Consider the following 70202-nt stretch of genomic DNA (forward strand, 5'->3'; position numbering starts at 1 on the left):
TTAGCCATCCAAGCATAAATGCCTAGCCTATAAGCAAAAGGCCTGACATTAATGGGCCTAGAAGACTAGACCCACAAGTCTACTTTATTATTATTTTTTTATTTTAATTGAATGACATGTAATCAAGCTTGACAAGCAATATATCATCAAATTTGTGATGATTAAAGGTTATTAAAACATCAATGTTCAAGTACTAGGATTATAGAAACCTATTTCAACTTATGTTTGCCTAAAAACATCCTAAAAACCTTAATAAATACATTTAAAAGCTTAGAACACCTTTTAATCACTTTAAATACAAAAAATAAACCTAATTGAAACAAATTAATAGGTCCCGATCTATCTAGCATGTTTAAAGAGAGAAAACACCTTTAAAAAATTCTCATCTCTAAGACGAATTAATTGAAACTAAGTTATGTAATTTTAATGGCTAAAAAGTGGTTAGTCGATCACTTTCTCTCTCCTTATCATTTCTTGGTGACCTTTTATTTTCTTCCTCAACATCAATGGACTATAACATGATAAAAATAAAGTTTTGAACCAAAGGTATCTCCATTGAATTTACCTCTCTATGACAAACTCATTAACACCAAGTTCGATTATTTTGATGGCTGGATTGTATCTTCTAACCAATAACTTTCTCTCCTCTTATATAAGACAAACCTCTTGACACTAAGTTTAGTAATTTTGATGCCTAAGTTTAGTAACCGTTTACTTTCTATCTCATTATTTTTAGTAACTTTTTCTTTTCTTCATCAACATCTAGGGAATATAATGTGATAAAAATAAATTTTTGGATTGAAACCACCCCTATTGAATTCTCATCTCTAAAATAAATCCATTAACACTGAGTTTGATATGTTTAATGGCTTGAATGTGGCCGATTGATTACTTTCTCTCTCCTCATTATTTTTAGTGATTTTCTTTTTTCTTCCTTATCATCCAAGGACTAAGACGTGATAAAAATAAAATTTTGGAATGAAATAAATAAAATATAAAAAGGATCAAAGTGTATAACTCGAAACTTTGAGGGATGAATTTGATTTTTTCTATGTTTTTTAAATACCTTTTTTTATTTGTGTCAATTGTAATCCTTGTTTGTTTAATTATTTTTTCACAACAAACTTAAATTATATTTTATAAAATTAATCTTTAGGTTAAGGTGTAAATATTCCATGAAAACAAACATGTGAGAAGATATAAATAGAAATGGATATAAACACATAAAATAATGGTATCAAAATTTAAAATGATGAGATTAAAAAGAAATTAATGAGATTAAAAAGAAATTAAGTGCAATGATTAAACTTAAATTGTAAACAAATAAAAAGTTTTAAGGACTAAGAAAGAAAAGTTTGGCTTATGTGAGAGTAACAGTAGCCACCTTTGTTAATGTTAATTAATCATTTTATTATTAAAAATGGACTTATTGGTCTCACGCTTTTCCTTATAGCCCAAACATTTAACAGGCTTATAGTGAAGTTGGGTTTATACAGAACATGGGCTTGATATAGACGTGTGAGCTTCCAGACGGCCTGAATGTTTTGTGCTCTGTGGCTTCGGCACCCTTCCTTTATGATAGCCTTAATTTATTGCAGGGCTATAGGTAGGCAATGCTAGATTTTCGTGGAATATTAAGTGAAAGAAAATAGACCAAGTATTTTGATAAAACTATGGTATAAATCAATTTAAGGCTACGATTTGTTTTATATAAAATATTTTTCACATTTTCTCATATTTAGCTTATATAGGAAAACTTATGAATATAAATTATTTTAGAAGGAAAGAAAAATAGCCTTAAAAAAGAAAAATATCTTTTGGTTTTCAAAAGATAAAATAATTTATCACTACCAGAAAATTAGAAAACACAGAAGGAATATTCTATTGGTATTTAAAAAAAATTCCGTCGGTATTTTAATTGCAAATAAAATTTCTATTAGAAACTTATTATCAGCAAGTTTCTAGTTAGAGATTATCGTTTTATCAACAATTCCTATATTTATGCACTTTTCGATGGAATATCAATGAATTATTCGCGCTAGAAAAATCAAATTTTACTATTTATTTTCCATCGACAAGTTTGTCAAGAATCAATTTTCAATGAAATTCTCAATCCCCGATTATGTCTGAAATTCATAAACTTTTTGTAATTTTTCCAATGAAATAGTTGTGAAATTGCCAATGAAAATGCTGATGGAATGGCTTGTCCGTTGACAATTCCATTAGCGTTTTCACTATTGTTTTGGTTAGTTATTATAATTCCCTAGCTATGCTACATACAACAACAACAACAAAAGAAGCATCTTTAAACAAATAATTTCTTTTATTAAACTCACAACCACAATATAAAAACACTTGAAGAATTATTGAAACAATAAACACATCTTCAAAAAACAATTTAGTTGTTACATTTGCTATTATGATGTCGTGTCCCGTTAAGAATTTATGTAGCATGGCAGAGCAAGTAAATGGTGCTGGTAAAGGAATCTTCATTGTTGGGAGCTGCACAAGAGACAATGTAGTAAGCAAGATGTGATGTAAAAGAAAGTACATAAAAAACAAAAACAAAATTCTTTGTCTATTGCATTTTATATATGTTTTTGTGTGGATTGTTTCCTTATTAGATTGCTTCCTAAAGCGCCTTTCTTTATTGTCTTTGGCTAGACATAGTTGTCTTCACTTCATGTATCCTCATAGATTGGATCGATCAATTTAACTCCTTTCTTAGTAGTGCCTTCAAAATTCTCAATAAAAAGCTTAAGTCTATGACCATTCACTTTGAAAACCTTGTTAGCTTCAATACGTTGGATTTCAATAACATCATGAGAGAAAAAAAAACATTTAAAACAACAAATGGTTCAATCCATCTAGATCATAATTTTCCAGGCATGAATTTTAGTTAAAGAGTAATACTTTTCAACCAACAAAAGATTGTTTGCAATGCAAAAACTTATTGTGAAAATATTTGGTTCGTTCTTTATATAGCCTTGCATTGTTATATACATCCAATCAAATTTCTTCAAGTTCTTACAGCTGCAATTTTGTCCTTCACCCGCCTCTTTAGCATCAATGTTGCATTTTTTTCACTGCCCAACAAGCACGATGTTCAATTTCAACTGGTAAATGACACAACTTACCAAAAACCAATCAATATTGTGACATCCAAATTAGAGTCTTATATGTTGTTCAATATGCCCACAATGCATCATCAAGACACAAACTCCAATATTTTCGATTAAGGTTTATTGTCTTTTGCAAAATTATCTTTATTTCTCTATTGAAAACTTCGATTTGGCTATTAGTTTTTGGGTGATAAGTTGTGACTATTCAATGATATACTCCATATTTTTGCATTAGAGCTTTAATAGTTCTATTGCAAAAATGAGTGTCTTGATCATTAATTATCGCTTTATAAATTTCAAATCTACTAAAAATGTTAGATTTGAGAAATCTTGTAACTTTAAAATCATTAGTACATATAGCCTTTGCCTCAATCTATTTACAAACATAATTAACCGCAAGTAATATATAAATAAACCTAAAATAACTAGGAAGCGAGGTCCCATAAAATCCAGACCCTACATATTAAAATTTTCACAATATAACATAGGTGTTTGCAACATTTCATGTTTATAGGACAAATCACCTATTTTTTAACAATATTCGCAACTTTTACAAAATTTATAGGCACATTTAAACATTGTTTCCTAGTAAAATCCACTATCCCAAAATTTTCCAGGTCCAAAATGTCCACCACATGTATATATATGATAATAAGTAATAATGTAATGAATTTCGTTGTTAGGCATACATTTTCTAATAACCTGATCTAATTCTATTTTCCAAAGATAAGGTCCATCCCATATGTAATATTTAGTCATTTTTTATTTTATTTCTTCTTGCTTACGCAGCTAGGGTAACTAAAAACGAGAGTTATATACCCATTATCTTATCATCCGAGGGTCTAAACTAACCCTTTTGTTTAACTGTTTGAGAGGCCACATGAAAGCTGTCGTGGAAGGATGACAAAGGCATTGAAAACTCCCACATTCTCCTTCCTAAAGCACCGATGTTTTGAGCATTGATGATCATTGTATTTGAATCCAAAGGGTCTTGTTTTATTATTTTATTCTAATGACACAAGCAACCGATGGCATAGCTCTGATGTTTTGAGTGCTTCAATGGATTCTCATGATAAAAAATAATTGTTGAGGAGTATGTTCAGGATGGATATTTTCTTGCAATTAACTTCGATTGATTCCAATTAGAAATCATGGAGTCGATGAAGGCAGCAATGAGTGCTTCAATGACTGCTCTAAAGAAGATCTTGCAAGCTTATTCAATTGGAAGTTTGCAATAACAGGTTATGGATGTGGGCTAATGATGGGACTGATCATGGGATTTATTTTATTCTCAACAGGAAAGCCACAATGGTTCGTAAGGATGTCTGGGTTGAACAATAGAAAGGGTCAAGAAGAAAGACGAAGAAGATTATTTATAAAAAAAAAAACTTGTGCTCTCAGGCTAGGATTGCATGCTTTTCCCTATCTGTAGAACACCTAGTTATTGTCCATTTCCTTTCAAGTTGTCTTACCTAGCTAGTCTTCTTGTCAGTCAAAAATACGAAGAAATGATTGGAGGATACAATTTTCATCAAAAAGAAGCTCTACCAAAATGTATTTGTTTGTTTCTCTTCACTTTTATTAGTGCATTGCCTTCTAAACAAGAACAGCAACAATCACGCTGTCTCTTTACCGTCACATATACCGTCCTACAGTAAATAGCATTCATAAGAAGGAATGCTGTTTTATGGCCTTACGAAGATAGGACTTAAAGGTTGTTCAGTCTATCTGATGATTCATTTTAAAGTTCACTATCATCAAGCCATCCTTAGGATTGAAATCTATTGTATTTTTCCTAAGTTAAATAGTTCTAATCAAACACGTAAGGACTCACAAACTACGATTTTTTCTGCTACAAAAAATATTCTTTCCAGTATCATCTATGTCATAATTCAAAACAGCTGGGACTGGCAATGACTGCCAAATGGACCTGGATTGCTCCAAGTTCTCTACACTTGACAAAAGTTTTGTTAATGGGTTCCCAAACATGATAATTTTCACTGCAATTGAACAGACTTCATTGAAATTCCCATGAAGGGAGATCCAGCACATTATAGCTTAACCCACAAACGTCCATATCATCAAAGGGTCACATGAGTGCCTTGGGACTTGCAAAAGGATATGATACGACTGCTTAGTCCCAAAGAACTGAACTTTCAACATCTATTTATCATACGGTTCCTTGCAGAAAAATAAATGAATATATCCATTTATATTGTAAAGTTGAGTCAGAGTTATCCAAACTCAAGAATCAAGTTTGTGCATGTTTAATTATGTATATACGTATACATACATGTATAGCACCTATAAACTTACCATAGAAATTCATTTAACTTCGTAGCATGTACGGTATACCTTCTAACTCTTCTAACTGAATACAGCCCAATGCACCCAATTTTATTCCATGCTTAATGCAAGACATTCTGCAAACAGAACCCAATTTCCAAAATTATAAAATACTCAAGAAAAAGTGGCTAATAAATAAATAGAGGAATCCCATCATTCCTGAAAGCTTTGGCGTAGAACATGAATTCAAAAGTGCACAGATCGATTAATTTATGCAAAGCCAAGGGCTATAACATTATCAGAGAGTTTTTGTAATTTAGACAAATGAACATGTGTGTAAGGTGTCTTTCAGTCAAGTAAGAGAAACCTCTCTATATGAAACACACATCGAAAGAGAGAAGTGCAAATACCAGGAAAGAGAGACATGAAAAACAATGATGGTTAAATTATAAGTAGACTACCTAAAGTATGTGACGTAAGAGAAATTTCAGATTAGATCATTCCGGAATACTGAGGGACAGCTATGTGTCAATCATATCTTTGGATGCACCTAAACCAACTCAGGTATGAAAGGAAAGAGAGTGAATAATATAGTTGAAGGTCATTCAACAACTCATCATGTTTGCAGGAAACAGAACTTAGATTGCACGAAGAACAGATAAACCAAGAAGAGATACTTAGTCAATTGCAGACTGTAAAAGTTGTCCACTGATAGTCACTGAAGTTCCTCGATACATCTCACATAAGATTCCAATAACTGCAAGGACAGGGAACCCTTGCATATGTTACCTTTCCCGTCCCAACAGCCAGGAAAAAATGATGCTGAAAGCAAAAATGACCAGGGCAAATCTTAATCAAAATGAATGGGTACATTTTCAGAGGATCACTATAACAATTGTTCATAATAGGAATTTAACTGAAAATGCAATCCCAAGAAAGATCTAACTCAAAGGCTGCTTTCACAAAAGAGAAAGAATCCATATGTGCAGCAATGATTTGGACAATACCTGGACAAAGATTTCCAATGACATTCTGAAAGCTTAAAGATCCAAAGGCTTCTTAAAAGGAGACTGTCTTGGAATCAGAAAGGGAACTGAAATATTCATTAAATAGCACAACCCAATTCTCAAAGTAAACATCCATAATTTCATATCAACCAGTTTCAGTAACTTTCACTGCGAGTCAAAATCTTGCAAAGCCTGATGTCACCTTTTAATTTATGGACCAGTCCGACAAATAACTTTGCAGCCAGAAAGAAGTACACAGTCTGTACCCTAAGTGTTTGCGAGCATGTAGGAATGCAAGGAGTGGGAAAACACACAATCATGCATGCGATAAATCTCTTACAGCTGTTCACTCACATGAGAAGAAATTAAATCAATTACGTGCCTCATCAGAAAATAACTGAATAGAATATTATTGTCCTGGTGTCAGTTCATAACATCTATCAAACTATCAACGAGGTTAAATGAACTAGAGAGTTTATCATCCTTGAATACCATGGCAACAGCCATCCTCCATAAATCTACATTGACAAGTTTTCCCTTTTCCAGAGTATTAAAAGCTGACCTTAACAAATCTTCATTCTTTCCCTCACACAACCTATTAACAAACTTGCATATACTGGAAGAACAAGGAACAAAACCCTTGAAAATCATTTCATCCAAAATAAACGCTGCTTCCTTGAACTGCATCCCATTGCAAAACCCGTCAAAAAGAATCCTATAGGAAACAACATCAGGAGCACAGCCACGTCTTGGCATATCTTCAAATAAATCATTTGCTTCAACCCTTTTCCCTTCTTCAAACAGTTCTCGAAGTATCACATTGTAGCTGATAACATCAGGCTTACACCCTTTCTCCACCATCTCATCCAACAATCTATAAGCTGCTTCAAAATCCTTATCCTTACAAAACAAATTAATAATCACATTGTAAGTTACAGTATCGGGTTTGTACCCACGTTCTTTCATGTCCTCCCAAACACCTAAAGCCTCTTCCTTTCTCCCAGCCTTAAAAAGCCCACTAATCAAAGTAGAATAAATTGCTGGATCCAACTCAATTTTATTTCTAATCATCTCCTTCTTAAGCCTAAAAGCTAAACTTAACTCGCCATTCTTACAAACCCCCTTAATCAATGACGCATAAATATAAGCATTAGGATACACCCTATAGACCTTAACCATATCCGTCTTCAGCTTAAAAGCCTCCTTCAACCTCAAATGCAAACAAAACCCATAAATCAAATTACCAAATGTAATCACATTAGGGCTAACACCTCTATTAGTCATTTCATCAAGCACCTTGGACGCATCATCTAATCTCCCACTCGCACAAAACCCACGAATCAATAAATTATAGGTACAAGCATCTGCTTTCCCCAATTTCTCGATACCCACAAAAAGTTCCCTCATTTTATCAAAATCCTTGCACATCAAGAATACACTTAGCAAGGAATTATACGATTTTACAGTCATTTGGACACGAAACGAAGGCAATTCATCGAACAGTTTGAGTGCATTTTCAGGGAGGCGAGCACGGCCATAGAAATTGATTATGTCGCAAAAGAGAGCCTCTTTAGGGGTGAAAAGGGTTTCTTCTTTGAGTTGGGCAAGGATTTCTTGCATTTCATTGAACATTTTAGCACGGCCAAGCTTGGTAATGATGAGGTCATAAGAGAGAAGAGAGTAGCGAAAGGGTTTCGAAGGGGTTTTTGGGTTTGGATTTTTAAAGAGTTGGAGAGCGAGTTTAGGGTCTTTTTGGAGACGAAGAAGAGAGGCTAGCCTGAAAGGGGTGATGGGTCTTGATGGGTTCATATTTGCTGGGGCTCTCCTCTGTCCTATGTATTTGTTTGATAGATGACCTCCCTGATTTCTATATTCCCGCCAAAAAGAGGCAGAGAGGGAGGAGAAGATCGATAGGCGACATGTAGTTTTATCACTTGAAATGCGGATATAGAAATACAAGACCGTGTCACAGGCATGCTTGTCAGGGTTGATCTGACGATCCAGAACTCTAATTGAGTCTAAATAAAATAATTAAAAAAAAAATCCCTAGCTTGTAAGTAACCCTAGAGGGTGGAGAATTTGCTTAAACCTATCACCATTAAAATCCTTATTAGTAGAGTTTATAACTATCCCTTATGGGGAAGGTTATACATATTCCCTAATAAAAATCTATGTGACATCAAATATTCGATGAAAAATTTCATCAGGAAAAAAAGCTAGTGTGACCAAACAACGCCATCCACACTTTAACATCCAAGAAAAGTCTTTATCATGCTATCAATATCAAATTATAGAATAAAAAAGAAGCATAAAGGGGCGCATCCATGATTGCTTGACTTATGTGTGCTAATATGGTATTATCATAAAGATAAATAAATGTGTTGTAATGAGAAAATAATGTTAATGTCAGGCTTGCAAACTTGAATAGGAACATATATATAATGTGGTAGAAGAGAATGCTAAGTTAAGCCTAAACATGTGTGAAAATGGATGAGTAAAACATGATTTTATGAGTAAAGGGCTTAAATTGAATCAGAAAAATTAATGTGGAACCAGAATATTGACACCTATATTAAACGAATGGATTAGTGATGAATCTATAATTCTAATGATACAGGAGATGTTCTTAGAGCAAGACCCATGCTAGAAGGGGTGAAATCTTCATGAGTAACAAGTAGGTGACCTACATCTTTTTTTGTTAAGAGTGTTTCTTAAGTTTTAATAATTGCAATTTATTTAAATGTGTATGCATCTATTTTAATTGTAATATGTGCCATGAAAGAAAAAGATAAGGATGGATGGAACTAATTACCCAATAATTGGACTAGTGCTCGGTAATGAGTTATATATGTTGTGGAACTAATTACCCGGTAATGGGCTAATGGCATTAATTCATTTGATGATTAAAATATATAATTTGATTTAAATTGACTTATGTAGAATTAATATTGTTGGGACGATTGATTTATTGAAATGTTAATAAAATATTAGGTGAAACCCAACTATCAAATAAAAGTGATGTATTATGTTTATGGCATTGAGTGCTGATTAATAAGAATTTTATGATTGAGTTCATGATATAGATCGTTGAATTGATAAATTCATAACCTTCATAAAAGATGAAGATGAAGATTGTATCATCTGCGAAGAACGTATAAAAGGATTAATAATCTAACAAATTCAAATATTGATAAGAATGATGATTTATATGAAGAGGAAGGATGTCATAACATAAAGGGCGACTTGGCTATGAAAAGGCATTAAGTGTATGTCTGTTTTAGTAAGTCAAGTAAAGTATAAATTAAGGTTGTGTTGTATGGATTTTATAAATTATTTCAAACCTGAGGCTTAAGCCTACGCTCGAGAATGTGGCTTAAACTCAAAGCTCAATTTACTTAGTTTTATTTTTATCATTCAATTTTTCATTGCATAAACTACCACAAGAAAATTTTATACTTTTTTTATTGAAATAGAATGTTGAGTTTTATAAAAAACATGTTAACCAAAGTTTTTTTAAAATTAATTTTTTATCCACTCATAATTTATTTTAATTATATTATTAATATTCATATCAAAAAATAATTTTCAATGAAATATTAACTCTAAAATAAGGAGACGTACGTAATCCTAAACGTACTCATTTTTAAATATATGAGATCAATTACATAAAATGAAAGCCATGAGAAGATTAAAAAAAAGAGAGAGTAAGGAATCTATTTGCTGGTTAGAGCATGTACCATAGCTGCACTTTAGAACCGACCCATACTCTCATTTCCAGACCGAAACAGTAAAGGAGAGGGAATCTTATTCAAGTTATCAGCAGACAAAAGAAGAGTCTTGAAAAACAGAAAGAAAGCTTATTACAACTTTGGATAATAATTGAACCGTTACTCTGTGTCCTCTTATTCGAAAGCAAATATCTGGCTTTTTAGCAGGAAACCCAGTCTGAAAATCCCTTTTGCTTGGTGTTTAGCTTGCAGACCCTGTCCCATGATGCGTCATTGTAGTACTCATTCAAATATATTCGACCCCATGGTATACTTTATTTTGGAATCAGATCATATATATATATATAGATAAACACAAATTAAACTGGTATTTAAGCAAGAATTTATAGTGGGACACAATTGTTAAACTTAAAGTATGGAACGTATATCATACAAGAAATTAAAAAAGAAAAAAAAAAACTGGCATATACTGTTCTATTGGGAATAAAAGTGCATGAATTTAAACCCTAAAATTTTATAGATACGGTGTACAAGACCATATACTTCAAGGGTTCTGTTTGGACTTGAAAACCCTTCTGACTCGGTTGATATATAAGAATGGTATCGTAAATATGCTGCAGTTTTAGAGCGAGAAAGTAGATAGCACAAGGTTTCATGGAGCCATATGTCTCATAAAAATACATAGGTTTGTGTGCATGTATCGTAGCTAAACAAAAATACTTGGGATTCATTTGTGAATCGAACCTTTTTGACAAAAGCTTCCCAATGCAGCTTGGGAATGGGGATTTGAGATAAAACATGCCTTTGGAAAAGAAATTAAGGCGGGGATGGCACCACTTAAGGTTGTCGTCTTGAAGTGCGCCAAAAGGTGTGCTGCAAATTATAAATTAGGAAAAGGATTCAACATCATTTAATTTCTGGATAAAACTTAATCACATAATGTTACCCAGATGACAATTAATTTTATAAAATATCAATACATAATCTCAACAAAGAGGGAATATTTCAGAAAATGCAGTGAACCAAATTGAATGGTGAAGAACAAGCGTATAGTGTCATAGGAGATTGCTCACGTATATTTAAGTGAAAAATAGAGAAGTATAAAACATGATGAAGAAACCCTGGTGAACTGAAACGAACACAAATTGCATTATTAAAAAGAGAATTGCATAATTAGCAGACATACATTGAAACAAGCAATGCGCCTCCTACACGCCCTCTTTGCTTTCTTAAGCTTTGAGAAAAACTCATCTTCGTAGCATCTATGCCCTGCTGGTGAAGCCAAAAACACCCTTCGAGCTGGTATTAGTGGAGACCACAGACTACTTTGCTCATAATCAAAACCATATTGGGACGCATCGAAGTACTTGCCAAGAAGCCTCTCCGAGTCTGATTTCGAAACCATTTGAATACTTGGACATGCCAGTGAAGAACTTCCTGTTGATGATGAGTCCACTGACGGCGATGCTTCGGATATATTTTCCATAGAGAGAGAGAGAGAGAGAGAGTGGGCTCTTATTAGATTTGCTCGTATGCTGTGCCTGTGTAGCAGAAGTGGTTACTTCTGAGGAGGTTTTGGTATTGTTTGGTAGAAAGTTAAGGCTTGGTCAAGGATTAAGATCCTAGAGTCATTTAAACATATGAGAAAAAACAGTGTATTGTAAGGTGGCTGAGGCTATATATATATATATAGACACACACACACTAGTTATATGTCACGCGCGATGCTACGGGTCAATTATTTTTTGCATTTTAAAAATAGTCAAGATCTAAAAGCGTTAGGTTTTTTTGTAAAGTTATACCCAAAAGTCTCAGTTTTGGTTGCATCGCCTGATCCAAGAGTAATGTTTATAATATTAATAATAACATTAAACTTGGGTTAACCCTTAGCATAAAAGTGTCTAGACTGCAATACCAGATCCAATAGCTTTGGACGTGGGTCTGGCTGCAAGGTCGTGTCATAAAAGTGTGATAATTAAATAGATTAGTTAAAAAAAACCAACATGAAGAAAAAAGCTAATGAAAAAAAAGAAAAAAAAAATATGAATTAATTAGGTTAACCCGTCATACCTTGAATTCGCATCATGAAAGTTTGGTAATTAAAAAAAAAATTAATGGGTTAACCCAGAATTAACTGAGCTAACTCGTCAAACCAGGTTAACTTGTCAAACCCGGAATCCGTGTAATGAAAGTTTGATAACTAAATAGAAAAAATTTAACATTAATAATTTAAATTAAACAAAAAAAAATTAATTAAAAAAAACAAAAGGCATCAGCCTTTTTACTGTGGACTGCACTATGCAGTTCACAGTCAAAGGCATAAAAAAAAACTAAAGGCATCAGCCAAAAACTACTTAGAAAAAAATTTAATATTAATAAACTAAATTAATTAAAAAAATTAATTAAAAAGAAAAAAATAAAAGAAAAAAAAACTCTAAGAAGAAAAAAATACTAAATAGAAAAAAATTTAACATTAACAAACTAAACGAAACGAAAAAAAAATTAAAAAAAAAATTCAGGTTAACTCATCAAACCAAGTTAACCCGTTAAACCCGGGATCCGTGTCATGAATGTCTGGTAACTAAATAAAAAAAAAAGTGAACATTAACAAACTAAACTAAACAAAAAAATTAATTAAAAAAAAATCTGGGTTAACTCGTCAAACCATGCTAACCCGTTAAACCCAGGATCTGTGTCATGAAAGTCTGATAACTAAATAAAAACAAATTTAACATTAAAAAACTAAATTAAATAAAAACATTTATGAAAATAATAATAATAAAAATTAATGGGTTAACCCAGAATTAACTGGGTTCACCCATGAAACCAGGTTAACTCGTGAAACTCGGAATATGTGTCATGAAAACCTAATAACTAAATAGAAAGAAATTTAACATTAACAAACTAAACTAAACGAAAAAAATTAATTAAAAAGAATAAAAGGCAAAAAAAAAAAATTCTATTTTAACTTGTCAAACCAAGTTAACCCTTTAAATCCGATAAACGTGTCATGAAAATCTGACAACTAAATAAAAAAATTAAACATTAATAAACTAATTTAAACAAAAAAATTTTGTTAAAAAAAAGAAAACAAAGGAAGAAGCAAAAAAAAATCCCAAAAAACATAAAAAAAACAGCTAAAAAAACTAAGACAACTTAAAAAATAAAACGCCTAAGAAATCAATGTTTTATTGTGGAAATGAAAAAATTAATTAAAAAAAACCAAAAAAAAAAAAAATCTGAGTTAACCCATTAAACCTGGAATGCGTGTTATAAAAGTTTGAGATAGAAAAAAAATTTAACATTAATAAAAAATTTTATTTTTAAAATATCCATTAAAAAAAAAGAAAAAAAAAAGAAAAAGAAAAGCAAAAGGTAAAAAAAATATATGAATTAATTGGGTTAACCCTCAAACTAAGTTAACTCGTCAAACCAGGGATTTGCATCATGAAAGTTTGATAGCTGCATAGAAAAAAAAATTGATGGGTTAACCCATAATTAATTTGGTTAACCTATGAAAACCAGAAAAAAAAATTTGGGTTAACCCGTTAAACTCGGAATACATGTTATAAAAGTTTGAGATACAAAAAAAATTTAACATTAATAATTTTTTAAAAAAAATATCCATTAAACAAAAACAAAGAAAAAATGAAGAAAAAAAAAAAAAAGCAAAAAGTAAAAAAAAAAAAAACAGCTCAATTAAAAAAAAAAAAACAATGAAAAAAAAGACTATAAAAAAAAAAAGCAAAAAGTAATAAAAAAAAAAAGTGAAACAGCAGGAATATAATCCCATTTTAGTTATATTTCAATATGTTGCTAATAAGTATAGAGAATTTGGAGACATGTCTAGCTATGAATATAATCCCATTTGAGTTTTGATTTTTAAAAAAAAAAAAAAGAAAAAAGAAAAAGTTATGTGGCGAAGTTGATGTGTATAGATTTTCAAAGTACTGGCAGTGATATTCATGTGGAGTAATTACTGTATCTAAGAAAAGGCCTTGAAATCACACATTTTTTAGATCTCATGTTCAATCAAGTATAGGAAAGACACTATCATGAAGCTTTTAAGAGTACCTAAAGTGTCACGTCATTAAAGTACTCATGCTAGTGGACGTTATCGTTTAAAAAAAAAAAAAACTTTAATGGATCGATGTTGATGTATTTATATTTAAAGGGTTATTGTACTTTTTTATTTTTTTATATTGAAATCATTTTTGTACATTATATAATTGTTATCATTACGCCTTCTATCATTTACTGTCATCAACACTGTTAAATTATGACAATTATATAATAGTTTTAAAATCTAGCCTGGCAAGTCGACTCAAAATCTAGACAACTCAAAATAAAAATTAAGCTGGATTAAAAAAAATAAAAAATAAAAAACTCGGTATGACCCAGTAAAACCTGGTTAAAAATTCGATTGCAACTCGTTAATATTTTTTTATTTAACTAAAACGACATCGTTTTGATTTAAAAAAAAATAATTGACCTAGACGACCCGATTAAAACATGGAACTTGGGTCATGATTCGGGCCGAGTCTGAAAACTATGCTAATATACTTGAAATATTCAATATTTTATTGATGTACATTTTGATCTCTAAAATTTCTTAAAGAATTTTCTTTTGTTCCATGTATTTTATTTCTTACAAATAAGTTTTAATTATATTTTTTTAGTCCTTATGTTTTATAATAAATACAATTTAATTCCTAATTTTTTTTTAATTAAGTAATCACAAACCAAATCTCAAACTTTGTCAAAATATTTATGATAATAGATATATCTTAAACCATGTCCAATAATCCAATAGATATTATGAAAACAAAACCTCTCTTCTTCTTTTTTTCAATGGGTACATCTATTTAAGTTTATTTAGTTCTTATTTTTTTCAATCAACCCATTTCAATTATTATAAAAGAAAGATTATTGAAAAATAATAGATTTATGATAATATAAAAAAAACCAAAATCAAAGTAAAACCACTTCTTAATGACCTACACTATCAAAACTTTTAGATTTATCAACGAAATATTTTTATTGGTATTTATATTTATAGTCTACCTCTTGTTGACGTGATCACATACATAAATAATCCGTTAAAAAAACTCTTATTGGAGATTTGTAATCTGTCAGTAAAAATTTTATATATGAATTTATTGATAGACAAAACACGTTAGAATAAACTTTACTCACTTTATTTCACTAGTATTTCCATTGCTGAATATAACATATTAACGACAAAAAAAAAAAAAAAAAGCATGCCAAATAGACCACCTATTATATGAATATATTATTTTATTACTTAATAATTTTATTATAATATTAATGGCCTTCTTTTAATTCTTAATAGTTATGTAATGTTATAGGAAACACATATTTCAATTAAAAAATAAATTATTATTTTTAGATCACTAAAGTGTTTTTACTTTAAATTATGTTTTTTCCTCTCATATCATCATAAATGTATTGTTTCTTAAATAATTTTTTTCTTTATTTTAAATTGTTTGATGGACAAGATAATAATTAAGTGAATTTAATTAGATATATTCATTAAAAAATAAAACTTTTGTGTCCAACAATATCATACATGTATTATCATAATTTTGACTTGTAGGGATTTAATTGAAAAAAACCATTTAAGTACTAAATCACATTTATTGTAAAATGTGAGGACAAAACAAGACTTCAATTAAGGACCTATTTGTAAGAAAAATAAAATAGATAGATCAAAATAAAAATTTTAAGAGCAAAATATTGGCGCTATTTAATAAAGTTAGTGATGATAATTACAGAAAGCCATAGTAATGTTAATTACGTAACGTACATAGATGATATAAATATAAAAAAAGAAGTAATAATAATAAATCCTTCAAAATACAAAAGCAAGAATACAAGGTGTACATCATCATTAACACTTTATAATTTAGCTTCCAAGCTGCTGTGCCAGCAGTTGCTTTCCCTGAATTGAAGTCGCATGCCACTGTTATCACTTAGCCTAGCTTTTATGGACCAGACGTGTGTTCATCCAAATACTTCTAGTCGATTGAAAAACGTGATATAAATTATATTTTTAAAAGATTTTAAAAAAAAATTATTTAAAATTAATTTTTTATATTTATATATCATTTTAATATACAATATCAAAAATAATTTTTTAAAAAAAATAAAAATTTTATTTTAATATATTTCTAATAAAAAACAATTTAAATTATAACCACTATCAAAATCTTAAAAAAACAATAATTTTCCTAATCGAAGGATTAAGTTTCGATCTCAGTGATTGTGTCATTTAGGGCTTTGTAATTATAATTTAGGTTATGTTCCTCGTTTGGTTGGTTGGGTGTAAAATAATTTGTTTTTAAAAAATATCTATATCAGATGTCTTTTCTTAAAGAAACTATATTATTATTTTATTATTTTAATGAAATTATTTGAAAAATAGTTATTTAATATTTCAAAAAAAAATAAGTGTTAAAAAATGACAAAAATAAGTGTTAAAAAAATGACAAAAATAGTGGAGGAATTCATAATTTAAATAGTGTTTGGGATTATGATAGTAGTTATTTTTTAAAATATTTTTTTTATAATATATTAAAAAAAAATTTTATTTTTAGAAGTGTTAAAAAAATAACAAGAATAGTGGAGGAATTCATAATTTAAATAGTGTTTGGGATTATGGTAGTAGTTATTTTTTAAAATATTTTTTTTGTAATATATTAAAATAATTTTTTTATTTTTAAAAACTTATTTTTAACATTAGTACTTCAAAATAAAAAAATAATTTGAAGCAAAAAAAATTTAAAAAGATTTTAAAAATACTTTTTAAACACATAAACAAAAAAAAAATACTCTTAATAATAATATTGTATCACAAGATATTTCCCATTATTGAGCATAAAACATTTCTAACCAAATATGAAAAAATGAAGAATATATTTTATGTGAATTAAATGTAAACTTACTTAAAATTTTCAATTTTAAATTTCCTATGTCTACAACTGAAATCAGAGCATGAAAATTTATTTTCAAACAATGGTGATAATTACAATAATGAATTCCAAATCCATGATAACTATAAATCAAACAAGATTAATTTCTTTGTTCAAATGATTTTAAAAATGCATCCCTCTCTTATAAGTTTGTTATATATATAGAAATAAATTTTTCAATATATATGTTAACGTAAATGTCCAAACCAACCATTTAAAATTCATTACACCTATGCTTGATAAAATTATTAGATCCAATTATTATTTAACTTTAACCTTCTATCCATGATAGCCAACTATGATGTCAAAATGCTCCCGATATATAGTTGTGTTTTTAAAACTTTTGTGGCGAAATAATTTTTAAAAAATGACGGAAATCGGAATTGGAATCCTCAATTCCCTTTCTTTATGTTTGATTGGACGGAATTTCATTCACTCCCCCCTTTAACGGAATGGGATTTTCTAAAGTAAGGAAATCCGGCATCCCTTTCTTTTAAGCATGGTTTTAAAATCCGGTTTAGTCCAGCATGTTAACCCGAATCTTATCTCAACACTCTTGTTTTATATTTCATGAATTGATCACGTTTACAATATTTTAATCCGTGATTAGTTAAATTAAGATAATTAAAGTTTTTCCTTTTGTTTTTTTTTTTAGAATGCGATTGAAACGTCGTTTTTTTAATTTTTTTAAAAAATATATTTTTAAAAAATATAAAAATATATATTATTTTGATATATTTTTAAATAAAAAATACTTTAAACCATAACCGCTATCACAATTATAAATAGACTCTCAATAATATCGAAGTGGTTGCCTAGAAAAAAGATTGTAAGGTTGTTAAGCTCGTAAATTATGTTATTTTAATCTATCAAGTGATATAATTTTAATTAATCAATGTATTAGAACTACTAAAGTTGTTGTTGTCAGACAACGAATAATTGATTTAATATAGGATTGGAGACCCTTAACTCAATCACAAGAAGTGGAAAAGAAACATAAGCTTAAATTCATTGCCACCACATTATGTGCATGAATTAGGATTCTTCTAGACATGATTCAAGAGGGAAATCATTCTTGAATTGTACACATTGAATAGTCTTTTTTTTTTATATTTTTAAAAAAATAATTTTTTTATTTTTTATTTAACTTAATTTTTTTAGTATTTTTAGATCATTTTAAAGTACTAATGTCAAAAATAGTTTTAAAAAATAAATATATATATATATATATATTATTTTGATATATTTCCAAGAAAAAAATACTTTAAAAACAACCATTGCTATATTTTCAAACACTCGGAGCAATTTATAGCTTACAAACTAATTATCACTAGTGGGATTATAGACCAACGATTACAAAACCTACTAACTATTGCCTGCAATTACACCTAAAGAGTTTCTGGGTACTAAAACTTGATAAAGCTCTAGGAACGATGACCATCTTTTATTGTTTCAATTGCTCCTGTTGTTTGCCATGAACTATCCTTTAGTTATTGATGCACGCCATCCCTTTATTTTACAGCTGACCTCCCACATTTTATTGTCTTGAAAAAAAGATTATGTACCCAAACTCTTTAATACTTAAGTTTGTTTTTTAGTTTGGTTACTCAAGTGAAAAGAAGGTAGAAAAAATAAAAAAAAATATGAAAAATGTGTTTTATTATGTGTAATTAAGACATAAGTGTTTTGACCTTGATAGGGATTGAAGCCCCTTTTAAGAAATTGTTTCATGACTCACTATCCCCAAAATGTTAGGTAGATGTATGAGTGGCATAGCTAATCCTTGCAAGTAGTTAGATGGCGATGATATGTAGCATATATCACTAGCACATATAACACTTATGTAGCATATGTAGCACATAACATGGTAGCTCGAGGATTTGTTGTTGTGTAGCACATAACTTGTTGTGAGAGCATAGGGAAAAGTTATTGTAGCACGTGGCTTATTGAGGTAGCATAAGAAAGAGTTGTTGTAGCATGTAGCAAAAATTATCTGTGCAACACATATTAAGTTTCGAGAAAATAAATGTATAAATATGAGAGAAAATTTAAGGAGAGAGAAAAATTTATTGGTCGATGAGCTAGGGCGAGATGACCTTGGTGGTCTTGCCTGACCTAACCAATAGGCTACCTTTTAGCGTAGGGGCAAGCACCCAGGTTGTTGTTGTTATAGCAACGGTAAGGTGGGTCTTTTTTTTTTAATTAACATCGCCTTTTTATTCTTTGATTTTGAATAAATTTAAAGAATCTTGAAATGTTGAGTCTTATGTGAAGGTAAAGGTTTTTGTGATAGATTTAGAGGCTTTTATCAAGAGAAGGATACATGATCATTTTAGAGACAAATGGTCACAAGGATTTAGAGAAGATCTCTGATCTTTTTATAGAAAAAATGGTCACATGGACTAAAAACTTGTTTAGAGACATCAAGATTTATAGACTAATAGAGACAAAGATTTGTTTTTAATGGAGACATGGACTTATATTGGAGATAGTTTTTAATGGAGCTAAGTGAAGCTATTTTAAAGATGATGGAGTATATAGAGTTACATTAAAGACAATAAAGATGTGTAGATAATGGAAGTTACATTGGAAAAAAAAAATACTATTGCTTTTTATTGAAAAGCCCCAAATATTTTTTTTTTTCATAAATTACATGGAGACAAGGTTATTACATGATTTTCAAAAGGTCATTATGGAGTGCACAAACTTCCTTTCTTTCTTGCTCTGGTTTTGTCTCTATTTTTTTCATAAATTGTTGCAAATAACCATTGACAATTAGTCTTTTTATCTCTTTTTTCAGTGCAAAGCATTCCTTAGTATTGTGCATGTGATCACGGTAAAATAGATAGTTTATTGGGATTCCTACTATTTTAGCCATTTTTTATAGGAGAAGAATATTGTATAAAGTTTTTCCTTTGATAGCAGCTAGCACCTCAATATATGTTGTAATTAGAGATGCAGTCAAGATTTTGGATATGTTAGGCGATCACAAATTAGCCTTTTGCACTTTTTAGATACTTTAGTTAGAGATTGATGACATTAGAGAGATTCATCTTTGTGAAAACATGGGTAACCTTGTCTAGTTATGCTAGCTTCTTCCACCCTAGTAAAAGTTTTCATTATTTGTTTGATGTTAGGAAGATTTTTACCAAAGAGTGTGTATAACCTTTCCCACAAGTAATAATTGTAGACTTCATTAGTCAGGGCTTCAGTGGTGATAGGTTCAAGTACATTCTCCACACATAGCATTTCCTCGTTAAATCTCTAGAGATATGCCTTAGTGCTTTCAGTATCTTGTTAAAAAGCTTAGTTATACTTTATTTAATTTGAATGTTGGTGCCAAAATGAGACATAAGCTTCACATAGAGATTGTAAAGACTAAGGATAGAGTCAGATTCAAGGTTGTGATACCATATCCTAACAGATTTGTGGAAAGTTTTATGAAAAATCTTACACATGACATCACTCTTTGTTGTCATTAGCTCCGAGATGCTTTTGATATTTTATGTGTGCTTTTTAGGATTTGTAAAGCCATTATAGTTATCAAGGTTGGCATTTATAGTGACAATCATTAAAGAGATGAGTGTGTAACACTCGATAACAAAGTGAAGACTCTTACCTGATAAGAATGGAATATAGGAGCTGGTGCAGTCTCATATATATCTTGTATAGGTTTTTTTTATGAGGATTATGTGAACGAGACTCATAAGAAGATTGATAGAGATAATCATACTAGTGGATATGGTCTATTGAGGACTACTAACTCATTTAGAGGGTTTGAGTATTGTGCCTATTTGGCATGTTGTTTTGTTTAGATTTTTCATGGAACTAAAGTTGTCTCTGTATATATGGTACACGTAATGAAGCTGTATGTTGACTCTCTTATTGATGGAATGGAAAAGTATGAAATTTTTCTTATATTGCTATAATAACATTGTTGAGCATTTGCACATGTTAAGAGAGTTATTGAAGACTTAGGGGAACTAGAGTCCTTATTGTAAGGAGATTAGTTATTCTTTTTTATCTTGGTGTTTAATCAGCAATGAGTAACATTTTTTTATGAAGAGTGTGAAAGGAAATGAACTAGCCTTTTATTTTAGTTCTCAGAGACGACGCCACTGATGAATTTGTAGAAAAACTTTAATGGATTCCACAATTAATAATAGGATGATTTGCATTTGTGATTTGGTGTTATTTGTAAAACAAATTCTCTGATGCTTAAATTAGTTTTTAGTTTGGTTACTCAAGTGACATTCAAGTAAGAAATCATGAAGATGACATGTGTGTTTTATTATATATAGTGAAGAGATTAGTGTTCTAACATACCTTTTTAAGAAATTGTTTTATATCTTACCATTCCTAAGATGTTAGGGTGGTGTAGCTCATCTTTACAGGTGTAGGGTGATGTACAACATATAATATTAGCACACATAACACGTAACATGATAGCATGCAAATGTGTTGTTATAAAACGTAACCTATTGTAAAAGCATAAAAAGAAGGTACTGTAGTATGTAGCTCAATGAGCTAGCATAAGAAGGATTTTTTGTAGCACATAACAAGAATATATGTAATACACACATTAAGTTCCATGAAAATAAATGTATAAATATAAAAGAGAAATTAATAAGATAAAAAATATATTGGTTGATGGGCTAGACTATGGCACAAGGGTGAGCTACCCAGCTCGTCCTTGTTAAATCTACAACAATGGCGAGCTGAGAGTTATTTTTTCATGGTATCAATAGCAAGCTTATTGGAATTATTCACATTTTCTAACTTTTAGAAGCTAATTAATTGGAGTTTTCTTATCACCGCTAAACTTGTGAATCGACACAACCCAGGTTACTTCACTCCACAAAGTTTAATAATATAATTTTTTTAAAATAATTTTTTATTTAACTAATTTTTTTTTAAAATAAATTATATCGCAATGCTGAGATATTTTTTTGATATCAATCCGATGCTAAAATATTTTTTTGATATTGTTATAACAATATAAGAGAAAAAATAAATAAATTATCAACTTTAAATCTTTATAAACACATAATATAAAGACTAAATTAAAAATAATCAATAACCAAAAGAAAAAAAAAGTCAAAATGCAAAAAAAAAAAATAATAATATTATAGATTGCTATTATAATTAATTGTCTAAATGTTTTCCTTACACCTTTTAGCAGGATTCTTTTAAATATAACAGTAAATATAATTATATAAAAAACAAACTAAAATAAATTATCACTTTTTAAATTTGTATAAACACATCATTTAAGAATTAAATTAAAAAAAATCAATAGAGCTGCCCCACCCCCGGGCAAAATTGTGTCCGTGGGCTAATTAGAATCCAGTATCTCAAAGCCAGGCTCAAACCCACCCACCAACCCATTTAACGAGACCGGAAAAAAAACCTCCCGCTCATTTGCCCTTTTACTTTCTTCCCGAATACGTATTATATTTTTTACACTGCACAAATCAAAAACCTACAATCTCCCTTTCACTCCAAGACCTCACTCTCATTTTCCTTTTTTTCTAAAATAAAAATAAAAATAAAAATAAAAATGAGAGAACAGCAGATTGAGAAGCTTCGAGGGGTAGTGCGTGACTGTGTGAGCAAGCACTTATACTCCTCCGCCATTTTCTTCGCCGACAAAGTCGCCGCCTTCACCGACGATCCCGCTGACATCTACATGCAAGCTCAGGCCCTCTTCCTCGGCCGCCACTACCGCCGCGCCTACCACCTCCTCAACGCCTCCAAAATAGTCCTTCGCGACCTCCGTTTCCGCTACCTCGCCGCCAAATGCCTCGTAAATATTCGATTTTGGATCTTTAATCTTGAAAACTAAAGACTTTTTTTTGTACTTCTAGGGTTTTTTGGTTAACTTTTAATTCTTTCTTTTAAAATTGCGACCAGGAGGAATTGAAAGAGTGGGACCAGTGTTTGTTAATGCTTGGTGATGCAAAAGTTGATGAACATGGAAATGTATATGACACTAAAGACTGTAATGTTATGTACTTAGATAAGGATAGTGAAGATCGCGAGATCAATGTGAGTTTTTTTTTTTTCTTATGCTATCTTTAACTGGCAATAGTTTTCTTTTGAACATTTCAAGTCTTGTTCTTTCTCTTTCACAATTCGCTTATGAATTTTTGAAGATTTGTTTTGGTGCTTTATATTAGTTGATTGTGATAAAGATGTGGATTATGTATCTTGAATATACATAGATTAAACTTGTATTTATGACTTTGAATTTTGGTTAGTGAAATGCTGTTTTTCTGTTTTGGGATAGATTTCTTCAGCAATATGTTTTCTAAGAGGTAGGGCTTATGAAGCATTGGAAAATCGTGCTCTAGCTCGACATTGGTTAGCTTTTCTTAGCCATCTCATTTTTGTAGAAATTTACTGTGTCTTTGGTCTGTAATGATTAATTTACTCTTTTGTGATGATTTAAGGTACAAAGCTGCTATCAAGGCTGATCCTTTATGTTATGAGGTAGCTATTGCACTTGTTTTACCTTTGCTTTCTGGTTTACTTTGTAGGTTGCATAAGAGAGTTTCTTTGCATTATAGTATTTGTGCATGCAAAAAGAATTAACATAGCTTTCCGTGCAAAGCTTCAAAAATCCATATTAAGAGGTTGATAAAGATTAAAGAGTTTTCTTGATATATTCAACTGAAGTTTTTTGCCTTTGTTTTCTGGACATAATCTTGATTTCTTTCTAGTTGTACTCATCTCTTTTACTGATTTTGGTTGGAAGTATGAATGATGATTGTATCTCCATTGTTTCCCAGGCTTTGGAATGCCTTATTGAAAATCACATGCTCACATTTGAAGAAGGTAACAGTTCTCCAAACCTCATTTTTGAATCATGTGAAGAATATTGCTATCCGATTTGTAGTATTTACTGTTTAAGTGGTGATTGTTGAGAATTTCTCTATTCATTACCATTCTGGCATTCACTTCATTAACTGAAAGAATATAAATTGCTCCACATTGCTTGAAATAACAATGTCATTTAATACTCAAACGTCTTATATTTGCCACTGCATTGCAGAAACAAGTCTACTTTCCTCCTTGCAATTTGGTCCTGAAGATAGGTGGCTCTCTTCATTCTACTCTTGCTTGATAAAAAAGGTGACACACAACTACAGTGTATACTAGTCAATATGATCCAAACAACTATTTCCAGATAATCTATTTGCTTCTCCAAAACTAATGTCAGTCCCTTGTCACAGTATGACAAAGAGTGTGTCATAGAAGCCAAATTCAGAGAAGTTGAAAAAGAAAGCTGCAATAGCAATCCTTCTAGCCCATCTTTCATGCATACACTAAAAAACAACACCGATCTTTTGGCTTGTAAAGCAGAGTACTTCAATCAGTGTGGTGAATATCAGAAATGCTTTGAACTAACTTCAGAGTGAGTTCCTAACTTGTTTCAAACAGAATACAGATAAGAACACACCCTAGATGTGTCAGTTGATCGGAGATTTATCTTTTCTTTTGCAGTCTGCTTGAGAAGGACCCTTTTCATTTGAAATGTACATTGGTACATTTAGCAGCTGCTGTGGAGCTTGGAAATTCAAATGAGCTGTATCTCATGGCATCTAACTTGGTGAAGGATTATCCTCAAAAGTGAGTTTATATACCCGCATCTTCTTTTATGATATGCTCATATGACCTGTGTTCTTTGGAGTTGAAGGATTACTCTCAGGACCAGCTTCCTTAGTTCCCTTTCACTGTGAAGGATTATGCTTAGATTGAGTTATCTATTTTCCCTTTTTTGCTTCCATGGTTTGCTCTCTAGATGTGTTTCAGGCACAGAATAATTTCTTGTCATCATTGATCAAATGTGAGCATGGTGGTTATCCAAATAATTTGTTTTTCCAGTAACAGCTTGACTAATTAACACAAAGAAAGAAGTTAAAGAGAAGGAAGTAAGAACTCTTGGAAAACATGTATCTACTACACCTGAAGTACCATTCATGAGTAACATGGGAAATATGCATGTGGTTTGCCAGTGATTATTTGTGTAGTCCAATAAAAGGTACTAAAGAGCATAATTCATTTTTTGTGGTTATTGGACTTCTCATCCATTAGGAGTGTCACTTTCTCTTCAACAAAGCTAAGATTCTCCTCATGTATAATTGGCTGCAACAGTTTTCACATGCATACATTTCTACCGTCGTGCATGGAAAGATTGTAAATCCTAAGAAGTAATGTAATGGTGGACCTATTAGAATCCTCTGACTGTGTGAAACTTTCCCACGTGGTATTTTCATGTGGCCTATTTTTCAATTCCTCAAATTGTCAACAATAAAATCATGGAAAGTGAAATCTACCTGTGCATAAGATTTTAAATTGATAAAACAAAATGGTAAGTTAGAAGTGAAGATGGTTTCAGGGCTGCTAAAAAACATAGGAAAAATAAGTGCTTTCTTCTGTTGGATCTCTTTCAAATTTCTCTTGATATTTTGTCTAGTCTTGCTTGAAATTGTGTTTGAATGATATCCTGTGGACTCTCATCTGAATTTCATTGTCAAATGCTTTTGAATTACTAATTATAAAATTTTGAAGAGAAAAAGGAAAAAAACAAGAGATGGATAAGAGAGATTTTGTTTCTTTCTCATAGACTTCACTTCAGCTTAAGCATGAATATGAGTTTCTATTAGATATTGTGTAATTGAACATTTCCATTAAATATTATGCAATTGAACATCATGTTTACTTATTAGGTCTTCTCGTCATTTAGGACTCTCTCATGGTTTGCTGTTGGCTGTTACTACTACTGTATCAAGAAGTATGATCAATCACGACGTTATTTCAGGTAACTTTTGCCCGAAGCTCAGTAAAAAATGTACCTACTGTGCTCTTTTTGGTCATATGGATTAAATCTGATTCTTCTTCTGTTTGTTCTACAATACAGCAAGGCTACGAGTCTAGATGGAACCTTTGCACCTGCTTGGATTGGCTTTGGGAATGCTTATGCTGCTCAAGAAGAGGGTGATCAAGCAATGTCGGCATATCGCACCGCTGCTCGTTTATTCCCAGGGTAATTTGGACTAGAACCTCAGTAACCTCTTCAAGTTGAAAATAATATAATATTTTTACACTATTTGAACTGAAAGATACATGTTTTTGGAGCATTGTGTGCTTTTGTTAGGCTGCCTTTTTTGTAAGAAAATATTTTAGCATTTTCCTGCACGCTTGAATTCCTCTGCGTCCATAACTTTAGGAAGTTATTTTAGGCCTCCTTGACAGCCTCCAAGGGAAGACCATATATTATTATTTATAATCAATAAAAAGCTAAAATTATAATTTAAAATAAATATGAAAAAGGAAACGTGTATGGAATTGGTCGCAAGCAGTATACAAAAATTAAAGTATTCCATGTCCTCAAAAAAATGTTAAAACAAATATATGGAAAAATCCTTAAGATAAAAATTATTTAAATAAATGTGTGTTTGGAGTCAAATGGGTTTCCTCCATGCCAGCCTCCACTGGTGCTGGTACATGCAGACCTCTATTGCCATTTGCCACCTTTCCAAAAGTTTCACTGTCTTTTAGTATTTCCTTCTACTTGTAAGAATTGAAAAATTTCACCATAATTTGTATGCTGCATTCATCTTTCTTTCCTATTGTATAATTAAGAAAGAACAGAAGTTTTTCATTCCTCACCTTACCTTCTCATTCTCTCTTATCCTTGCCTACATAGATTCAAACTTATTTATGGAAATATTGAATATATACAATTTTGTATATGTCCCACTTCTGCTTATAGTTTGCCCGATCTCAACTATTATGGGCTATCATTTTAACTTTGTACCTTTTAGAAGAAATCCTAGTTTTTTTGTCGTTAACCCGCCTTTTCCGTTGTGTAATGTGTTTTCTCATTGTTGTTGTTCCCTTTTGTTTTCTGAGTGTAATTATTGGTATTTCCTTTATAAAAAGAAGTTGAGGTGGAGATTTTTATATGTCATGTTATAGTGTTGCCAGGTAGTTTGTCTTGATTGCTTTGTTGTAATTAATTTTTTCTGGGTGATGAGCTAGCTTGGTGGCTGGTTAGCTGGCTAGTTAAAGGGTCTTTTAGGTTTGGAGTTGTTAATTTAAACCAGAAAAGTGGCGGTTGGTTTTCCCCAACTCAAAATCTCCAAAAGGTAGTTTAAGTTGACCCGAAGCTCCTATTTGATATAATGATCTGAAACTAGTCTGTTTTTTTGGTCCCAAGGTTATGCATTGTTGAAGTCCTCTTATTACTTATCAATTGTCTTTTTACAGGTTGAATCTTGATATTCTGTTATTCCAGGTGCCATTTGCCAACTTTGTATATTGGGATGGAATACATGCGAACTCACAGCTATAAGCTTGCTGAGCAGGTGATGTTTTATCTTCTGAACAATGGCCAATAGCTATTTTGTTTGGTTAATTGATAAATTGTGTTTCAATAACACAATTAGCCCCTGGTGTTTTAAGTGGCGCTGCATCATTCTTCCCTGATGCTTGAGAAAACACTGCCTTAATTTTCAATAAAAAAGAAAAATGAAGGGCTTTTGGTTTGTCATGTACAGTTCAAGAATGCTAGCTTCGAACCCACATTCTTAGGTTAGCATTTGCTGCATTGACTTCAATTTCGTAGTTGTAATCTAAGCAAATGATTTCCTTTTTCCTTTTGGGGAATTATTTGTAGCTTTCTTGCAAACTGAGCATAAATTGAATGGACAGTGAACATCATAATATTGCACTTACTTGTTTGTCATTTGAAATCCTGTTTCCTTTTTGACTCTTCTTCGTGTTTCTTGTTGTGGTTTGTCAACATTCTGATTCATCATCTTTTTTCAGTTTTTCATGCAGGCAAAGACAATTTGCCCTTCAGATCCACTTGTATACAATGAACTTGGTGTTGTTGCTTATAATATGAAGGAGTAAGGATATTTCTTTCCTCATAATTTTGTCAAAGATTGACTTAAAAATTTTACTTACAGGGTCTCTTTTGCATTGTTAATGTTTATGGCGTTTCTTTGAAGAATCAAATAATCAATTTTGCAAACAGCATTCATTTTCTTTACTAAAAGCCATTGGCTGTAAACTTTTTGATGCCGGTCAAGCTGTTTGACTTTCATAATTTTGTTTCTCAAACACTTTCAGGTACAACAAAGCAGTGTTGTGGTTTGAGAAGACTTTGAAGCACATTCCTTCGTTGAGTCAATTGTGGGAACCAACTGTCATTAATCTTGGCCATGCCTACAGAAAGTTAAAGTACGTTTTAAAATTTGTTGGAATGAGCAGTTATACTCCCTTTTTTTAGTTGCTTGTTGCCATTTAGGTACTCCAGGATGTATGATTGCTCTATTTTTTTCTAGAATTTTCCTTGTACTTGAAATGAATTACCTTTCTCATCCTCAATTTCAAAATTGTTTTTCTGTTTCGCATCTTAATATTTTCATATTGTTGCAGGGATGATTAGTATATGTTCTGCATTTGTTATTCAATACACACTTGCTGAGGTCTTTGTCAACCAGAAATAAAGAAAAGTAGTTCAACCCTCCAATTGCTTTGAACTTGCATAACCATTAGTTTCAATCAGTTAACTGAGCAAACCCATATTGATGAGTACTTTTTTGTTACAGTTTTTATAAATGGAAAGCTTTGGCTATCTTTTTAGTTGTTAGCATTTTCTTATAAACATGTTAGTTTCTGTCTCTTTTCCTGTAGCTTTTTGTGGAAGTGTTTTTAAGGATCAAGTTGGGAGCTTTCTTGGTGCACTTGGTGAAATACGACAGATAATATCATGCAATAGAAAATACTTTTCAAATTCCATTGATAGGATGAAAGGAGGATAAGCTTGGCCCTTTGCAACCCTCAAAATTCAATAATAATATGGAAAGAATTTTCATGAATCCCTTAATGCTTGTGTGGTCAAATAGTGCTTTCTTCATTTATTGCATGATTGATTTGTTGTGAGCAAGCATGACATCGTGACTTATGGTTCGACTTTTTTACGTATTTGAGTTGGAGTTTTGTTCTCCTATTCCTTTCTTTGCAGTCATTATTGTAGAAATAGAATGTTCTCTTATTACATGTATAAATGAATGATATGGCATATTACTGTTCAGCTTAATAACATCAAATTATTATTTCAGGATTTACCATGAAGCAATTTCATGCTATGAGAGAGCACTTACACTATCAACTAGAAGCTTGAGTACTTATGCTGGTCTTGCATACACTTATCATTTGCAGGTGAATTGAGTTGTTTTCATTTTAATTTAAGTCTGTTAAAATGACATCATCTGGCTGTTGTAGTTGAAAGCAATAGTTTGAGAAAGGTAAATATTATCCAGAGAAAATAAGGACTACTAGAAGTGGGAGAGGTATTGAAATGGCATAGTGCAAATAATGAAAGTGGTTATGAAAGTTGAAGATGTCTTGGAAAGCTATCACATTATGATATCTTTGCTAATTTATGTTTCCAATGACTTTTGTGCAAGGGTTTGATAACAATATTCACATCACATGAACATGAACACAAACCAGCATGGGACTACAGTTCAGTTTCTCATGTTGATTGTTTGACAACCTTCTGCTATTATTCGAGTCATCAAACAACATCCTGTATTAACTGGAAGCTAAAATCATATTTTTCTTTATTTTCAAGTGGTAGAGTGTTTCCCAAAGTGACTGGTTGCAAATCACCTTTTTTCCGACTCGGGCTGACTTGGAAGAATGAACTATTTTTTAATACGGATATAATGACTTGTCATTAGATTGCTTGAAATTTTGACCGCTTTCTAAATTTGGGAAATGTTACAATTTGATACTGTGTCATGATTTAAAAGCCATCTTATAGGTGCCTCTTCTTCGTCCCCTTTTTCTGCAGGATAACTTTACTGCTGCAATTACATGCTACCACAAGGTAAGTAGTCTGGACTAATGTATAATTTCAAAAACAAGATTTTACTGCTTCCCCCACCTCCTCAATCTTCTTTGTCATAAAAATTCCCTAAGATCTGGTCTTAATCATATTCACTTCTCAATCAGGCTTTATGGCTGAAACCGGATGATCAATTTTGCACTGAAATGTTGAGTCTGGCACTTGTAGATGAAGGTCGTCGAGGCATCGACCCCAAAATTGAATTTCGCTGAAGTGGTACTGTTTATATTCTTTTTGTTGTTGTAATGCATGTGGAATATGAACTACGAGTCCTTGAATGGGTCGATTCATTTTGTTCCATTTTAGAGTTAGGCAGTATGTATTACAGTAGGCAGAGTTGGGCGATATTTATTATCTGTATCGCATGGTTTTATCAATGGAAGCTTGGAACTTAGATATTCCAATTTCAACCCATCTGCACCTAATTTTAGCTGTGATATTGTTGCTGGGCAGTCTTGTTCATGTTGCTAATTCTGTTGACAAAGCATGTGGTGATAAGTTGCAAGCCTGCTGCTAGTGGACTTTGGTTATATATTCTGTATTTCTGAGTTCACTGCTCGAGCAACAATCCATTTATGTGCCATCCATTCATCCTGTTATTTCACTTCTACCGCGATTTTGTTTTCTTGCTTGTCAAGTGGCGATTTAAAGCCAGAATTCATCTACCTGTAAGCGGCATTTACTTTTTAGCCAGCCTTTTAGAGAGAGCCAAGTATCACTGCATGGCCAACTCACTTGTTCCAGCAGGGTAAGTTCTGAGAGCTGAAGACCTTCCATGTAGTATACTGCGCATTTAAGATATTGCGGCAGATGGCGTGCATCTCTTCAAGTCTAATAGAAACTCTGCTGATAAGAACAAGGAGATGGATGCTCTAGGAGCTCCACCTGTGCCCATTCCTAATACAGAAGCAAAAAGCGCTTTTGTGATGAAAATTGCTTTATTTCTGAAGTTTGCATGCGAGGGATGGATAGGCGTGCAGCAAGCAACAGATAAAATGGTAATAAGATCGAGCAAGCGGCTTGATTCAAGGTACAAACAGAAGTGACAAAACACAAGCATTAGCGAGAACACATGGCCAGTTACATTTATTTGGAAAACGGACAGCCATGTGTTGCTGCTGCGACGGTGGCAGTGTTATCTTCTGAATCTGATCGGGATGGTGAGATCAGCGGTCCTTTCAGTAGCCCTCCAAATAACTCAGCTGGGTCATAGTAAATCTCCACATCTTCTGCCCTTTGAGATTCATCCATCTGGGAACCCGTAAAAAGTTCACAAGCCACTTTACTTCTTCTGTAGGAAATCATTTCTTTTTCTTTTTTTTTTAATTAATGAAGATGTCCCACTCTGTAATTTCATTTTATGTATTGGGCTGTCCCTTTTTTGCTTTTCTTGTTAGTAGAAATTCAGAGTTTTCAAGTCCATTGGCAATTTTTTCTGAACCAGAAAAAAGAAGAAGCAATAATGGCTTTTGGGCCCAGGATTTATTGACGAACGCACTACAGCTCATACCATTAATGGCTGCCAGGTGTGATTTCTTGATGAAAAGACCTTATCAAATCATATCAAGCAGGGAAGTAGGAATGCTAGTGGAGAAAATCCAGAATTGTTTGACTACACTGTTTATTATTTTTTTATAAAAAAAGGTTAAGTTTTTTTTTTATTATTTATTTTTATTTTAATATAATAATATTAAAAATAATATTTTTTAAAATATTATATTAATATATTTCTAAATAAAAAATACTTTTAAAAGCTCCATCAACACTAAATTGACTATAGATAAACGTTTGAAAGGCTAGCTTGAAAGAGGCTATGTGGACCATTTGGAGTCTTTCCTTTTGAAAAAAACACTGAATAAGATCCATAAAGGGTGAACAGTGATGCATTTTCCAGATTTTTTTTTGCTTTTTGATATTTTTTGCATGCTAAATGGTTGTGCTTTCGCCCCCCTTCTCTAAATTAGATGAAAAGAAATAGTTTGGATTTTTTACCGGCACCTTCCACTAGTTCTTATTGGTGTAGGGAATTCTTTTAAAAGCATACCTTGAGGACTCCGAGGCCATGGAACTCAACCTTTTCTCCAGTAGGAGCATGACCTTTGAAAGGTCCTTCAAAGAAACCCCAATGCCTGAATTTGAAAGAAATCACAAGAGGTCCTGAATATACATTCAGCACTTCCCATGCGAATCCTCGAGGGAAGGCAGATTGAAAGGCATCATGGGATGATTCAAAGGTTTCTTCATCTGCTTTGTAGTACTGAAATTCCTTCGGTAGAGAGTTTTTCAATAGAGCATTGTAGCTCCCAAGCCTAAGCGTTTCTTCTCCTGATAAACCCTCTCTTCCTGTCACACAACCAAATATTCATCAGAGTACTTACAGGTGAGGTTCAAGGAAGCTTCCCATGATTGACAATCCTGTCCTTAATCTCCTTAACCTTAATCTGGTTTTATTAAATCAAATAAGAACAAAGAACAGAAAAGAAAATCGGGTTTCAAGTTTGGCACAGTACCATTAACAATGAGCTTGAATTTGTCAGGGTTGATGGTCTTGAAGTCCTGTAAACGAGTCTTGTGGGAGAGTTCCATTTCCCAAGACTTGATAGCATTTTGCACTACTTCTTCTAGAGATCCTTTTGGCCATTCCTACAAGCCATGTTAACAAGCAAAGAGTTTGAGAGACAAAACAAGAAAGAAAAAGAAGAAGAAATCCTGACACACACGAACACATAATTTAGACATATATAAGCACAAAGGAAACGAAGAGAAAGGGTCGAGAACCTTGGTCCTGCCTTCTTCGAAGAGCTGGTTTACGGAATCATATACGGGAGGACCACCATGCCTCCACTGCGTGGTATTCTCAGCTTCGTCATGCAAGATAGATCTGTATATATCTCCTGATTTCTTAATCAGAGCTTCTTCTGCTGTCGCCATATCAAATTCCCTAGAGGCTCACTACAAGAGGCCCTTCTAAGAGTTTTATACCGGAGATGGCTATATAACGTTTGATAGAAACCACAAAAGAAGTCAAATCACTTGGTTTTATTGTGGTTGGTGTGTGTGGTAACCACACAATTATGTAGCATAATTTATTAGTTCTATTGTCACATAATACCACCATACAAGTTTCATCATCATACACACTTAAACATCACAAATCCAAAATCTACAACACAAAGCTCATAGTCTTGAATAGAAATACTTAATTTCCAACTACAAATCACCTCATTGTTACCTCGTAAGTGCCATAACAAATGGATATTTTTATTCATCATGCAATGCTTAAAAATATTCAAATAAGTGGGATGCTCACAAAACTTAACTAAGCATGCAACTTAAGAACAATTTTTTTTGTGTGTTCTATTTTAATCAATGTCTAAACCCATATCTTTAAGCACTTCTCCTAGCATAACATCACCACGTTGCCTCAAAATGTGTTGGACTAAAGTTTCAAATATGCTTATTTTGATGAAACAAATTATTAATTTTTAAGAACAATTTTTTTTTTGTGTTCTATTTTACTAGATCATATTCTCATTTTAAGGGATATACTTGGGATTCTGGAAGATTAAAGACAAAATTGATTATTTATATCAAGATATCCAAGAATGAAGTTTAGGATGATTAATTACTTAGGATATACAAGCATATTGCATTTATATTTGTTCATGGACCTCTTTGGATTGGTTGCAGTTAGACACAATGGCAAGCAAAATAACTTATACTAGATTGGTGGTCTGCCTTAGCTGGATCAATTTTTTTTCTAGCATATAAAAAGAATGTTAAAGCGCTTAAACATGTTTTAAAGAAGCAATAAAAATCCAAAACTTAGGTCATAATCTTAATTGAATTCTATAAGTAATTTAATAATATGATTGAAAAACAAACAACAACAACAATAAATTAACCAAGATAAACAAACAAATTGAAAATGATTACTGCACAAAATTAACACCTATCAATTTTATAACAAATATATCTTATCAATATTCTAAAAAGATCTCTATAGTTTTACTTGATAACTAAGAAAACAAATAAATAAAATTTAATAAAATAACATCTAAAACACATTTTAAGTCATTTAAGAATAAAAAAGCAGCCAGTCAACAAAATCTTGAAGGGCATAATGAGAAAAAAATATATTTCATTTTAAAAAAATGGATAAAAAACAACAACCCAAGTTAACCCAGGTTAAATTGTCAAACACGCTATCTAAATCATGAGAATGAAATAATCTCATAAAAAAAATAAAAAATTCTGAAGCTTAATTTTTTCAAACCAATATTGAAGGAATAAAATTGAAAAAAAAAAATCAATTTTAAAAAGGACAAAAAAACCTGACCCAAGTCAACTTGAGTTTTGAGATTGAGATAACACTATAAAAAAATTATGAAACTCAATTCAAACCAACCTATTGTTAAAGGGTGAAACTTAAAAAAAAAAATCAATCTAAAAAAAAGTTATGAAAAAAAGTCCTAAATTAACTCGAATTAAACTACGAAACCTATAACCCAAGTCACGAGACTAGAATAACTCCGTAGAAAAGAAAGTGAAAAAAAAATTATGAAGCCCAATCCTCGACCAACTCAATGTTAAATGATGAAATTAAAAAAAAAATATAATTTTAAAAAAAGAACCTAAAAAAAACCAAAGTCAACTCAGATTAACCTTGCCATACCAATTACTTATATCTTAAAACCAGGGTTACCCTATAAAAGTCAAACTAGAAAAAATCACAAAACCTAATTCTCATTCAACTAAACGATGAGGGATGGAAATGAATACAAATTTAATTAAAAAAAGGATGCGAAACAAAAAAAATATCAATAAAAAGAATGACTTGTGTCTTAAAACCATGGTTACCCAATAGAAGGCAAACTAGAAAAAATTACAAAACCTAATTTCCAATCAACTTAATGACTAGAGATGAAATTGAAGACAAATTCAATTACAAAAGGGATACAAAATAAAACAAATAACAATAAAAAGAATATAGATAGAATTTGACTTAAAAATAAAATGACAGGACCCTTTATATTTTGGAGAGAATGCATGCAAAAAACCAAGAATAAAAGAGACAAGATAGAGGAGAAAAAAAGAAGAAGAAAGGGTCACCATGAACCTCCACCGATTACATGTGATGTGCCGCTCGAAAGGCCTCATTAAGTCGTTTCCACCACTACCAAGGAAAGAAGTGTTTTGACACCAGAGAAAGTTGCACACACTGTCAAAGCACAATGTATGTGCTAGCATGTGTGATGCATGTGTTAGCCATTTTGCCACTGTCTATTGGATCAAGTCCCATATATATTTTTTTTCAAATCTGATTTCTCAAGTTTTAATTGCATTGAGCATCAACCGCCGATCAAAATTTTTACTCGGCATTTTAAGATCTCCATATCTAAGCAACCAAAAAACATAGTTAAGTCCATCCCAAATTAACTCAATATTAAATGATCAAATTGAAAAAAAAAATCGAGTGGCCAAAAAAATATTGAATTGAACATTTCCGTCAATTCAATCCTTTATTCTAGAAAGAAAAAGGGTTTGTATATTTGTTTGTTATTTAAACTCGATCCCAATTACTCTAATTTTTTTATATCAATAAAATTTCATTTAATTTTGCCAAACTGAGCATCAACTGAGTGATTAATTTGTTTTATTTCAATTAAGTTAGTCAAGGAAAAAGGTATATCAATCTTAGATAATGTCACTTGAGAAACTAGAAATGTTAAAGACTAAACGATGCTTGAGTTTCCCAGATGAGATATTAAAAGGACAACTAAAGTGTTTATAGTGAAGTTTCTAATTTGAGGGATATTTGTTTTATACGTCATTCAACTTGGTGCCAATCTTTACTGATAATTTTTTTATCCTTCCTAATTTTAAGCTTTGCTCAAACTTCTTTTTTTATTGTATTCACCACATCCATGAAATGGGTTAACAAATTACCAATCAATTATTCAAAGTATAGAGATTAAATAAGTTAACAAAATTAGATTTGATCTTTTTCTCTAATATAAAAAGGTAAATTCATGTTATCATTCAATGCCATCTAAGAGTGTATTCCTTAACTAACTCATTATTTTTTTTCTTCATACTTTGAAAGTTGAACTTGTTTCAGGCCACTTACATGTTAAACTTATATTGGCAAGATTTGTTCATTTCTTAATTTTGTTTCTATATAAATTTTTAAACCATGTCAAGACAACACCACTCAAACTTTCATGTTCCATGTGACATGTTTGAATTTTCAAGAGTCATAGAGATGTGCTATGAAGTGCATATTTCTATAGTATTATTTTTATTAGAGGGCCCTTTCTAAGATAGCCTAGTTTGAAGGGTTTGTTTAAGCAAGCTAATGAGTTTAGGTATCTCGTTTCTTATTTGTTCCATATTATTTTGGTAGTTTTGCTTCAAGAGATATTTCTCTTAATTCTTTATGACTCTAGGATGATTGAAATTTCAAAATATTATTTCTATTTGTTTCATAAAAAAAAACTAAAAAATAACCTACATAAAATAAATATTCATATGGAAAAAAAATCTAATTGAATATAACAATATAGGGAGGAACCCTAAGAGAAGGTTTTAGTCATGTGTGGGTAGGTTGACTAACTAAATTACTTCTAAAAAGGTCCTCAATGCTCATTAATAGACTTTAATAGGTTGAATCAAGGCCAACAAGGTGAAAGAGTATTGACCAGGACCAAAATTTTTTGGTTTACCGATTGCGATCAAACAATCTATCTATAAGAATTTGATGATTTCACGAGTGTTACCCAAGTCAATGACCTATTTGGACATCACTAGTTTCCCAGTGTAACAAAAAAAAAATGTGTGAAAAAGAAAAGTATTTTTTAGGTGCATGAACATAACTCCATATCCAACCTAGACAAAAGGATAGGGTGTATGAAATACAAGTACACAAAAACATTTATATAAAATAAAACAATAAGCATATAAGAATTAATTTAGATAAATAATCATAACAAAGACATTCAGAACATGAATCAAAGCGTAACAACATATATTATCATAAAACCAAGCAAACAAAGCTTAGTCCTAAAAAGTATTCTTGGCAGTCGCCATTATATCACATGAGGCATCTCTGTGAACTATATGTTAAAAGGGTAAAACTAGAAAAAAGAAGTCACCTCTTAATTTTATGGTAACTAAAAACTCTAACTAATCTTCAAAGTTTTGTAGATAAATGGTTAGTTATGTTAAAAAGAAAAATCAAAATCATCCTAAAACATCATATTTAAGGTAAGCTACTTGTTTATTTTTAATTATAAAAGTACCTATTGTATATGCATGCTAATGTTTTGCCTAAACTAGTATACATGTTTTGGTTATTGAAGGTATGAGGCTAATAAGGTTTAGAGCAGTGATTTGAGACTTGGGCCTATTAATAAGGCCCAATCCTTACCTTTTGAACATGGACCTTGGACCCAAGTGGATATTCATGGTTTATTAGGCTTTGACCTATTTTCTTGTGTCATGGTCAACCTTGGGCTGGGGCTTTGATGTTTTCTTTAATTATATTCAAAATAAGCTTGAAGGCCACCATTTGCTCTCAATGAGCCTATATGAGATCGTGTCGATTCAATCCAAAATCACTCTATGTATTAAATGAAAGAAATGCAAAATAAGATTCACACACATCTCATTAACCTATTTACCATGCAATATTTGAGAAATAACCTAATTAGGATTTACAATTCTTAGGTTGATTTTGAATTATAAGAAAAAGAATACAAACAAAAAAAGAATACAAATAAAAAACATTGACATTGATATTTACATGCACAAATTCATTTACCCTTAATGCGATATCTTAAAAAACAACCTAATTAAGATTTACAATTCCCAAATCGATTTTACAAAAAAAAAAATCACACAAAAAAAGCAAACATACAAAAATGTATAAGCTACATTTATATTTACAATATAAAAATCATTTACCCTCAATATGATATTTGAGGAGAAACCTAATAAGAATTTACAACTTTTAGGCTGAGAGTTATGAAAAATAAATAAATTAAACAATATACCTAAATCAACAAAAAAACAACAATAAAAACAAATTCACTCATCAATCAAGCCAAACGTAAATTCATAATAATTAAAAAAATATATAAAAAAAATCAATCAAAATAAACTATTCACTATGTTAAAAATTTAAAAAGACCTTTGAAAACAACTAAAGTCGATTGGAAGCTCCTAAAAGTTGGATCATTAATGATGATGCATGAGTCTTATGCATGGATAGATGATTTAGGTTGTGATATGTCTTTTCACTCACTAACAATATGGGGTCAAGTGCTTTAATAGATCAACATGTTATGACCGAGTTAGTTCAGGCACGAGAATAACGAGATATTGTTGTTATACCACTCGTCTAGTGTGGTGGCTAGTAAGGTAGTCAGGTTTTGATTATGAAAAAAAATATTGATAATGTTTGTGGCTAAGGATAAGAGAAGGTTGTTATTGGCTTTGTGTTGAAGAGAAAAATGAAATGTGGTGACTTGATATGGCTTAGTAGTGTGGTGATGTCAATAACATTGTCTCAGAGGAAGAAAGGGGTAGTCAAGGTTTTGATTTCTTAATCGACAAGGTTATTTATTTATTTATTTGTTGTTTATAGGGAATTTTTCTTCTCTCTTTTTTTTTTTTTTGGTGAAATGGTGCTAGGTTTTTTTTCCTTGTATTTTTCTATGTATGGTCTACTTATTAAAAACCTAAATAGAAAAAATAATATTAAATCTTTATATTATTTATTGCTTGAACTAGGATTTCTTTATAATTTTTCAATTTTACTTGATTCTCCTATTCATTTATTTTTTTTCTTATATGCATGATCTTCTATTATAATATTTGATTCATTGTCATCGTAGGCCCTCTTTTCTTCCTTATTCATCGTTTCACTCCCTCCTCTTTCTCTCTTTTTTTTAATTTATTATTTTGAAAAAAATATTAAAAATGAGGGTTAAAAAATGGGTTATCACATCTAATATAAAGAATCTATATAGGAGTCAAATTTGATATTTAAATAAAACTCAAATATTATACCAATATAAATACATCATCTTACTACTTGAAAAGATATTTAGTCCCATGCAATTTTTTTCTACATTATATTCAATTTATCTTTATTTACAACTTTTGCTTGCTTTATTTATCTTTTTTTACTTTCATTTTATTTTTTTTATTTTTTTTCATCTATTCTTTTTTTTTTCATCTTTTTTTTTTTTATCTATTCTTGTTATTATGTGGTGTGGCTTAGATTAGATATACTTTTTTCAAGTTTGAAATCTTGAAACACCTATGAGGCTACTACCTACCTCTACTTATAATTCAATTCTCGATTATAGTTTCTTCTTGTTGAAAAGAAAAAATAATTAACAGATATTAAAAATTGGTTAGCTAATTAGTCAACAATCATAGCAGAATTATCACCTACCTTTGCACAAGCATTCAGCCATCCTCCTATATGAAGGAGACTTGCTTGCAAGTACCGTTTAAATTGTAATGCAAAAATTGTCCTGCAATGCAATGATGAGGATTTTCAAATTCTTTATTTTTTTATATATATATTTTTAATATTAATACATCAAAACAATTTAAAAATATAAAAAAATATATTTTTTTAAAAAATCAGAATTTATTTAACTCTCAATTAAAACATAACTCCTATTTGAAACACAATTTCAATTTGAAATTATAATAGCATTTGAAATATAATTTGATTCTGATACTAGAATTGAAAAAATAAATAAATAAAAATGAGAGCTGCTTCTTTGTTAAACATGAACAAATGCTTTAGTTCTGAAGAGGAGTGAGACTTGGCGGCATATCGTAATTCAATTAGTGATGCATTTGCAGGATGTACTGCTTGCAGCAGGCATCAACAGGTGGCCAAATCAGCGTGTTCTCCGCATCAGCAACATCTATCTATGAAACCTAAAGCTTGTAAAGGAGAGTCGTAATAAATCCATTCTGTGTTTGAATTCGCTTGGCCACTACAGCATAATCATGTAAAAGATGATTATCAAAATTATCCTTCTTTCTAACCATTAATCAAGTGGCAACATTTAAGTCTGACAAACTATGTCGTATTAGGTCAATAAAAAGATTCCAGCTACCTTGGCTATTTTCAATCTTCTTTACTGCCAGTAATGCTCATGAGATATTGATTCAAATGCTGGCCAAAAGTTTTTGTTGAGAATAACTCAGCAACATGCTTCCTGGCCTCTCCACCCATTCTGCTTGCCATCTGAGGATCCTGAATGAGTTTAGCCATCGCCAAAGAGAAATCTTCAGGGGTAGGGTCACAAAGAAATCCTGTTTCTGCATCCTTAACAGTCTCCACAGGGCCCCCACTATTGCATGCAATTACAGGCTTATGGGCTGCCATTGCCTCCAATGGGACGATGCCAAAGTGTTCATCCTACATTTATTGAACAATTAATATAAAACCCTCTTTTCATCTCAAAGTATGATCAATGTTATAGACTAGTGAAAGGGATCAGACCTTTGGAGTATAAATGACACACAGGCACTGTGAAAGAAGTTTATTTCTCTCAGCTGTTGAGCAGGACGTAACGAAGCTAATCCGAGATGAGACTCCTTCCCTTTCAGCCAGGTGTTTAAGTTCATCCAGGTATTCAACATTCTCTCGCAGTCGACTATCATATCCACCTGAAAGATATATTACAAGCAAGCACTTAATGAGCAAAGTTGGGGTATTACCATTTAAACACGTCTAATTTGTCTTCCCTACAAATCAAGTTAATATTCCAATAGCCCCATCTCAAAAAAATAAAAAATCCCCTTGTCATCTCATGAAAAAATTTGCATATTTCACTCTGTTACAAGAAAATCTGCATTTTGCAGAACACAGCCTTCATAGCATATTTTATATCCATTCCACCCTTTAAAAAAATGCAATAGAAAATTGAAAAGTAATTATGTAAAGTGTGATTTCAATCTTAAAAGTCTTTAGTGAAGGTGCATGTATTCCCCAGTCCCTCCCTTCCTCTTTTTTCAAGAGAGGAAGGTACATGGCCCTTTCTGCAACAAGCATAAGGGGATAAAGAAAACACTGCATCCCAAGTACAAAAACCATTTTCCATATTCATCAATATATGAAATTCTTTGGTAATGTAACCCAGGAAAGAAGCAGATTGAGACTTGCCTGCAATGGTCAAAGTAGCTTCATTTAGTTTTTGACTTTGAAGGGCATGTTCCTCAAGGTTGTGAAGTTTGGCAAAGGCAGAAACTGCCAATTCTATGTTCTTTTTCCTTTCAAAGCGATTTATCGAGAGAAAATTCAACCTATGCCACATGAAACAGATAAGAATAAGATTCAGAACTACTGGTGGGAAAAATGCAATGGAAGAAATTCTTCCATGACATTTCAAGAGCATGCCTAGAGTTACAAGATGCAAGAGATATACAATAATTTTCGTTACTTATAAGAATGAGGTTCATCGAATTGGTCCACATTAACAGCAGGATAAAGAACAGCAGGTCGGATTCCCTGTGCATGAAGACGCTTGAATGTATTTGCAAAGGTAGATGCAGTGAATTTGCTGTTAACAAGTATCATATCAGCCATGCCTGCAGTCCCCAAGAGCAGTTAATGAGAATTGGTAGGTTCAACTGGACCAAAGTTAACACTAAAAAGATATTTCTGGTAAAGAAAAAAAAGCAGATAAATCGGAAACAGACCCGTTGTAATTTCTTCTACAAAGTCAATGGGTTTCCTGTACAACCTTCGGAGAACAGTTGTATGATGAGCAAGTAACAAATCTGGAAAATGACAATAAAAAACCACCTGGATATACAGGACTAGAGTGTAAGAAACCTGAGGCTAAAACCTTTAAACAACAGTTCAGTTCATATCAAAGGCATAGAATATAATACCTTCATTGATTTTTTAAGTTTCATAAGTGGGATGACAACAGAAACCTGATCTGCCAGTATAACATCAAAAGATGGCCACAGGAATAACACGCAAAGGGCAACGAAAATGCACCGCAAATACGCGCACAAGGCATGAAAACGGTAGAATACATGCCGAGGCAGGAAGGAACCATAGACAGTAACAGGGAAGGTACCTGTACAGCCAGCCAATATATATGAATCAGGTGCATCATAGAATTTATCCAAATCAAATACAAGAAACATACCTTGAAGAAGAAGAAAATGAAGATAAAAACAAGTTACCGGAAACAGTTTCTTCAAAGCATCGGTTTTTATCATGATGAGCAGTGAAAATATGAACATCGTGGCCATGGGAGACAAGTTCAACGGCAGCATCGACTATTAATCTTTCGGCTCCACCTATGAATCATTTTAATATACAAAAAAAAGGAGCTTCATTCTGGTTATTTAATTCCTTCTACCATACAAGCATTGAATTCTTTTACAAATCACACGATTGAATTAGCTTCGTAAAATAAATAAACAAAACAAATTTCTAAAATTGAAAAAATGGAGAGAAGGGGAGAAGAAATTTACCTATACCAAGATCTGGATGAATGATGGCAATCTTTAATTTTCTCTCCATTTCTTTGCTCCTCTTGATCTAATTCCAGCGATCAATCGTTAGGGGCCGCAGACTGCGTTGAGGAAGAGAAAGACGTCGTTTTATGCGTAAAAAGCGACTTGTCGTTTGACTATGAGCAGTAAAATAATAAAAAGAAAAAGAAAAGGAAAAGGAAAGAAAGGCTCCGCTTCCGCCCCCTCTCGTATTAAAAACGAATACCGAAAGAAACAATTGATAGGAGGACTCTGTATCCAGTATAGGAGGACTAGAGATCACAATACAAGCGAATTCCTTGGGGACGATTGAGAAGATGACAATAGAAGAGGCAGCGGCAGGCCCTGCAGGCCCTAAGGTTCTCCGTCTGCTCTACTTTGTCGGCGCTGGATGTAAGTGCTGCTTAATTCATGCAATCTATCTATCTATCTATCATCCAACTCAAATCTACTTTTTGGGGGTTTATTTGGCAGTTATTTGCACAGTTGGAATCAACAAGTGGAGAGAAATCGAGCGAAAGTCAATCCTCGAACAACAGCAGCAAGAGAAGAAGATGAAGAGCGATTTTCTGCCTCGAAGCTCCACAAATTCCGTGCAGAAGGCCATCAAATGATCATGTCTCTTCCTCAGGTGGTCCTTTCCTTTTGTGTCGCAGAATTTGTAGTAAATCAACTATTTTGTACTCGTAACAAAATAACTCTTAAACATTTAGGCAACACTCACTTCTTTTTATTTGTGATTTAATTTCTTGATAAAATATATAGTTTTGGCTAATTTATTGCTGGCAACAAATGTCACAGAGAGTTTGGTTGTTCATTGTGAGAGCTGGCAACCTTCAATCCTGAAAATTTTGTATTTCGATCCAATTTCCTTTTGAGCTCAGTAACTTTTGATGCCTGTATGCTCATATCAATTTAGATTTATTTATTTATTTATTGCTAAAAAGCTTGATTTAGTTAAATTTTGGATTTGACCTCTAATTGAAGAAGTCATAGCCGGGAGAGTGTTTTTGAAGGTTGAGCTAGGTGAATCTTTCTTTCCCAAGCTTTTTCCTAATGGACTGTCAAAAGCTTCATTTAAGCTTCCTTATATCATAATCCCTACTAAATACGCCTTATTCATCTACCAGAGTTTGCTTGACTGTTTTACATTTTAGTAATGAAGGTTTTTGATAGTATTTTATTATGTTTAGCATTGTCCCAATACTGCGTTTTGAGGACCCTTTTGATTTTTTAAGGGGCAGAAAAAATAGCATAAAAAAACACCACTGGCATTACAAACAAGGTGTGCTTGGTAGGAAAGATGGGGAGAGGACTGATGCTGTGTTTTCTTTGCTTTCCACGATGGATCAAGACTTGCTTCCTATCCATTTTCAGTTGTAATTTACAATTCTCCCAATCTAGGCAGATTAAGTTTCAGCATTACTCTCCCTTCATAGCCAAAAACTTAGATGGATGAATCATGAGTTAGCGTCCATCTTTTTTCCTCTCCATCTTACCTTTTTACTCTATTCATCTCTCTTTATCAATCCCTCATGAGAAATAGTCTAAGACGGGCATAGATGTTCCATTTTGATAATTTCGTTTTTTAAACGTTATTAATGTTCAGTCATTTAGTATTATGGAAAGAACTTGTTTGTAAAAGACTATGTCTCACCTTAGGCAAACATGAATTTATCTCCTTAAAACCAAAATAAATCATAAATTCTATTAGATGCTCAAGTCACTTGAGCATGAGAAGAAGGTAATGCTTGAGTATGGAAACTTGATGATCATAGAACTCTCGTGCTCCTTAGGAAAGTGTGCACCTCTGCTTGTGGAAGTGCATTGTCTGGAGTAGGTTATCTTTTATGTTACTAAGAAAAGATTTGAACTCAATACCTCTTGAAAGGAGGAGGAATTTTAATGCAAGTGGAGCTACAACTTCTTAGCTTGTCCGGATAAATTTAACATTCTCCTCCTTGATCATAGGTTTCTATAGTTTCATTGACAACAAATTATAACTCTAACTAAGGGCTTAATGTAAACTATACTTCTGCTTTGGAAAATTCTGCACATAAGTAGGAAGAAATACATAACTTTGTGGTAGTGAACGATAGTGAGAGGTGAGGCGGTAGTGTTTTTTTTTTTTTTAGTATTTAGTTTTGTTGATTCATGTCTAAGTGTGATTTTGGTATTGTGGTAGTTTTTATAGTTGTGGTTTGAAAAAAAAAATATTTTAAAAGATATAATTGTAGTTTTTCTTAAACCAAGTTTTTACTATAATTTGACATGAAAAGCAAATTTAAGCAGTGAAAACCAAACAATTTTTGAATTTGTGATCAGCCTAAAATTTTCTCTTCAAGCGCAGCGCACTGTATCACAAAGTCAAACATAGTTATATATGTGGCTGTTGGAAGGTGGTAGTGTATTTATAGTGTATTAGTTATTTGATTTGTGTGCTGCCGCATGTCATAAATTTTTTTTAAAAAAAACCTTGGATATGCAGGTTATTTTCTAAAAAATATTAAAGTATACATAAAAAACTCATGTAAGTATCTAATCAAATAAATTGATATTTATTTATATAAATAAACTAAATAAAAAAAATTGTTAACAATAACTAAAAAAAAGACTGGAAAATTAAGAGATAAATGTAGATAAAGATATTTAATATAAATTATTTACTTAATTGTATTTGATGAATTTATTTATGAAAAATAATCTGTAACAGAAATTGATACACATAAAATTTATTGAATAAAATAAAAGAAAAAAAAATTATATGCAAGGTTGCTCATATTAAAAATATTGTAAAAAAATAAATGTTTTTATTTTAAAAAATAAGTTTAATCTATATAAAAAAAATTATAGATGAATCACATTAATCTCGTAAAAAAAATTAAACACGCTCAATATAATAATAAAATAATCGCTATTTCAAAAATGATATATAAGCCAAAAAATAATAATAGAGAATGAGTATTAATCAAAAACTAAATACAAAAAATTATTTTTAAAAATATACATTAAAAACTATTAGTTTTCTAAAAAAAATTATAAAAAAGAAAAAAAAAATGAAACTAAGCATTAAAGGCCTGGTAAGTCAGGTGTTGTGTGCCTGCTAAGACCAACCTAGTGCCTAACCCACAAAGAAAGGGCCTGCATGCAGGCCTTTATTTTTTTCTAAAGTTAATGGGGTTTACGACATGTCATGTCATCTGTCCCATTCTTTGCTAGAAAAATAGACGTTTCATCTATAATTGTCTAGAATCTGGCTATTTAAGTGGTTGGAAAAACAACCCTATTTTTTCAAACTAAAAACCTATTTTCAACCCATTTTTTAATCTAAAACACCAAGAAAACACTGTTGGAACATTTTCTAACCAACCCATGGCCTTCAAAAAAGCAAAAAAATGCCACAAAACCCATAATCAACACGAAATAAAAAAAAAAAATCTTTCATTACTCATATCTATTTTTTTAGGTGTTTTTAAGATGAAAAAAAATACTTAATCTTAATTCCCCTAATCATATAGAACTATTTGACATAAAAATTGAACCTTTATTTTTTTTTCTAAAGTTAATGGGGTGTACGGCGTGTCGTCTGCCCCATTCTTTGCCAGAAAAAATAGATGAGTCATCTATAATTGTCCTGAATATGACTATTGTGGTGGTCAGAAAAATAGGACTCTTGTTTTTCCAACCTAAAAACCTATTTTCAACCCATTTTTGAATCTAAAACACAAAGAAAACACCATTAGAAGTTAGAACATTGTCTAACCAACCTAAGACCTTCAAAAAAGCAAAAACAATGCCACAAAACCCAAAATCAACACGAAACAAAAAATCTTTCATTACTCATATCTATTTTTTTAGGTGTTTTCAAGGTAAAAAAAAAAAAAAGCACTTAATCTTAACTCCCCTAATCATATAAAACCATTTGACATAAAAATTGATCGTTTTAGTAGTTGGAATCGTTGCCGATAACTTTCTCTCTTTAAGTCGGAATCTGATGCCCCCCCCCTGGCCCCTCTTCTAATAGAAAGGGACTAAAAAGAGAAAAATGAAGTAATGGCACCAAAATGTAATGGTTGAAAATTATAAGGACCGATTACCTAATAGTTTTAAAAGATAAATCACTAAAATAAACTTTTTAAACAAATTGTAGAGTTGTCGTCCATGTTACCAATGTTTTTTTTACTTAAGCTCTCTTTCTTTTAATTTACCATAAAAAAAAAATGCAATTGAGTTTTAATTTAGGCTCAACATGGCTCAATTGTGCAAAACAAAAAACCCAGGGACCAAATTAAAATTTTTCAAAAACCTCACTATTGAAATATACAATGAATGTAAGAATATGAATAGTAAAATAGTTATACTAAAAAAGCCACATGTTTTATAATTTCTTATAATTGGGATCGGCTAGTCTATGGTTTTCCTTTTTGTTTTTTTAAACAAAAAGATGCTTAGGATGACAAACCAAGAGCTCATTTATTTTTGCATTTTAAAAGTGTTTTTTTAAAAAAATTTATCTTTTTTCTTTACTTCAAATTTTTTTTATATATTTTTATATCATTTTAATATGCTAATATCAAAAATAAATTCTAAAACAAATATATTATTTCAATATATTTTCAAGTGAAAATGATTTTAAAAAACAATTGTGATCATAATACCAAATGGACTCCAAGTGTATTTGGGCAACCCAACCCTAAGCCTTATGTTTTTTTTTTTAAAAAAAAAAAAAAAACTAATATGGGTCCTTATTTTTTAAAAATACATTATAAAATTGTAGTATTTATGTGAAATATCCTTTACTTTAGAAAAGTTATATAAAACGGTGACAAAAGTTTGTTCATATATATATATATATATATAAGATAGTGTCAAATCACATTAAAAAAAAAAAAAAAGAATGTAAGTAAGTTATTTTTGGCATCTATATAGCAATAAAAAGTCATTTTTACATCAAAATTATAATTATTTTTATCAAAAAGTTAAAATTTTAACAATCATTGTAATATTTTATTTATTTATGATAATTTAATTAAAAATATTAATTTTATTTCTTTCAAATTAAAAATTATAATGGAAAATTTATACTTATTAACTAAAAAAAACATTTATACTATAATTTAAAGTTATGCCACTAACTAAATATAAAAATGCAAAAAATAATAATTTTAATATTCTAGATTGCAAAAAACTATTTGCATATGAAAGAAAAATATTGCATTATTCATTATTTTAGTTTTTTATTTAAGAAATAATGACAAACTTGTAAATAAAAAACTATAAAGAACCTCTAAAATGTATTTTTCAAACTTAGTACAAATTTGAAAAACTTAATACTAATCATTCCATTATCTACTAGATGGAGAAATATTGCTAAATATAAAGTTTCGGGTTTTCTTTTCAACTTTGTTTTCTTAGTATTACTATAATTTTGAACAATCTTAAATAAAAACCAACTCAACACATTTTAACAATTGATGACCACAAAAACAATGACCTCTTCTCTCCATGTCATCGAATCAAAGAGGGGTGACCCAATTTACCTCCTATCAACATCTCGATCGTTGCCCTTTCAACTTTAGAAATGCCAATCATTGAGTGCCCCTTCTCTATCACATTGTCCATCTCTTTTGGCTTTCCCCAGTACAAATGATAAACCTAACAAAAACCACCTCGTCATCTTTCTCTTTTTGTTAGCCTAAGCCATAGCCTCTTACCATCATCACAATAACAACAACATCGTCCTGCCAACAAATATGATTAATGACAACAATCACCTATTCATCAGAGAATGAGAGGAAGATGAGAGAGCTCAAACCAAAATTATCTCTTATCTTCCTCGTTAGTTAGAGGTGCTCTTGCCTTACTCATTGGTGAGGATAAGTGGTCAATGCATTTGTGATTCAATGGCCACAAATCATCGTCTTACCTCTAGTTTTGATTTGATCTTTATTAATGTGATTGCCATGTTTTTTGAAACTATTATGAATTTGTAGCATGTTTGCTCATTGTTTCTTATTTCTTTTTGTGTCCTTTTTTATTAAAGTTTGTTCTTATATTTTTATAAATATTCAAAGTGTGTTGGTGGTGATGTGTTTTGTGTTTAAGTTCTTGCTTATGTTTGTATTAGTTTTTATATTTGCATAAAACTCATGTTTTAGGTTTAGAACTATAGTTTAAAAATGATTTGTTTATTGTCGTGTTGATTTTGATGTTAATTTCATGATCATTTTGTGTTTAGTTGGTTTTTCATGTTGAATTCATGTCATGATAAATGTTTTATGATGAATTGATAATCAATAATTATGCATATTAGGTCTAATAATAAATTCAAATATAAAGTTAGAAAGTAAATTTTACATTGAATATATATTAAATCAATCCAAATACCAAAAAAAATAAAATGAAACTACATGAAAACCTAAAAATTTAGGTTTCAAATTGAAATTGTGATTTTAAAAAATTTTACAACAAAGAAACCAAAACGAATATTTTCAAATTTGATAAAATCACCAAAAAATGATTTTCATAAGAAGAATGGAATTGACACAACATTGTTCATGCATGTAAATCTGAATTTAAATCTAAAATAAAAAAGTATAACTTGCATACAAAAATCAAAATTAATACAACCACATTTGCATATAAGGTTTCAAAACTATAGTTTGAAGTACAAAATAATGACTTATATATATATATATATATAAACTGATATGATAACAAATATGCCCATAACATTATATGCAAATGTGGAATTTATATTTGGGATAACATATTAGGAACCTAATGGGTCAAGTTTTTTCTACATGAAAATATCAAATCATATGATATAATTTATAGTAATCATTTTTTTTGAAAAAGTTAAGTATAATTAAGAATTTGAAATAAATATGCATCTACTACGAATGAATATATATATATAATGTTTGTTAATTGTTTTTATTCAATTTCAGTTGATAAAATTTATATAGATAGTTAATAAGTTTCTATAAAAGTCAAGAGAGACGAAATAAATCACATGCTTTTCACGTAATTAAACTCATAATTAATGATAAACTATAATTAAATAACAACTTTGTACTGAAAAATAATTCTTAATAAAATAGTTATTTTTAATTCTCTCATCTCTTGAACCTAGATACAAAAATGAAAAAGAATCCTTCCTCAATTCTTTAAAGTTGCTGGAAGTTCTTAAAATTCAATAAAAGTTATTAAAATTCAAAACAGAAAAAAAAAAATAGAGGGAGGGGTCAAACTTTCTTATAATTAATATTTAATTTGTAAATAAAAGTAAATTTAAAATTAAGTATAATTTGATAAAATAATTATATTATTATAAAATCATTTTAAATTATCAACTCAACTCATTTAATGAATAAAATATAACCAATTAACCATTTAACAAAACTATTTGTTACAAATAATATCTTGTTGCATTGAAACATATAAATGATGACTAATATTGAAAGTGGTAAAATGAAATGGTTGAATAATTGAAAGATGAGATTATTTAGGAATGCATATTGAATGTTAGGATTACACATTGAATTTCTAAAAATAGATCTATAATAATAATAATAATAAAATGTTTGTGATTGTTCTAGAAAAAATGAAGCACAAGATATAATAGATTTAGAACAATTATTGTATGAGGTCTACCCAATACTAGATGCAGAGTTACATAATAGATCGATATGAATATTATGAGCTTCTCGTAATAAAACATGTCGTTGCTAATACCTTTTTTTTAATTCCTTTTTCTATACTCCAAGCTTGAAGAAGAAAGAGATAAGAGGTTTCCATGGATGTGATCATAAATTTATAATAGAGTACGAACACAATGATTAAATTCTTTATTTTCATGCAAAAGGATACTAGATTATTTGGTATAAACCTTTTTTATCTTTTCTAATGCAATTTCTAGATCATTATATTGTGATTTTAAAACTTTTCATATATATAAAAATAAAATATAAAAAATAGAAATATATAGAATAGAAACGACATTTTTAATGTCAATGACACAAGAGAAATATATATATATATATATATATATATATATATATATATATATATATATAAACAACACATCATAATGATTCAAAAATTAATTTTGAAGTAGAAAATGTTATGAATTCAAACTATGTGAAGTTTCAAAAATAATCTAATTTTTATTTATCTATTTGTCTTGAAACTAACTTTTAGCCAAGATTTGGAGGACAGTTTTGGACAGCATCAGATAGATTTATCCCATTCATCAAGTTGCAAACTTTATCATAATAGATAGATAATATTTTTGTTGCATACGTGGCTCACGGTCCATATATACTATCATTTTCTGCAAGTATAATCCGAATCTCCCTTTTTTAGACAAACAAATTTGCCCCGGTTATATTAAAAATTGAAATAATTATAATCATTGTAAGCTTCAACAAAAGTTAAAAGAAGCGAGATAAATCACATGCTTTTCACGTAATTAAATTCATAATTAATAATATGTAATCTATAATTACTTTATATCAAAAAATATTTTTTAATAAAATAAAAATGCTAATATGAGTGTTTGGAAATGTAGTAATAATTATATTTTAAATGTATTTTTCTTAAAAATACATTAAAATAGTATGTTTTTTTTTATAAAAATTATTTTTAATATTAATACATCAAAAATTTTTAAAAATATATCAAAAATAATTTTAAATAATGTTTTTCTTTTTTTAAAAAAAACTTTTTGAAATACCATTCTAAATTTAGGGGTGAGTAAAAAAAAATAAAAAAAATTGATTAAACCGAGAAAACTGAACCATGGAAAAAATTTGATTAAATCGATTTAATTTTTTTAAAAAACTAACCGATTCAATTTGATAAGCCTGAAACTGAAATTGAAAATACAGAGACAAACCGGAAAAAAATTAAACCAAACCAGAACAAAAACCAATTTAATTTTTGGTTTGAACTAGTTTTTTTTTTCTAAAATTTTAAACTAAAATTGATTGGTCTGAATCCATTTTGATTTAAAAAAAAAAACCTAATTTAATTTTTTTTTTTTTTAATAAAAACCAAAGAAACCAAAAATAATTACCCTATCTAAACCGCCACCACACAGACACCGTTAAAACCAAAGTTTTCCGCTTTTACTGTCCCTTTCTGTTTAATTTTCAGACCCAGTCAAAAAAATTCCTACCTCCATCGCCATCGCTTGACCTTTCACTTTCTAATCACACTAGTCTCATGTCCCCATCTCCCTTCAACCAATACAGCCGCGCCACCTTTTCAAATCTAACATCTGTCATTCGTCTGTCTAAGTGAAAATCATACAGCCACGTCACTTTATAAACCGTTTCCGTTTCCAACCATAATAATTTAAGCAAATATAAATTGTCTATCTCACTCTCTGTTTTCCTTTTTATTTTTATTTTTTAAAGTTTGAAGACGGAAACACTCAAAATCGCAAAAAAAAGAGGGCACCCCCCCCCCAATTTTCTGCCTTAAAATGTCGCTGAGAAGATCGATTTTATCGCGAAGGTTCTCGAGATCCTTTAATAACCAGAACAGAAACGAACGAAATGCAGTGGAATCGGGGAGACTCGGTGGTGAGTTATGGGCGGAGTCGGATGGGTGGGGGAGTATGCTACCTGAGTTGTTAGGAGAAATAATAAAACGAGTTGAGGAGAGTGAGGATCGGTGGCCTCAGAGACAAAGCGTCGTCGCTTGTGCTTGTGTTTGTAAGAAATGGAGAGATGTTACCAAAGACATCGTCAAGTCTCTTCCTAATAGTAGTAGTAGTAATAAAGCAAGTCCTGGCAAAATTACTTTCCCTTCTTGCCTTAAACAGGTCAGATTTTTTTTTTTTAATTTATTTTTACAAGGAATATTCTATCATTGTGATTGGATTTGGTAATGAAGGTTTTGGTTTAAGATAATTGGAGTATTTAATTATATTGGTTGAAGTAATTGGGGATGCAGGGACTAAGATTTTGTGAATTTGTTTTAATTGTGCTCCATAATTTACCTTGATTTTTCTTTCAATGCTATTAAGTTATGCATTTTTATTTTTATTTTTATTTTTATTTTTGTGGAAAATGAAAACCCAAGAATTTAAATTTTGGATGCAACTGTAGAAAGCAAATAACTTTGATTTTTGAGCTGTGATAATATAAAGGTTTGAATTATTATTATTTTTTGGGTTCTAACAATTGGTTAATCCAGCTTCTATGGTTTCACAATATGATAATCTAGTCTTTTGTGTTTGAAGGAATTGCATTTTAGAATATCCATCTATGTTTAGAGATTTTTGATATATTAGGGGGGCTATTGATATTTGCATTGGTGAAAGTTGTAGGTTTACGACCTGCTTGTGGGTTTGAATCTCGGAAAGTTGAAAACAACCATTTCTTTAGAAAATGCTGGAGGATATTTTCATCGATTACTACTTCCCAGATGCCACTTTGGTTGGGTCTCCATCTGGGAAATTGTGTTTTATATTTATATGTATGTTTATATGTGTGTGTGTGTCGATGGGATCATTCTTTTGCCTGAGATTTTGGAGATATTCTTGTCAAATATCCATCAGTAGATATGGTATATCTGGTAATCTTGTCACCTTCTGGATTCCCTATTCAGCTTCCTGATCTGTGCTGCGTGACTTGCTGCAATTGTTGATCAATTATGCTTGCAAATTTTGAAATTGGTGGTTCCTTTTCTTTTCATTTGTAAATGCAGCCAGGTCCACGTGACTTGCCCCATCAGTGTCTTATTAAACGAAATAAGAAGACTTCAACATTTTACCTATATCTTGCTCATACTCCATGTAAGTATATATTGGTAGACATGTTTTTGCAAATTATGAAGATGTGCGGAGGATCTTTCTATACACTTTTGCAGCTATTTAGTTTGACTGAGTAAATCGTTGACATATGACTTGCTTGTACCAAAGATGAAAGAGACATGATTCATTTTGTCAACTTGTAGGATGACTTTTGTCTAGGTAGATGTAATTGATTGTGACCCTATGCTTATTCAAATCAACTTGACTCAGTCCTTATTTGATATCAAGTATTCTTGTCAATATAATAAACTTGACTGATTAAGGTGTCTCACCTATATATTGACTAGCATGTAATGTTAAATTGAATTTTAAAAAAATAAAAGGTAGAAGGAAAAAAAAAAGAAGGTAAAAAAAACTTTAAATATGGAGTTGAATGGTGGTAAACCATGGGTGATAAAATGTTTTTGGTTTCATCAATTGTGTATGGTTTTAAGAAGTGCCTCATGATGGTCAATGGTTCAACATAAATTTGTAACTGTGCCTGGAAACTTGGATCAAATGTTTCTTATGTAAACATGAAATCTTGTGTTAGATATGTTTCTTCAAAAATCTGTTAGTAAATGGCCCTGGCACAACTTTGTGATATGTTTTTTCAAATTTTGTCAAATAGACAAATTATGCATATTCTTCATCTGTTAATTCACGTTTTATACCCAGGATGATGCAGGACAGCCTAGGGGCTGTTCAGAATCTGACTTTTAGAGGTTGTTAAAAGTGATGTCAATAGTAATTTTATGGTTTGAGCTGATCTTTTCATTGTTAAGATTAGATGGACTTGAATGCGTGGATGTTTAGAAACTCAGTGGAGGTTATTTGATGGTTGGAATATAGGATTTAACTTGCTGAAATGTGTAGAAACTATTAGTTACTCTAATAGGTTATCTAGGAGTCACACCTAGAGGATAAAAAATCCTAAGCTTCACACCTAGGAAGATTGACTCACACAATCAAAAGCAAATTTCTGTAATTTCACTAATAAACTGTAAATAAAATATTGAAAGACTACATAACCTTTATATAGAGATACAATAAGGAATTGTTTTCTATATAAAAAATCTGTTTAGAATAGGAAAAACCTAAAAAAGATAATTACTTGAGAACTAAAAAAATACTAAATAGAAAATAACCTAGATCTAGACAATTTTTCCAGATTTTCTAGCAAATATGAAAATTACAGAAATACCCCTTATATAAAAATACATTAATCTGGCTTCTTTTGTTGTCTGCATCATAGGATCTCTAACTTGAAATATTCCTTCTGTGTTCATCATCATGTGATAGGACGTAGAAATCTGGCAAGTTGTGTGCTTTTAAGGGGCAGTTTGTGACAGGCTCTGTCATAGCAGAAACTGTTGCATGCAAAGACATGTTTAGATTGTATCAATCAACACCTATGGGTTTTGTATTAGAAATTTCGTTGCTGCTCTATTGAAAAGTTCTGGAACTTGCACCACGAAGAGTTGGTGCTCAAGCAAAATGTAAAGTAAAAAAACAAAGTATAATTTTTCTGTCAGGTACTGGTTTCTCAAGCACATATGGAAAGTAAATCATGAAAATGTTTGGTTGGAGAAAATTAGATTGGAATTGTAGTCACATTTCTTTAATGATACTGGTTTCAATTTTTTTCTGTTACAGCAGTGGTTCACATTATTGTTCTTGCTTTTGGTAATTATGGAAATAATCATTTGAAGGATGTTGTAAGCCATGTATGGAAAGATACACAATTTGAGGTGCAAGTAAGCAATACTGAACAGCAAAAAAGCAATACTGAATGATAAAGCTAATAATGAATGGCAAGATTTGGTATGCAGTGTTCACAGAAGTTTGTAAACTTTTAGTTGCAAACTATGTTCTAGTCTTACTTACTGGTTTTCCATTGCTAGATTTCGGTTTGTCATCAAAAACTTTTGGCTGCATCATTTGACTGGCATAATGTAAAACAATTGAGCTTTGGCTCATTATTCTCTTCTGTTTTTCTTACTAGCATTTATGGATAAGGGGAAGTTTCTTCTAGCAGCACGGAGGTATAGGCACAGTGCTCACACAGAGTATATCATCTCACTCAATGCTGATGAATTATCCCAAGGAAGTAATGCTTATGTTGGAAAGTTAAGGTAAGGTATTTTTGTATCAAAACAAGTTCTGGTTTGTTGTTTTCAAAATAATGCACTTCCTGGATATAGTTACCACTTCCCAGCAATTTGTGCCTGGACGCTTAGGAACCATTTACTCACAGTTGCTAAGAATCTACATCGCATTTTACTTTTACTCGTTTTAAGTATGGTATTGTTTATTCTCATAGTCATGCTTTGCGTTCACATGAATTACAGTGCTGGGACAATCTAGTTTTCAGGTTTTTTTCCTCAAATTATTGAGATCATTTATCTTTTGATTCATAATACATGGCATTTCATTGAAGTAATGTGGATCTGATTTGGAACAATACCTAGTTTAGAGTCTTGCAAAAATAATATAAAAAGATGGGGGCTTTGGGATAATTAGTGATAATGTAACAAGTCATATGAAAATGATTCCATTTTCAACTTTAAATATTGCAGTTCGGACTTTCTCGGTACCAACTTCACAATCTTTGACAGCCAGCCACCACACAGTGGTGCAAAGCCCTCGAGTTGCAGAGCTAGCCGGCGATTTGCAAGCAAGCAAATAAGCCCCCAAGTTCCAGCAGGCAATTTTGAAGTTGGGCAGGTCTCTTATAAATTTAATCTCTTGAAATCTAGAGGTCCAAGGAGGATGGTTTGCTCACTCAAGTGCCCAGTGCTGCAAGAAACAATCAATGACAAAAATCTTGACAATTCAAAGATGAATGGACTGGAGTCTGCTTCCTCTGGTTGTACAGTTTTGCGGAACAAAGCCCCAAGGTGGCATGAGCATTTGCAATGTTGGTGCTTGAATTTCCATGGTCGGGTAACGGTAGCTTCAGTGAAGAACTTTCAACTAGCTGCAACTATGGACCAAAGCCAGCCTGGAGGGAGAGGAGATGAGGATACTGTCCTCCAGTTTGGGAAGGTAGGCGACGATACTTTCACCATGGATTATAGGCTGCCACTCTCAGCTTTTCAAGCATTTGCCATATGCCTTACTAGCTTCGGCACGAAACTGGCATGTGAGTAATTTATATGCTATTATTATGATGTTGAAATTATGGATTCCTCTGCATGTTTTGTTATCAGTCCTGTTAAAATCATTTCTACAAATGCTGTTTGGCTGGAAGAAGCCAATGATGTAAATGTTATGTATTCATGACAGGAGTTTCAAAATTTTCCATTCCCAGCAATTTCTCCTTTTCAATCTTTGGTCTCTGCTTTCTTCACTAAAGCACTTGAGAGCAATTGTGTGCATCCATAAGGTAATCTTCAACAGCATACCAAATCATTCTTCAGAAAGGAAACACAAGTCTGTCTTAGACCTGTTTGTTTCATAGAAAATAGAGATTTGGCTTGATTTTTAAAAAAGTGTATTTTTTTATGTTTTGAGCAGAAAATATTGTCTAGAAGTTATCAAAAATATTTTTTACTCTTAATAAATTATCAACCAATTATAAATTATTTTCTAAAGTTATTTTATTTAGTTTGGAATCATTGTGATGGAAATTTCTTAATCCAAACTTAATGACTTCTAATTTGAGAAAGTTTACCTCTTCAATCTAGAGATCCTTTATAATTTCTATTTAACTAATTAAATTTCATTTTATATCAAATATAACATTCATCATTATATAAATGCTAAAAAATATATTTTTATCTTTGATTTGATGAGAAAATTATTTCTAAATAGAAATTAAGTAATTATTCCAGAATTAAAAAAAAGATTATATTTTACTTATTCTAAGTTAAAGAAAATCATAATGTCAATTCTGTATTTTAAAAAATAAATCTATTTAGTTTAAACTTAGAGATCAAGTATTAAAGTTTTCATTGTTCATTCGTATAATTATATCAGGGTAGTAACAACTTAGAATTTTAAGTCATAGTTTTTCAATCAAATAAATTGAGTTTCGTACCACCATTTTTTTGTTAGTTCATCAGAGGTATGCCTTTTTATATTTAAAAATCTTCATTGAGTTTGTAGATCGGTTGTGGTTTTTGTGCTTTGTTGATCTCCCCTATCAACAACTATAACTATATTTGTTTCATTAATTTTTTTCATACGTATTCTTAAAAGTTTAATCACTTATATTTAATGTTTAATGATTATCTAAATTATGATTTTATTATAAACATGACCTAAAGATTAAATATAAATAATATAAAAATTATTACAACCAACAAATAAATCTCGATGCGTAACTACTTTATCAAACAAGGTGAAGGTTCAAATCTGTTAGCATAAAAAAAGAAAAAGATTTTATGGTACTTAGAAAATAAATAATGACATCTTATTATTTACTTTTTATGCTCACTTGAAAAAAACAAAAAATATAAGTAAGAAAGATAGATACGAAATGGAGATATTTTTATCAGTTTTGATGGTTCATAAATTTTTTTCTTTTTTTTTTTTGTATTTGTTAGCTAAGAAGATATCATTAGTTATTCTCCGCGTACCATAAGATTTACCTAGTGAACTCTCATTGTTAAATGGAACCTATTGAACTCTCATTGTTAAATGAACCAATTGACACTAAAAATTTAAGATTTATCATATAATTTCTCTTATTTTTAAATTTTAGTTCTCTTTATTGAATTTTCTCTTTTCTTAATAAATTTTAACAAACTAATTATTAAATAGCATAAAAGGCTGTAATTGAATTAAAAACAATTGAGAAAAAATTAAAAAGAAGAAGAAGAAGAAGAAGGTTAATGTGGATTTCTATAGCATCTTACCTAGGTATTTTAATATATATTGTAATTATTTATCCCCGTGAGATTAAGAATGTCTTTACCCCAATTATAGCATAATTTATCCACAGTTTTGAATCAAAATGAACTTAATAACTTCAATCTTTTTTGTTTGAATATCACAAACTATCTTGCGTGCATTAACTTTTTTTTTTTTTTTTCAATATATCACATGCTTTCATAACACGTTTTGTGTTTCTATATTCTCATCTAAGATTCAAAATAACAAAGACTTTTTTCTAATCAAAAACTAATTCAAGGTACTTGTATTAAAGTTATCAATTCTGTTTCATTTTACTTAGAATGGCCAATATATTTTATATTATTTAAAAAAATAAAATAGAATAGAATAAATTTTATCTCTTTCAAGATCTTGAATCATTTTAGATTTTTTGACCAAATTCAAGACGAGATATATTTCAAGTTTACTTCATTCATTTCATTCTGAATAATAATTTTTATTGTTATTTATCAATAGAATATATTCCATTTTATGATGGTGCAAGCTATCATGATTACCATCATTATGTTGGGGGACAAAACCATAGAAACTTTACATCAGTGTTTTTGAGTATTTAGTAAGTTAGCACATTTAAGACAAATATTTGTAACATAACACAGGCGCAAAAATAATTTAGGGAACTTGTGGTATATACAACTCTTCTAACATAAACATTTTGGGATAAATTATTTTGTCAGCAACTCACCCCATGCAAAAAATAAATAAACAGCAATTTACACAATCACAAATAACCAATTTTCCAGCAATATAGAGCAGATGTCATGCCCAACTAAGGTTTTGTATTAACAATTTCCTGCACCAAAACTTGGCAACTAGCATTATCACCTAACCTAGATAAAGTAGTTGTTTATGATGTCTATGTGGTTCTTTGAAAGTTTATTGGAAATTGAGTCAACTATACTAGAAGAATTTCTTTGTCTATGTCTACTATTCAAGTAGAGCTCGAGCATATTAATCTCATTGATCCTTGTAAACCCAAACATTGAATTCACACAATTGTCATTACGGATTGGTACGATGACATAATAAGTTTGACTAGCTTTGGTTTGCAACATCCTACAAGTAGTTTCAACTTCTATTTTAAACATATTTCAATCAAATCGATCACATAATATTTTTTATAATTTTGTTAAGGGATATGTCTAATGTTACAATTAGAAATTCATGGCTTTCTCTATTATATGTAATACAATTGTCGAAGATACTACTATTGAAGCATAATATTCATAAATTATCAAGTATTATGTCAAACAACACAACACAACAAAACACAATTCTAATTTATTAATATCTTGGGGTTAATCAAGGTGTATCAATTATCAACTAAAAATATATCTAATTAACCTAATCCATAATTTAACCTAAATCAACACTAACATTGCAAACACATAATTTTATTAATTCAGAATCAACAACAACATAAAATAATTGATTATTTAGCAAAATAACTTAACTATCAACTAAAAATATATTTAATTAACCTATTACATAATTTAACCTCAATCAACACTAACATTTATTCTCCATAATTTTGTTAATTCACTAAATAACATAATTAATACTAATTAAACATAAATCAATTATAGCTAACCTAATTCCTAATTCAAAACCCTAACATCAATAAATAAAATCAACTTTAATTAAACATAAATTACATGAAATTAATTGAGGGGAAGTGTTCAATATACCTTTAAAAGTGAAATGTGGTTGGTTAGGGTGATCAATGGTGGTATTTTAGCCGGAATATAGCTGCCCCATCACTGGTAAAGAGAAAAGAGAGTTTGTCGCGAGTAGAGCAAGAGAGAGAGAGGGTGATGTGGAGAGAGATTAGTGTTTTAGGGTTGCTTGTAGTGTTTATGGCGGTGGAAAGAGAGAGATCCAGATCCAGCCAATGGTGAGAGAGGGGGGGAGAGGAGGAGGAAAGAAGATAAAGAGGAGAAAGACGTTGCATGATTTAAAATTTGAGATGAGTCGTAGAAGATATCTGCGACTCGTTAAAATATACTATTTTTCTAATTATTTTCTCAGTTATGGTACTTTATTTTTTTTAAAATTGCCTTAAAAATAACTCATTGTGATTTTATTTATAGAAATAACAAGGTAAGGAGGCAATTCTTGTAACTAATTATGCTATACTAGAAGTTATGATAACTGATATTAGAATGTTTTCTTTGATGATTAGGGCTATTGGTTTCAGAAGAAGCTTCTTTGGAATGTAATGGCATTTTTCATTTTCTAACATATAATTTATTATCTATGTTAGAAAAATACAGACAACTGTATTTTGTATCATTATTTCCTGCTAACATCATGTTTCTTTTATGTAATTCAGTTGAAAGAGGGAGTGGGAAATCGTGGTGAGCAGAATGCAGGTTCCTGCCATTTTGCTACACAGAACTCTTATTCAGTAAACCTTATTCAGTGCAATGCCTTTAGGTACAACTCTTGAAACTGTTTTAAGCTGATGTTGTCCAAATTAAATCTTTACTACTTAAGAATTTTTAAAATTTTAAATTATATTTAGATGCTTAGTATTATATTTATATTGCATAATTAAAAATTGATTTATCTATATATTTGAATTGAAATCATGCATATTAAATTAATATTTTAAATTATATATGTGTGTATGTGTGAGGGTATAAGATCTTAAAGAACACGAATCCAGATTTATTGTTTCAATAAAAAAAATCAATTAGAATAAAATTGACAACCTTAACTTAAAAAAATAATAATTAAAAAACTAAGTTCAATTTAACCTAAAATTCAAAAAGACTTTGAATAAATTAACCAATAGACGGATTAAAGAAAATCTCCCAGGAATGAGTTATGCTTAGGCTCTATTATCAATCTCACGTCCACTGTAACTAGTAGTTATTCAAAGACAAAATAATACTCCAATTTTATTATTTTTTTAAAAAAGTAAAGTTAGAATAATAATTAAAAACTTCATATTCAAATGCAATATTTTCCATCCAAAACTATATTACTATCACAATAGATTTTTATACTAGATTTGGAAAAAACAAAATTAGAAGTTCTTCACAGTTTTTCAACTGTTTTTCAAATAAGAAAAAAAATATAAACAATATAACTTTTTATTGCATTTTTATCAATGTAATCTTGATGAACTTTTTATTTATTTTTTAAAATTATCTTTATTTTTAAAAATGAACATGGCTTTCGATTTTCTATTGAAAAAAAAAACTGAAAATTAAATAAAATAATAATTATTATTAGTAAATCCAAAAGATGTCACCAAAATATTATGTAGACGTTTTCCCTCCCACACATTTTACTATAGACTTATTATTAAAAAAAAAAAATTGATCCTCAAGTTTTTTTTTTATTTGTCGATTATTTTTTTTGAGCCAAATTAAAGGATTATTGAATCAAATTTATTAACTAAGAACATAATTAAAAAAACATGAGACCAAAATAGAAAAGTCACCACAAATGAGTGATGGTTTTAAAATTTATAAAAAAAGTTTAATTTAATCCTCAAACTTTACAAATCATAAATATTCAATCCCTCAATATTTTTTCAATTCAGTTTTGGTATAAACTTTATAAGTTTTAGTTTGAGAAAGCACATTTACTCAAGTATATGCCTATTTCTTTTTACTCAAATTAATTTTAATAAACAAAATCTTGAGATGAATTCATCTCTTTAACTTTTCAAGAATTATATTTAGTTATTGTTAATAACATTTTTTACACTTGATATTTTTTTATGTAAAAGAATGCCGTAAAAGCCTTCTTTGTTGGAAAACTGTCGATGCGATCTAATTTTCAAGAGTGAATTCTTGCAAATCTGAACCAACCCAAAACTTTCGTGCACAAAAAAATACACGAGGAACCAAGACAGGAAGGGCAAATCCAAATCCAAATTCAAAGTCATCACACCAGTCAAATAAACTGTTTCTTACAAGCGATTCCAAGACTAGAGACAGCAGAGAACAACTCTATAGCTCCTTGCTGTGTTTCAAATCCTACTTCTTTCCCCGTAGCTTCACACCAAGAGCCCTCTCCAGTTTTCCTATAATCTGCTGATTAGGAATGGCTTTTCCAGATTCATACTCCTGTATTATCTGGGGCTTCTCATTGATCACCTGCAAGAGGGAAAAAAAATTGAGAGCCCTGAAAAAGTTTAACATCACTACACTTGCAGGCGGACCCATTCTTTCTATAGCTATTTTTGGTGCTTTTAAAGCTGGCCAAGTTTTTGAACGAGCTACTATTTCAGAACGTATACATGAGGTGGATCTAGAAAAACTAAAACAAAAGACTGCTAGAGATGCTTTGGAAACATTATAATGATACGAATGTCAATTTAAGAAGGAACGCCCTGAACTCAAATTTAAAGTACGTTTGGATGTGAGAGAGTGAGAGAGGGACCTGTGCAAGTTGAGCCTGGGTAAGTTTCTTGTCCATTCTAGCCTGCATAATTGCTTTCTTCAGTTCAGTTGGCACTCGGTCATCTGTGGGAGACCAGAATGTTTTAGAAAGTTTTTATTCCAATGGAAAGCATCACACATCTAACAAAAAACAAAAAAAAGCAACTTGGGAAAGAAGTAAAACCATGTAAAGTGGTATAGAAATATGCCAAAACACCCAATACTAAAGCATGTGGGGCTTATTTAGAGAAACATGGTCATCATTCATACAACACTGCACATGAAGATGATCAAAGAAATGAGCACATCAAATTCAAGTGGGCGAGTTACATCTGGAATTTATGTGTGCAGTTTACTTGGCACATAGAATCATAAATAAGATATTAATTTCATGACTTGTTTTGTTTTTTGTATTTTGATTCCCAAGATGACTAAAAAATTCTGAAATTCAGGGTTTTCATTATGAAAAGTCAAATTCTAAAACGATGACAAGAAAGAGGCAACAGAGATATACACATTCTTTTAGCAACTCTCTTCAGCTATATGTCAAAAAGGAAAGGCATATCTAGATGAGATTAACTACTACTATATTTTAAACCCAAGCAAAGTTGATTGAAAATTAAAACAGAAAGTCTCATCAACAAATAAACCTCAAGATCCTCAAAACTCATTAATCAGCATATTACTTCTAATTGGAAACTGCAAAATCAGTTAACATTACTTGTAAACATTATTTTTGTAACATCCCCCTTCCCCTTTTGGATCATATATATATATAAGAAAAAGAGTTGAAAGATCATGTTTGCAAATTCGACACTGGAATGTAGAATTCAATAGTAAATCCGACGTCAGAGATGCAGGGGATGTTTTACAAGAATGAATTCATCTTTTCAAACATGAATTCAGAAAAGGAAAGGATTATTATACTCACGAGTAAGGTTCTCTGTTTCTTCATCGAGCTTCCTTGTGTTCAAAGAAGTGCTGCTAGAAGCGGCCTTGTTTGTACCAGCAGTTGCTGCAGTTCGTTACAATAGAATCTTTTTAAGTTGACAAAAAATATACATCATCGCAGTTCATTATCATCTCTAGCTGCCATGTTTCACTTTATCTTCTTTCTTTCCCGTACCATGCACCCAAGTGCAAGCGTGTATTTGGAATTGGAACATAAGATTAGGGTTTTTTGAATGTCTTCGATTAGGAACAACAAAGATATATTAATTTGCTTATTTATAATAATAATAATAATAATAATAAGACTACAAAAGAAACCCTAATTCCTTAAAAAAAAAAAAAAAAAATCTACAGTTGCTTGTTGTCACAATAGATTCCAAAATAATAACATAGATAGATCCGAAACAAATATTAAATGTCCTTTAATTTTTTTTTATAAAGAAACAAACCCTAACTTCACTATCATCATCATCAATAACAGAAATGATGAAAAGAAAAGAAAAAATTGTTGGATCGACTGATTGAGTTAAATTAAGCATCTAAACAACACGGAGGGGAGAACGTAAAAGAGGGATGGATACATTTTTTGACGGTTTCGATCTCAGCACCAGCGCGGCGGGCGGCGTTGACGGCCTTCTCATCCTTCTTGGCGGCGGCGTTGGGAGCTTTCTTACGGATCACCACCGGCTCCCAGTCCTGTGAGATTGGTCCTGACATTTTTTCTTTCCTCCTTTTAGTATCAACGATAATATCTTCTTTTATTTATTATTTTATTATTATTATTATTATTATGCTGTGGGAGTAATGGTCAAATGAATATCTGGTTTTTGATGACACTCACTGGTTTTACTTCCATTTGTATTTATTTATATAGAGGGGACGAAGGGCAACCCACCAAGGCTGATTGGGCCCCACTCACAGTAACCCGAGGGCTTGAGCCGTGCTTTTCTTTTTAACCAATGGGCTCGTTGGAACCTTCCGAATTTTAGTGTTTTTAAAACGTTATTTTTAATTTAAATGTATTTTTTGAATTTTTAACATCATAATATTAAAACCATATAAAAACAACTAAAAAAATATTAAATTATTATTTTTTCAAGCCAGAAAACACAAGATTGCCTACTCTTAGAGCCAGCAAGAAGAGCATTTTCATTGGAATATTTATTTATTTCATATTTGCTTTTGGGGTTGATTCTTTGACATCAGTACTTTCTGAACAGAAAACCATCAAAGCTCTATCTAAGATAATTCTTCCTGGCTGCTCATACAAGAACCACTAAAAGTCTAGTACACCTACTTCATCTCTTCCATCTGTATTATGTTCGAGCAGAAGGTAGGATCTCGCACAAAAATCGTGTATTTAATTTGGAACTGGATCCTCCTGAAAGGCATTACAGATGGAAATTAGTAAAACCATGATTGAACCCAGTGGAGGATGCTGAACCAAGCGAGAATGTGAGCCATCTGGGACTGGTTTAAATAAAAAGATTATCGTCCCACCGTCAAACACTTTCTTCAGCGATCTTCACCTTCACATCCCTCTTCTAATGGATTCGCTTTCCTCATTGATTGAGACTGTTTGGTTTCAGGCCAACAACGATTGTTTACCCAGAAAGCTATGTTTTGCTTTTTATAGTTCCCACTCCTTTCCTTCAAGCTTGCCTGCAATAAATGTGTTATACTGCTAATGAAGAAACATTGCAGCCTGAAATGGCAGTGAAATCAATGCATTTAAGAGTTTAACTTCTACTTTGAAACACACACACATTACAGATATATTTGCCATTAATAATTAAAGCATCCAGGGCATGCAGTGATGATTATGAGATGGAGGATGCAGATGAAGAATCGATGATGCTTGTGTTGAGTTTGGGGAGAGAATTTCATAGTCATTGGTGATGCGAGTTCACTGCTTTTATGCTCTCCATTAACAATACCTCATGACAAAACACTCCATTCGGGTGATCATTAAATAAAGCAACCACATCACCTGCTTAGATAGTTAGATTGCCACCTTTGTTATGATTTATTTAACCTCTCTACCTTTCCTCAATACTACGCGCAAAATCCTTCGCTTATAGTGCAGTGATATTTTAGTGACAGGAAAACAAAAAATCATATGCAAACCATCAGTAGAAAACATCACATAAAGGACCACAAAGAACAGTCATCTCACCTTAGAACCCACCAAACTCAATTTATCAGCTTTGATGCTTTTCTTTTCCAGATCATTGCCATGTTCATTAACAATTCCTTCATTTGATATGCTCTGCAATTAAGTAATTGCTCCCGTTTTGAAATAATCAAATATAAAGATGGAAACTTCACGAGTTCCACAGTTTGCTAACCTTGCAACTCACCTGCACACAATTTTTCTGATGAATACCAGAATACTCTCTTGAAGCTGATACACTAACATTACCATGAACAGTTTCAGTCTGAAGAAAACTTGAGTCCTCATCACCACAACCAGCATTTATCTCTGGCTCACCCTGCAATATATGACTCAATGATCATTTGTATTTGTAAATTCAAGAATAGCAACCAACAAATGTAATAGACATAAAGCATGACTTTTTCATCTTGTTTATAAATCAAACCCAAGACACCTGCCTATCCCCCAAACCACTTAGACAACAGCCAGGAGAAGAAACGAGCCTTCATCATCACAGACAAAAGATACCTGCAAGATGCCCGACTTTGCCATAGAGTGCCCTAAAGGGTCTCCTTTTAATACAATTCTCGGAAGCTGATCAACATCCCAACCAAGAACCTTACAGATAACCTGTGCATATGCCCTATGCGCCTTCGTCTTCTTTGTCCTTGATATTGCAGTTGTATGCTGAAGGAGTCCAAGACACCCCTTGAACTTCTTCCAACCCTTCTTCTTTAAAGCACAACAAACTAAACAACAAAATTCCCCTCCTTCATAATGATTCTTATAATAATTCCTCAGTTCATTACTATCTGTGAACAATCTCAAAAAGAACTTAAATTCTTCACATTCATCAGACCCATCTTCATCCATCCATTCATCTGGATCCCCATCTTCCTCACCTTCATCACAAATCGAACCAGATAGGTTTGCTAAGAAATTTTGGCATTCATCCAAAACTTTCTGCTGCAACTGCACCATGGCAAACCTCTCTAGCTCTTCAGCAGAAGCTTCTGAAGAGCGACGGGTCTTCAAGGTGGGCCACCCTACAGTTGTTGATGGAGATTCATCAACATACTTTTGGGAAAGCCATTGGACATCAGAGACCAGTGGTGGCTCACATCCCTGTATGGTGTTTTCTTTAGTAATGGAGTAAATCAATAGCTAGCACAGATAATACCCATTAAGCCTGCTCATTCATGGATTGACCATATCTCAAAAGCTACACAATTAGTAAATCTGTTTTAGAAAACATTTTATTTGGAAATAAGCCAATGAACTCAAAGATTGGCAGAAAACCACTTTATGGTCTTTCTCAAGTTGTATACAAGTTTCCCCAACTCTTGGCATACAGTGAAACTCCTTGCAGACTATCAGGAAGCATTATATGCCCTTGCAGGTATATGATAAAAACAATGGCATTTGAGGTTTTGCCAATACAGCAAAATGATGGATTTTACAGAATAAAGAAGTTGGTTCTTTCTTTTAAGGTAGATTCCCGTGACCTTTTTCCAGCTTAAATTGCTAGGTGCCCAATGATGCGGTAGGATTAATTGTGCAGTAAATTCTCTCAATAAAATCTTCTATAGTTTGCTTTAAGAGTCATGTAGTTATCTGTTCATGTTAGAGAACTAGTATGAAAACATTACTCTTGGCAACTCAATATAAAGTAACAGGATAGTGTTTGGAAAAAAAAGGAATCACAGCAACATGAGGTATCATACTACAAAAAGCTGAAACAATATATTGTACTTGTACATCAAAGTAGCAGAACAGCCATCTTACCAGGCACTTCGTAGCTCCATCTTTATATGCTTCAATGTTTGGCACATCATTACTAAGATCTTCATGTACTTTTTTACCATCACCTTCATCTGAAAAATTCTGCAAACCAAAAAAATCAGACAAGAAATACATGCCATATATAAAAGTTAAAACATCAAATCCTCAACACCCCACAAAACAAACCACCTACAATGTTATGTATAATTGCAATTGGAGGTCTTGGCATAGAAGAAATCATAATCCCATTTGTTTATCCATGCTGGGGAAAAATCATTATACAAAAGGTTCTTTGAGAAATTAAAGGGAATGCTACTTAAGCATTGTCTTAATAATATGAGGCAAAGTTCCAAAGAACAATTTGCTCTTGTACTCTAGAGATGTTCTTTGCCATGACTATGATTTAAGAACAATTTGCTCTTGTACTCTAGAGATGTTCTTTGCCATGGCTATGATTTCTCAGGCACACAACTCAAAAGCATAACATCCATGACATGCAATTAATAGATGCAAATAAGCTGTTTTTTTAACAGGCACTGCGATTTTCTTTATGTATAGTTTCCATTTAATTCAAAAACATAATCCTAGCTTCATCATTTTCATATCAAATTAACATAGTTAATATTTTGAGAAAATCTAGTTTGTTATAAACATGATCTAAAGCCATGATCACATGAAAGAACACACAAAAGGTAAAGCGCATTCGTCGTAGCACTTTTCATCTCCATTTAAACAAGATCATCTCAGTTAATAATGTACACTTCCTCTTTACTTGCTATCATACTGGAAAGTCCAATATCAGAATCAATCAATTTGTTACCATTATCTTGCTTCAAACACAGCAATTAAATAACAGCAATATCCTCATGTAAAACCCTTACATTCCAGAAAATTCCATAAGACTCTACAAAACAAATAGCGCATAAAAACAGGCATAATTAATTTTGCAAACCACCATTTCACCTGCATTCACACCGATCAGAAACCTAATACTCGAATGGCTCATTAATATTTCTGCAACTAGCAGCACCAATATTATTCTTCACAGCAACAATTACATTCCATCCAGATTACAACACTTTTGAGAAAGCTCAAACACCACTGAAGTCAATATAAAACATATGTTATTCACACAAACAGGGTCACACAAGCACACAATTTCTGTTTATATACCTCAGTTCCGCCTGAATTTGCAAATGTGCGACTGAGAGGTTCACCTTTCAACACAATCATAGGAAGCCTACTAATATCCCAACCAAGAACCTTGCAAATAAGGTGACTAAAAGCCCTATGAGCCCTTGTTCCTTTTGTTTTCGAAATCGTTCTTGCATGCTGAACAAGGCCTGTACAGCCCCTATATACTTTCCCTACTTTCTCTCCTATCCCTCCACAAATCAAGCAGTAAAAATCCCCATTTTCATTTTTCTTCTCATAAAAATCTCTAATTTCTTGATTTTCCACAAACAAACTCAAAAGGAACTTAAATTCTTCACTCTCTTCAACATCATTATCATGATAATAACAGTGTTCATCCCCATCAAACTCGTCCAATCCGTTATCTTCGTTGCCATCTAAATCAAGCCTTTTAACGAAAAACTGATTGCAACACTTTACAACCTTTTGCTGCATGTGCATTGCAGCAACCTTGCCCAGGTCAACCTCGGAAACAGGTCGGGCTGAGGTGCTCGGGTTGGACTTGAATTCTGGCCACCCAGAACCCGATTGAGGAGGAGATGACTGTGGCGGGTTGACAGGCCATTCTGGACCAGGGTCGGGTTGTGGGTCGGGTACTGGCCCTGGTAGTGGTGGGGGGACATTGCTGTCCTTGGCCTTTTGGTATGTGGTTTTGTGTCTGTTGGTCCTTTTGAAGGATGTAGGGTTCGATACATGGAGATTTCTTGACGAATAATTTGCATGGTTGGGTGGGTAAACGTAAGGGTTAGGGTTTAGGGCAGGAGGGCCTTGGTGCCAGAGAGAGTGAAGATAGATAACCTCATCTCTCAGTGTCTGCTCATGTGGGGTCAAGGGTCTCTCGTAAGGATTCATGGGTGGCAAAGATTGATCGCTTCGGCAGTGGCAAAGTTTTGGTTGTGAAGAAGAAGAAAATCTGCTTCTTCTCCGAAAGAAAATCAAGTTGTGATTTTGGGGGCGAAATTTATCAGGTAGATATGGGGGTGCTCCATCATCTGCAGGAATGCTTGGCGTGTGGCATGTTGGAGTAGAAGAGGGCAAGATTAGAGCAAGCACTGAGGGTTAATGGAAGCTTGTTGAGTCCTGCATTGGTTTCCAGACAAGTAAGATAGCAACTTATATAATTTTTATTGCGATCAACATCCTGTAAATTACATTTATGTCATTAATTTATTAATGGAGAGAGATCTATGAAAGTATTGATCAAGGAAATTGATTAGATCTGCGAGAAAATAATAATAATAATAATAATTTGATGGTAGTTACTGACGTGAGATAAGTTGACGATGGGAAACCATTAGTTACAGTTTGACCATGAAATTTCTTCAGCTGTAGATGACAACCACTTTGGTCTATTTTTCTAAATTAATTTATAAAAAAAAACATCAAAAAAGATAAAATTATATGTTTATTA

General features: G+C 31.4%; 8 protein-coding genes and 1 pseudogene across 13 annotated transcripts; 3 read left to right on the forward strand and 6 right to left on the reverse strand.

Moving 5' to 3' along the window:
• Nucleotides 1–6794: 6794 nt before the first annotated feature.
• On the reverse strand, nucleotides 6795–8432 carry LOC118038293 (uncharacterized). The gene has a single exon (XM_035044614.2). The coding sequence runs from the start codon at nucleotides 8222–8224 to the stop codon at nucleotides 6839–6841; it is 1386 nt and encodes a 461-aa protein (XP_034900505.1). The 5' UTR covers nucleotides 8225–8432; the 3' UTR covers nucleotides 6795–6838.
• Nucleotides 8433–22565: 14133 nt separating this feature from the next.
• Nucleotides 22566–30742, forward strand: LOC118038295 (anaphase-promoting complex subunit 6). Its single transcript, XM_035044616.2, has 16 exons — nucleotides 22566–22941; nucleotides 23049–23183; nucleotides 23425–23498; nucleotides 23588–23627; nucleotides 23927–23972; nucleotides 24190–24269; nucleotides 24371–24552; nucleotides 24642–24767; nucleotides 25885–25959; nucleotides 26059–26184; nucleotides 27439–27508; nucleotides 27972–28054; nucleotides 28278–28388; nucleotides 29273–29372; nucleotides 30010–30045; nucleotides 30171–30742. Exons 1-16 carry the CDS (start codon nucleotides 22696–22698, stop codon nucleotides 30273–30275), a joined length of 1635 nt encoding a protein of 544 aa, XP_034900507.1. The 5' UTR covers nucleotides 22566–22695; the 3' UTR covers nucleotides 30276–30742.
• A 240-nt stretch (nucleotides 30743–30982) lies between these two features.
• On the reverse strand, nucleotides 30983–33059 carry LOC118038296 (pathogen-related protein). The gene is made up of 4 exons (XM_035044617.2): nucleotides 32842–33059; nucleotides 32574–32706; nucleotides 32108–32406; nucleotides 30983–31314 (listed from the first exon to the last, which is right to left on the reverse strand). Exons 1-4 carry the CDS (start codon nucleotides 32992–32994, stop codon nucleotides 31150–31152), a joined length of 750 nt encoding a protein of 249 aa, XP_034900508.1. The 5' UTR covers nucleotides 32995–33059; the 3' UTR covers nucleotides 30983–31149.
• Nucleotides 33060–40033: 6974 nt separating this feature from the next.
• LOC118038297 (uncharacterized) lies at nucleotides 40034–42766 on the reverse strand. Of its 2 annotated transcripts, XM_073412494.1 has the most exons (9): nucleotides 42589–42766; nucleotides 42295–42411; nucleotides 41992–42185; nucleotides 41797–41902; nucleotides 41538–41685; nucleotides 41261–41400; nucleotides 40598–40764; nucleotides 40209–40513; nucleotides 40034–40085 (listed from the first exon to the last, which is right to left on the reverse strand). In XM_073412494.1, exons 1-8 carry the CDS (start codon nucleotides 42635–42637, stop codon nucleotides 40220–40222), a joined length of 1215 nt encoding a protein of 404 aa, XP_073268595.1. In that variant the 5' UTR covers nucleotides 42638–42766; the 3' UTR covers nucleotides 40034–40085; nucleotides 40209–40219. The 2 variants fall into 2 exon arrangements, with proteins under 2 accessions (XP_073268595.1, XP_034900511.1); XM_035044620.2 differs by having other exon boundaries at nucleotides 40034–40513; nucleotides 42589–42765.
• Nucleotides 42767–42817: 51 nt separating this feature from the next.
• On the forward strand, nucleotides 42818–43384 carry LOC118038299 (uncharacterized). Its single transcript, XM_035044623.2, has 2 exons — nucleotides 42818–43002; nucleotides 43084–43384. The coding sequence occupies exons 1-2, from the start codon at nucleotides 42927–42929 to the stop codon at nucleotides 43221–43223; spliced, it is 216 nt and encodes a 71-aa protein (XP_034900514.1). The 5' UTR covers nucleotides 42818–42926; the 3' UTR covers nucleotides 43224–43384.
• Nucleotides 43385–49970: 6586 nt separating this feature from the next.
• Nucleotides 49971–51802, reverse strand: LOC118038319 (putative protein TIC 214 N-terminal part; annotated as a pseudogene).
• Nucleotides 51803–52021: 219 nt separating this feature from the next.
• LOC118038298 (tubby-like F-box protein 7) lies at nucleotides 52022–56743 on the forward strand. Of its 2 annotated transcripts, XM_035044622.2 has the most exons (5): nucleotides 52022–52441; nucleotides 53329–53416; nucleotides 55419–55548; nucleotides 55993–56558; nucleotides 56702–56743. In XM_035044622.2, coding segments are annotated over exons 1-5 (1128 nt in total). In that variant the 5' UTR covers nucleotides 52022–52099; the 3' UTR covers nucleotides 56704–56743. The 2 variants fall into 2 exon arrangements, with proteins under 2 accessions (XP_034900513.1, XP_034900512.1); XM_035044621.2 differs by having other exon boundaries at nucleotides 55993–56743.
• Nucleotides 56744–62179: 5436 nt separating this feature from the next.
• LOC118038301 (multiprotein-bridging factor 1a) lies at nucleotides 62180–64507 on the reverse strand. The gene is made up of 4 exons (XM_035044624.2): nucleotides 64242–64507; nucleotides 63641–63724; nucleotides 62711–62793; nucleotides 62180–62424 (listed from the first exon to the last, which is right to left on the reverse strand). The coding sequence occupies exons 1-4, from the start codon at nucleotides 64375–64377 to the stop codon at nucleotides 62305–62307; spliced, it is 423 nt and encodes a 140-aa protein (XP_034900515.1). The 5' UTR covers nucleotides 64378–64507; the 3' UTR covers nucleotides 62180–62304.
• A 299-nt stretch (nucleotides 64508–64806) lies between these two features.
• On the reverse strand, nucleotides 64807–69965 carry LOC118038302 (uncharacterized). Of its 4 annotated transcripts, XM_035044626.2 has the most exons (7): nucleotides 68771–69960; nucleotides 67601–67699; nucleotides 66344–66940; nucleotides 66021–66152; nucleotides 65837–65929; nucleotides 65161–65322; nucleotides 64807–65041 (listed from the first exon to the last, which is right to left on the reverse strand). In XM_035044626.2, exons 1-6 carry the CDS (start codon nucleotides 69641–69643, stop codon nucleotides 65176–65178), a joined length of 1941 nt encoding a protein of 646 aa, XP_034900517.1. In that variant the 5' UTR covers nucleotides 69644–69960; the 3' UTR covers nucleotides 64807–65041; nucleotides 65161–65175. The 4 variants fall into 4 exon arrangements, with proteins under 4 accessions (XP_034900517.1, XP_034900516.1, XP_073268705.1 ...); XM_035044625.2 differs by having other exon boundaries at nucleotides 64807–65322; nucleotides 68771–69961; XM_035044627.2 differs by lacking the exon at nucleotides 64807–65041 and having other exon boundaries at nucleotides 65252–65365; nucleotides 68771–69963.
• Nucleotides 69966–70202: the final 237 nt, after the last annotated feature.

Source organism: Populus alba, chromosome 11, assembly GCF_005239225.2.
Source record: "Populus alba chromosome 11, ASM523922v2, whole genome shotgun sequence".
Classification (NCBI taxonomy): Eukaryota; Viridiplantae; Streptophyta; class Magnoliopsida; order Malpighiales; family Salicaceae; genus Populus; species Populus alba.

Bases quoted from the DNA above. Each gene is read 5' to 3' on its own strand.
- LOC118038293 (XM_035044614.2), bottom strand. From the start codon at position 8,224: ATGAACCCATCAAGACCCATCACCCCTTTCAGGCTAGCCTCTCTTCTT.
- LOC118038295 (XM_035044616.2), top strand. From the start codon at position 22,696: ATGAGAGAACAGCAGATTGAGAAGCTTCGAGGGGTAGTGCGTGACTGT. The intron at 23,973-24,189 runs GTAACAGTTCTC...ACTGCATTGCAG, and splicing joins CATGCTCACATTTGAAGAAG to AAACAAGTCTACTTTCCTCC. The intron at 24,270-24,370 runs GTGACACACAAC...CCCTTGTCACAG, and splicing joins ACTCTTGCTTGATAAAAAAG to TATGACAAAGAGTGTGTCAT.
- LOC118038296 (XM_035044617.2), bottom strand. From the start codon at position 32,994: ATGGCGACAGCAGAAGAAGCTCTGATTAAGAAATCAGGAGATATATAC. The intron at 32,707-32,841 runs GTTCTCGACCCT...CATGGCTTGTAG, and splicing joins TCGAAGAAGGCAGGACCAAG to GAATGGCCAAAAGGATCTCT. The intron at 31,315-32,107 runs GTATGCTTTTAA...ACGGGTTCCCAG, and splicing joins ATGGCCTCGGAGTCCTCAAG to ATGGATGAATCTCAAAGGGC.
- LOC118038297 (XM_073412494.1), bottom strand. From the start codon at position 42,637: ATGGAGAGAAAATTAAAGATTGCCATCATTCATCCAGATCTTGGTATA. The intron at 42,186-42,294 runs GTAACTTGTTTT...CTGGCTGTACAG, and splicing joins CTTTGAAGAAACTGTTTCCG to GTACCTTCCCTGTTACTGTC. The intron at 41,686-41,796 runs GTCTGTTTCCGA...TGGGGACTGCAG, and splicing joins TGTAGAAGAAATTACAACGG to GCATGGCTGATATGATACTT.
- LOC118038299 (XM_035044623.2), top strand. From the start codon at position 42,927: ATGACAATAGAAGAGGCAGCGGCAGGCCCTGCAGGCCCTAAGGTTCTC. The intron at 43,003-43,083 runs GTAAGTGCTGCT...TTTATTTGGCAG, and splicing joins CTACTTTGTCGGCGCTGGAT to TTATTTGCACAGTTGGAATC.
- LOC118038298 (XM_035044621.2), top strand. From the start codon at position 52,100: ATGTCGCTGAGAAGATCGATTTTATCGCGAAGGTTCTCGAGATCCTTT. The intron at 52,442-53,328 runs GTCAGATTTTTT...TTGTAAATGCAG, and splicing joins TCCCTTCTTGCCTTAAACAG to CCAGGTCCACGTGACTTGCC. The intron at 53,417-55,418 runs GTAAGTATATAT...TTTTCTTACTAG, and splicing joins ATATCTTGCTCATACTCCAT to CATTTATGGATAAGGGGAAG.
- LOC118038301 (XM_035044624.2), bottom strand. From the start codon at position 64,377: ATGTCAGGACCAATCTCACAGGACTGGGAGCCGGTGGTGATCCGTAAG. The intron at 63,725-64,241 runs GTATCCATCCCT...AACGAACTGCAG, and splicing joins GATCGAAACCGTCAAAAAAT to CAACTGCTGGTACAAACAAG. The intron at 62,425-62,710 runs GTCCCTCTCTCA...TCCCTCTTGCAG, and splicing joins CCCAGGCTCAACTTGCACAG to GTGATCAATGAGAAGCCCCA.
- LOC118038302 (XM_035044625.2), bottom strand. From the start codon at position 69,643: ATGAATCCTTACGAGAGACCCTTGACCCCACATGAGCAGACACTGAGA. The intron at 66,941-67,600 runs GTAAGATGGCTG...AACACCATACAG, and splicing joins ATGGAGCTACGAAGTGCCTG to GGATGTGAGCCACCACTGGT. The intron at 65,323-65,836 runs GTGAGATGACTG...CATTTATTGCAG, and splicing joins TGAGTTTGGTGGGTTCTAAG to GCAAGCTTGAAGGAAAGGAG.